The following is a 72,089-nucleotide window of genomic DNA, read 5'->3' on the forward strand; positions in this document are numbered from 1 at the left end:
ATATCCAGTGCACATATATTAAATATCCATTGCAAATATATTATATTGCCAGTGCACATATATTAAATATCCAGTGCAGATATATTATATATCCAGTGAATATATATATTAAATATCCAGTGCACATATATTATATATATCCAGTGCACTTATATTATATATAACCAGTGCACTTATATTAAATATCCAGTGCATTTACATTATATATATCCAGTGCACATATATTAAATATCCAGTGCACATATATTAAATATCCAGTGCACATATATTAAATATCCAGTGCACATATATTATATATATATATCCAGTGCACATATATTATATAAATCCAGTGCACATATATTAAATATCCAGTGCACATATATTAAATATCCAGTGCACATATATTATATATCCAGTGCACACATATTATATATATCCAGTGCACATATAATATATATATCCAGTGCACATGTATTAAATATCCAGTGCACATATATTATATATATCCAGTTCACATATATTAAATATCCAGGGCACATACATTAAATATCCAGTGCACATATATTAAATATCCAGTGAAAATATATTATATATATCCAGTGCACATATATTAAATATCCAGTGCACATATATTAAATATCCAGTGCACATATATTAAATATCCAGTGCACATATATTATATATATCCAGTGCACATATATTAAATATCCAGTGCACATATATTATATATATCCAGTGCACATATATTAAATATCCAGTGCAAATATATTATATTTCCAGTGCACATATATTAAATATCCAGTGCAGATATATTATATATCCAGTGCATATATATTAAATATCCAGTGCACATATATTATATATATCCAGTGCACTTATATTATATATATCCAGTGCACATATATTAAATATCCAGTGCACTTATATTAAATATCCAGTGCATCTACATTATATATATCCAGTGCACATATATTAAATATCCAGTCCACATATATTAAATATCCAGTGCACATATATTAAATATCCAGTGCACATATATTATATATATTCAGTGCACATATATTATATATATCCAGTGCACATATATTAAATATCCAGTGCACATATATTAAATATCCAGTGCACATATAGTATATATATCCAGTGCACATATATTAAATATCCAGTGCACATATATTATATATATCCAGTGCACATATATTATATATATACAGTGCACATATATTAAATATCCAGTGCACATATATTATATATATCCAGTGCACATATATTAAATATCCAGTGCACATATATTATATATATCCAGTGCACATATATTATATATATCCAGTGCACATATATTATATATCCAGTGCACACATATTATATATATCCAGTGCACATATATTATATATATCCAGTGCACATATATTAAATATCCAGTGCACATATATTATATATATCCAGTGCACATATATTAAATATCCAGTGCAAATATATTATATTTCCAGTGCACATATATTAAATATCCAGTGCAGATATATTATATATCCAGTGCATATATATTAAATATCCAGTGCACATATATTATATATATCCAGTGCACTTATATTATATATATCCAGTGCACATATATTAAATATTCAGTGCACTTATATTAAATATCCAGTGCATTTACATTATATATATCCAGTGCACATATATTAAATATCCAGTGCACATATATTAAATATCCAGTGCACATATATTAAATATCCAGTGCACATATATTATATATATCCAGTGCACATATATTAAATATCCAGTGCACATATATCATATTTCCAGTGCACATATATTAAATATCCAGTGCAGATATATTATATATCCAGTGCACATATATTGTATATATCCAGTGCACATATATTAAAAATCCAGTGCACATATATTAAATATCCAGTGCATATATATTAAATATCCAGTGAACATATATTATATATATCCAGTGCACATATATTAAATACCCAGTGCACATATATTAAATATCCAGTGCACATATATTATATATCCAGTGCACACATATTATATATATCCAGTGCACATATAGTATATATATCCAGTGCACATATATTAAATATCCAGTGCACATATATTATATATATCCAGTGGACATATATTATATATATCTAGTGCACATATATTAAATATCCAGTGCACATATATTAAATATCCAGTGCACATATATTATATATATATCCAGTGTGCATATATTAAATATCCAGTGCACATATATCATATTTCCAGTGCACATATATTAAATATCCAGTGCAGATATATTATATATCCAGTGCACATATATTATATACATCCAGTGCACATATATTAAAAATCCAGTGCACATATATTAAATATCCAGTGCACATATATTAAATATCCAGTGCACATATATTATATATATCCAGTGCACATATATTATATATATCCAGTGCACATATATTATATATATCCAGTGCACATATATTAAATATCCAGTGCACATATATCATATTTCCAGTGCACATATATTAAATATCCAGTGCAGATATATTATATATCCAGTGCACATATATTATATATATCCAGTGCACATATATTAAAAATCAAGTGCACATATATTAGATATATCTAGTGCACAAATATTATATATATCCAGTGCACATATATTATATATCCAGTGCACACATATTATATATATCCAGTGCACATATATTAAATATCCAGTGCACATATATTAAATATCCAGCGCACATATATTATATATATCCAGTGCAAATATATTAAATATCCAGTGCACATATATTATATATATCCAGTGCACATATATTAAATATCCAGTGCACATATATTAAATATCCAGTGCACATATATTATATATATCCAGTGCAGATATATTAAATATCCAGTGCACATATATTAAATATCCAGTGCACATATATTAAATATCCAGTGCACATATATTATATTTCCAGTGCACATATATTAATTATCCAGTGCAGATATATTATATATCCAGTGCAAATATATTATATATATCCAGTGCACATATATTAAAAATCCAGTGCACATATATTAGATATATCTAGTGCACAAATATTATATATATCCAGTGCACATATATTATATATCCAGTGCACACATATTATATATATCCAGTGCACATATATTAAATATCCAGTGCACATATATTAAATATCCAGTGCACATATATTATATATATCCAGTGCAAATATATTAAATATCCAGTGCACATATATTATATATATCCAGTGCACATATATTAAAAATCCAGTGCACATATATTAGATATATCTAGTGCACAAATATTATATATATCCAGTGCACATATATTATATATCCAGTGCACACATATTATATATATCCAGTGCACATATATTAAATATCCAGTGCACATATATTAAATATCCAGTGCACATATATTATATATATCCAGTGCAAATATATTAAATATCCAGTGCACATATATTATATATATCCAGTGCACATATATTAAATATCCAGTGCACATATATTAAATATCCAGTGCACATATATTATATATATCCAGTGCAGATATATTAAATATCCAGTGCACATATATTATATATATATCCAGTGCAGATATATTAAATATCCAGTGCACATATATTAAATATCCAGTGCACATATATTATATATATCCAGTGCAGATATATTAAATATCCAGTGCACATATATTATATATATCCAGTGCACATATATTAAATATCCAGTGCAGATATATTATATATCCAGAGCACAAATATTATATATATCCAGTGCACATATATAATAAATATCCAGTGCACATATATTACATATATCCTGTGCACATATATTAAATATCCAGTGCACATATAATAAATATCCAGTGCACATATATTATATATATCCAGTGCACATATATTAATTATCCAGTGCACACATAATAAATATCCAGTGCACATATATTATATATATCTAGTGCACATATATTAAATATCCAGTGCACATATATTATATTTCCAGTGCACATATATTATATATCCAGTGCACACATATTATATATATCCAAAGCACATATATTAAATATCCAGTGCACATATATTAAATATCCAGTGCACATATATTATATATCCAGTGCACACATATTATATATATCCAGTGCACATATATTAAATATCCAGTGCACATATATTATATATATCCAGTGCACATATATTAAATATCCAGTGCACATATATTATATATATCCAGTGCACATATATTATATATATCCAGTGCACATATATTAAATATCCAGTGCACATATATTATATATATCCAGTGCACATATATTAAATATCCAGTGCACATATATTATATATATCCAGTGCACATATATTATATGTATCCAGTGCACATATATTATATATATCCAGTGCACATATATTAAATATCCAGTGCACATATATTATATATATCCAGTGCACATATATTATATATATCCAGTGCACATATATTAAATATCCAGTGCACATATATTATATATATCCAGTGCACATATATTATATGTATCCAGTGCACATATATTAAATATCCAGTGCACATATATTAAATATCCAGTGCACATATATTATATTTCCAGTGCACATATATTATATATATCCAGTGCACATATATTAAATATCCAGTGCAAATATATTATATTTCCAGTGCACATATATTAAATATCCAGTGCAGATATATTATATATCCAGTGCATATATATTAAATATCCAGTGCACATATATTATATATATCCAGTGCACTTATATTATATATATCCAGTGCACTTATATTAAATATCCAGTGCATTTACATTATATATATCCAGTGCACATATATTAAATATCCAGTGCACATATATTAAATATCCAGTGCACATATATTAAATATCCAGTGCACATATACTATATATATATATCCAGTGCACATATATTATATAAATCCAGTGCACATATATTAAATATCCAGTGCACATATATTAAATATCCAGTGCACATATATTAAATATCCAGTGCACATATATTATATATATCCAGTGCACATATATTATATATATCCAGTGCACATATATTATATATATCCAGTGCACATATATTAAATATCCAGTGCACATATATTAAATATCCAGTGCACATATATTACATATATTCAGTGCACATATATTAAATATCCAGAGCACATATATTATATTTCCAGTGCACATATATTAAATATCCAGTGCACATGTATTATATATCCAGTGCACATATATTATATATATCCAGTTCACATATATTAAATATCCAGGGCACATACATTAAATATCCAGTGCACATATATTAAATATCCAGTGCAAATATATTATATATATCCAGTGCACATATATTAAATATCCAGTGCACATATATTATATATATCCAGTGCACATATATTAAATATCCAGTGCACATATATTATATATATCCAGTGCACATATATTAAATATCCAGTGCAAATATATTATATTTCCAGTGCATATATATTAAATATCCAGTGCAGATATATTATATATCCAGTGCATATATATTAAATATCCAGTACACATATATTATATATATCCAGTGCACTTATATTATATATATCCAGTGCACATATATTAAATATCCAGTGCACTTATATGAAATATCCAGTGCATCTACATTATATATATCCAGTGCACATATATTAAATATCCAGTCCACATATATTAAATATCCAGTGCACATATATTAAATATCCAGTGCACATATATTATATATATTCAGTGCACATATATTATATATTTCCAGTGCACATATATTAAATATCCAGTGCACACATATTAAATATCCAGTGCACATATATTATATATCCAGTGCACACATATTATATATATCCAGTGCACATATAGTATATATATCCAGTGCACATATATTAAATATCCAGTGCACATATATTATATATATCCAGTGCACATATATTATATATATACAGTGCACATATATTAAATATCCAGTGCACATATATTATATATATCCAGTGCACATATATTAAATATCCAGTGCACATATATTATATATATCCAAGGCATATATATTATATATATCCAGTGCACATATATTATATATCCAGTGCACACATATTATATATATCCAGTGCACATATATTAAATATCCAGTGCACATATATTATATATATCCAGTGCACATATATTAAATATCCAGTGCACATATATTATATATATCCAGTGCACATATATTAAATATCCAGTGCAAATATATTATATTTCCAGTGCACATATATTAAATATCCAGTGCAGATATATTATATATCCAGTGCATATATATTAAATATCCAGTGCACATATATTATATATATCCAGTGCACTTATATTATATATATCCAGTGCACATATATTAAATATTCAGTGCACTTATATTAAATATCCAGTGCATTTACATTATATATATCCAGTGCACATATATTAAATATCCAGTGCACATATATTAAATATCCAGTGCACATATATTATATATATCCAGTGCACATATATTAAATATCCAGTGCACATATATCATATTTCCAGTGCACATATATTAAATATCCAGTGCAGATATATTTTATATCCAGTGCACATATATTGTATATATCCAGTGCACATATATTAAAAATCCAGTGCACATATATTAAATATCCAGTGCACATATATTAAATATCCAGTGCACATATATTATATATCCAGTGCACACATATTATATATATCCAGTGCACATATAGTATATATATCCAGTGCACATATATTAAATATCCAGTGCACATATATTATATATATCCAGTGGACATATATTATATATATCTAGTGCACATATATTAAATATCCAGTGCACATATATTAAATATCCAGTGCACATATATTATATATATATCCAGTGTGCATATATTAAATATCCAGTGCACATATATCATATTTCCAGTGCACATATATTAAATATCCAGTGCAGATATATTATATATCCAGTGCACATATATTATATACATCCAGTGCACATATATTAAATATATCCAGTGTACATATATTAAATATATCCAGTGCACATATATTAAATATATCCAGTGCACATATATTATATATATATCCATTGCACATATATTATAGATCCAGTGCACATATATTATTTATATCCATTGCACATATATTTAATATCCAGTGCACATATATTATATATATTCAGTTCACATATCTTAAATATCCAGGGCACATACATTAAATATCCAGTGCACATATATTATATATATCCAGTGCACATATATTAAATATCCAGTGCATATATATCATATATCCAGTGCACACATATTATATATACCCAGTGCACATATATAATAAATGTCCAGTGCACATATATTATATATATCCAGTGCACATATATTAAATATCCAGTGCACATATATTAAATATCCAGTGCACATATATTAAATATCCAGTGCACATATATTATATATATTTAGTGCACCTATATTAAATATCCAGTGCACATATATTAAATATATCCAGTGCACATATATTAAATATCCAGTGCACATATATTATATTTCCAGTGCACATATATTATATATATCCAGTGCACATATATTAAATATCCAGTGCAAATATATTATATTGCCAGTGCACATATATTAAATATCCAGTGCAGATATATTATATATCCAGTGAATATATATATTAAATATCCAGTGCACATATATTATATATATCCAGTGCACTTATATTATATATATCCAGTGCACTTATATTAAATATCCAGTGCATTTACATTATATATATCCAGTGCACATATATTAAATATCCAGTGCACATATATTAAATATCCAGTGCACATATATTAAATATCCAGTGCACATATATTATATATATATATCCAGTGCACATATATTATATAAATCCAGTGCACATATATTAAATATCCAGTGCACATATATTAAATATCCAGTGCACATATATTATATATCCAGTGCACACATATTATATATATCCAGTGCACATATAATATATATATCCAGTGCACATGTATTAAATATCCAGTGCACATATATTATATATATCCAGTGCACATATATTATATATATCCAGTGCACATATATTATATATATCCAGTGCACATATATTAAATATCCAGAGCACATATATTAAATATCCAGTGCACATATATTACATATATTCAGTGCACATATATTAAATATCCAGAGCACATATATTATATTTCCAGTGCACATATATTAAATATCCAGTGCACATGTATTATATATCCAGTGCACATATATTATATATATCCAGTTCACATATATTAAATATCCAGGGCACATACATTAAATATCCAGTGCACATATATTAAATATCCAGTGCAAATATATTATATATATCCAGTGCACATATATTAAATATCCAGTGCACATATATTAAATATCCAGTGCACATATATTAAATATCCAGTGCACATATATTATATATATCCAGTGCACTTATATTATATATATCCAGTGCACATATATTAAATATCCAGTGCACTTATATTAAATATCCAGTGCATCTACATTATATATATCCAGTGCACATATATTAAATATCCAGTCCACATATATTAAATATCCAGTGCACATATATTAAATATCCAGTGCACATATATTATATATATTCAGTGCACATATATTATATATATCCAGTGCACATATATTATATATATCCAGTGCACATATATTAAATATCCAGTGCACATATATTAAATATCCAGTGCACATATATTATATATCCAGTGCACACATATTATATATATCCAGTGCACATATATTATATATATTCAGTGCACATATATCATATTTCCAGTGCACATATATTAAATATCCAGTGCAGATATATTATATATCCAGTGCACATATATTGTATATATCCAGTGCACATATATTAAAAATCCAGTGCACATATATTAAATATCCAGTGCATATATATTAAATATCCAGTGCACATATATTATATATATCCAGTGCACATATATTAAATACCCAGTGCACATATATTAAATATCCAGTGCACATATATTATATATCCAGTGCACACATATTATATATATCCAGTGCACATATAGTATATATATCCAGTGCACATATATTAAATATCCAGTGCACATATATTATATATATCCAGTGGACATATATTATATATATCTAGTGCACATATATTAAATATCCAGTGCACATATATTAAATATCCAGTGCACATATATTATATATATATCCAGTGTGCATATATTAAATATCCAGTGCACATATATCATATTTCCAGTGCACATATATTAAATATCCAGTGCAGATATATTATATATCCAGTGCACATATATTATATACATCCAGTGCACATATATTAAAAATCCAGTGCACATATATTAAATATCCAGTGCACATATATTAAATATCCAGTGCACATATATTATATATATCCAGTGCACATATATTATACATATCCAGTGCACATATATTATATATATCCAGTGCACATATATTAAATATCCAGTGCACATATATCATATTTCCAGTGCACATATATTAAATATCCAGTGCAGATATATTATATATCCAGTGCACATATATTATATATATCCAGTGCACATATATTAAAAATCCAGTGCACATATATTAGATATATCTAGTGCACAAATATTATATATATCCAGTGCACATATATTATATAACCAGTGCACACATATTATATATATCCAGTGCACATATATTAAATATCCAGTGCACATATATTAAATATCCAGCGCACATATATTATATATATCCAGTGCAAATATATTAAATATCCAGTGCACATATATTATATATATCCAGTGCACATATATTAAATATCCAGTGCACATATATTAAATATCCAGTGCACATATATTATATATATCCAGTGCAGATATATTAAATATCCAGTGCACATATATTAAATATCCAGTGCACATATATTAAATATCCAGTGCACATATATTATATTTCCAGTGCACATATATTAATTATCCAGTGCAGATATATTATATATCCAGTGCAAATATATTATATATATCCAGTGCACATATATTAAAAATCCAGTGCACATATATTAGATATATCTAGTGCACAAATATTATATATATCCAGTGCACATATATTATATATCCAGTGCACACATATTATATATATCCAGTGCACATATATTAAATATCCAGTGCACATATATTAAATATCCAGTGCACATATATTATATATATCCAGTGCAAATATATTAAATATCCAGTGCACATATATTATATATATCCAGTGCACATATATTAAAAATCCAGTGCACATATATTAGATATATCTAGTGCACAAATATTATATATATCCAGTGCACATATATTATATATCCAGTGCACACATATTATATATATCCAGTGCACATATATTAAATATCCAGTGCACATATATTAAATATCCAGTGCACATATATTATATATATCCAGTGCAAATATATTAAATATCCAGTGCACATATATTATATATATCCAGTGCACATATATTAAATATCCAGTGCACATATATTAAATATCCAGTGCACATATATTATATATATCCAGTGCACATATATTAAATATCCAGTGCACATATATTATATATATATCCAGTGCAGATATATTAAATATCCAGTGCACATATATTAAATATCCAGTGCACATATATTATATATATCCAGTGCAGATATATTAAATATCCAGTGCACATATATTATATATATCCAGTGCACATATATTAAATATCCAGTGCAGATATATTATATATCCAGAGCACAAATATTATATATATCCAGTGCACATATATAATAAATATCCAGTGCACATATATTACATATATCCTGTGCACATATATTAAATATCCAGTGCACATATAATAAATATCCAGTGCACATATATCATATATATCCAGTGCACATATATTAATTATCCAGTGCACACATAATAAATATCCAGTGCACATATATTATATATATCTAGTGCACATATATTAAATATCCAGTGCACATATATTATATTTCCAGTGCACATATATTAAATTTCCAGTGCAGATATATTATATATCCAGTGCACATATATTATATATATGCAGCGCACATATATTAAATATCCAGTTCACATATATTATATATCCAGTGCACACATATTATATATATCCAAAGCACATATATTAAATATCCAGTGCACATATATTAAATATCCAGTGCACATATATTATATATCCAGTGCACACATATTATATATATCCAGTGCACATATATTAAATATCCAGTGCACATATATTATATACATCCAGTGCACATATATTAAATATCCAGTGCACATATATTATATATATCCAGTGCACATATATTATATATATCCAGTGCACATATATTAAATATCCAGTGCACATATATTATATATATCCAGTGCACATATATTAAATATCCAGTGCACATATATTATATATATCCAGTGCACATATATTATATGTATCCAGTGCACATATATTATATATATCCAGTGCACATATATTAAATATCCAGTGCACATATATTATATATATCCAGTGCACATATATTATATATATCCAGTGCACATATATTAAATATCCAGTGCACATATATTATATATATCCAGTGCACATATATTATATGTATCCAGTGCACATATATTAAATATCCAGTGCACATATATTAAATATCCAGTGCACATATATTATATTTCCAGTGCACATATATTATATATATCCAGTGCACATATATTAAATATCCAGTGCAAATATATTATATTTCCAGTGCACATATATTAAATATCCAGTGCAGATATATTATATATCCAGTGCATATATATTAAATATCCAGTGCACATATATTATATATATCCAGTGCACTTATATTATATATATCCAGTGCACTTATATTAAATATCCAGTGCATTTACATTATATATATCCAGTGCACATATATTAAATATCCAGTGCACATATATTAAATATCCAGTGCACATATATTAAATATCCAGTGCACATATACTATATATATATATCCAGTGCACATATATTATATAAATCCAGTGCACATATATTAAATATCCAGTGCACATATATTAAATATCCAGTGCACATATATTAAATATCCAGTGCACATATATTATATATATCCAGTGCACATATATTATATATATCCAGTGCACATATATTATATATATCCAGTGCACATATATTAAATATCCAGAGCACATATATTAAATATCCAGTGCACATATATTAAATATCCAGTGCACATATATTATATATATCCAGTGCACATATATTATATATATCCAGTGCACATATATTATATATATCCAGTGCACATATATTAAATATCCAGAGCACATATATTAAATATCCAGTGCACATATATTAAATATCCAGTGCACATATATTACATATATTCAGTGCACATATATTAAATATCCAGAGCACATATATTATATTTCCAGTGCACATATATTAAATATCCAGTGCACATGTATTATATATCCAGTGCACATATATTATATATATCCAGTTCACATATATTAAATATCCAGGGCACATACATTAAATATCCAGTGCACATATATTAAATATCCAGTGCAAATATATTATATATATCCAGTGCACATATATTAAATATCCAGTGCACATATATTAAATATCCAGTGCACATATATTAAATATCCAGTGCACATATATTATATATATCCAGTGCACATATATTAAATATCCAGTGCACATATATTATATATATCCAGTGCACATATATTAAATATCCAGTGCAAATATATTATATTTCCAGTGCACATATATTAAATATCCAGTGCAGATATATTATATATCCAGTGCATATATATTAAATATCCAGTGCACATATATTATATATATCCAGTGCACTTATATTATATATATCCAGTGCACATATATTAAATATCCAGTGCACTTATATTAAATATCCAGTGCATCTACATTATATATATCCAGTGCACATATATTAAATATCCAGTCCACATATATTAAATATCCAGTGCACATATATTAAATATCCAGTGCACATATATTATATATATTCAGTGCACATATATTATATATATCCAGTGCACATATATTAAATATCCAGTGCACATATATTAAATATCCAGTGCACATATATTATATATCCAGTGCACACATATTATATATATCCAGTGCACATATATTATATATATTCAGTGCACATATATCATATTTCCAGTGCACATATATTAAATATCCAGTGCAGATATATTATATATCCAGTGCACATATATTGTATATATCCAGTGCACATATATTAAAAATCCAGTGCACATATATTAAATATCCAGTGCATATATATTAAATATCCAGTGCACATATATTATATATATCCAGTGCACATATATTAAATACCCAGTGTACATATATTAAATATCCAGTGCACATATATTATATATCCAGTGCACACATATTATATATATCCAGTGCACATATAGTATATATATCCAGTGCACATATATTAAATATCCAGTGCACATATATTATATATATCCAGTGGACATATATTATATATATCTAGTGCACATATATTAAATATCCAGTGCACATATATTAAATATCCAGTGCACATATATTATATATATATCCAGTGTGCATATATTAAATATCCAGTGCACATATATCATATTTCCAGTGCACATATATTAAATATCCAGTGCAGATATATTATATATCCAGTGCACATATATTATATACATCCAGTGCACATATATTAAAAATCCAGTGCACATATATTAAATATCCAGTGCACATATATTAAATATCCAGTGCACATATATTATATATATCCAGTGCACATATATTATATATATCCAGTGCACATATATTATATATATCCAGTGCACATATATTAAATATCCAGTGCACATATATCATATTTCCAGTGCACATATATTAAATATCCAGTGCAGATATATTATATATCCAGTGCACATATATTATATATATCCAGTGCACATATATTAAAAATCCAGTGCACATATATTAGATATATCTAGTGCACAAATATTATATATATCCAGTGCACATATATTATATATCCAGTGCACACATATTATATATATCCAGTGCACATATATTAAATATCCAGTGCACATATATTAAATATCCAGCGCACATATATTATATATATCCAGTGCAAATATATTAAATATCCAGTGCACATATATTATATATATCCAGTGCACATATATTAAATATCCAGTGCACATATATTAAATATCCAGTGCACATATATTATATATATCCAGTGCAGATATATTAAATATCCAGTGCACATATATTAAATATCCAGTGCACATATATTAAATATCCAGTGCACATATATTATATTTCCAGTGCACATATATTAATTATCCAGTGCACATATATTATATATCCAGTGCAAATATATTATATATATCCAGTGCACATATATTAAAAATCCAGTGCACATATATTAGATATATCTAGTGCACAAATATTATATATATCCAGTGCACATATATTATATATCCAGTGCACACATATTATATATATCCAGTGCACATATATTAAATATCCAGTGCACATATATTAAATATCCAGTGCACATATATTATATATATCCAGTGCAAATATATTAAATATCCAGTGCACATATATTATATATATCCAGTGCACATATATTAAAAATCCAGTGCACATATATTAGATATATCTAGTGCACAAATATTATATATATCCAGTGCACATATATTATATATCCAGTGCACACATATTATATATATCCAGTGCACATATATTAAATATCCAGTGCACATATATTAAATATCCAGTGCACATATATTATATATATCCAGTGCAAATATATTAAATATCCAGTGCACATATATTAAATATCCAGTGCAAATATATTATATATATCCAGTGCACATATATTAAATATCCAGTGCACATATATTATATATATCCAGTGCACATATATTAAATATCCAGTGCACATATATTATATATATCCAGTGCACATATATTAAATATCCAGTGCAAATATATTATATTTCCAGTGCACATATATTAAATATCCAGTGCAGATATATTATATATCCAGTGCATATATATTAAATATCCAGTACACATATATTATATATATCCAGTGCACTTATATTATATATATCCAGTGCACATATATTAAATATCCAGTGCACTTATATGAAATATCCAGTGCATCTACATTATATATATCCAGTGCACATATATTAAATATCCAGTCCACATATATTAAATATCCAGTGCACATATATTAAATATCCAGTGCACATATATTATATATATTCAGTGCACATATATTATATATTTCCAGTGCACATATATTAAATATCCAGTGCACACATATTAAATATCCAGTGCACATATATTATATATCCAGTGCACACATATTATATATATCCAGTGCACATATAGTATATATATCCAGTGCACATATATTAAATATCCAGTGCACATATATTATATATATCCAGTGCACATATATTATATATATACAGTGCACATATATTAAATATCCAGTGCACATATATTATATATATCCAGTGCACATATATTAAATATCCAGTGCACATATATTATATATATCCAAGGCATATATATTATATATATCCAGTGCACATATATTATATATCCAGTGCACACATATTATATATATCCAGTGCACATATATTAAATATCCAGTGCACATATATTATATATATCCAGTGCACATATATTAAATATCCAGTGCACATATATTATATATATCCAGTGCACATATATTAAATATCCAGTGCAAATATATTATATTTCCAGTGCACATATATTAAATATCCAGTGCAGATATATTATATATCCAGTGCATATATATTAAATATCCAGTGCACATATATTATATATATCCAGTGCACTTATATTATATATATCCAGTGCACATATATTAAATATTCAGTGCACTTATATTAAATATCCAGTGCATTTACATTATATATATCCAGTGCACATATATTAAATATCCAGTGCACATATATTAAATATCCAGTGCACATATATTATATATATCCAGTGCACATATATTAAATATCCAGTGCACATATATCATATTTCCAGTGCACATATATTAAATATCCAGTGCAGATATATTATATATCCAGTGCACATATATTGTATATATCCAGTGCACATATATTAAAAATCCAGTGCACATATATTAAATATCCAGTGCACATATATTAAATATCCAGTGCACATATATTAAATATCCAGTGCACATATATTATATATCCAGTGCACACATATTATATATATCCAGTGCACATATAGTATATATATCCAGTGCACATATATTAAATATCCAGTGCACATATATTATATATATCCAGTGGACATATATTATATATATCTAGTGCACATATATTAAATATCCAGTGCACATATATTAAATATCCAGTGCACATATATTATATATATATCCAGTGTGCATATATTAAATATCCAGTGCACATATATCATATTTCCAGTGCACATATATTAAATATCCAGTGCAGATATATTATATATCCAGTGCACATATATTATATACATCCAGTGCACATATATTAAATATATCCAGTGTACATATATTAAATATATCCAGTGCACATATATTAAATATATCCAGTGCACATATATTATATATATATCCATTGCACATATATTATAGATCCAGTGCACATATATTATTTATATCCATTGCACATATATTTAATATCCAGTGCACATATATTATATATATTCAGTTCACATATCTTAAATATCCAGGGCACATACATTAAATATCCAGTGCACATATATTATATATATCCAGTGCACATATATTAAATATCCAGTGCATATATATCATATATCCAGTGCACACATATTATATATACCCAGTGCACATATATAATAAATGTCCAGTGCACATATATTATATATATCCAGTGCACATATATTAAATATCCAGTGCACATATATTGAATATCCAGTGCACATATATTAAATATCCAGTGCACATATATTATATATATCCAGTGCACATATATTAAATATCCAGTGCACATATATTAAATATATCCAGTGCACATATATTAAATATCCAGTGCACATATATTATATTTCCAGTGCACATATATTATATATATCCAGTGCACATATATTAAATATCCAGTGCAAATATATTATATTGCCAGTGCACATATATTAAATATCCAGTGCAGATATATTATATATCCAGTGAATATATATATTAAATATCCAGTGCACATATATTATATATATCCAGTGCACTTATATTATATATATCCAGTGCACTTATATTAAATATCCAGTGCATTTACATTATATATATCCAGTGCACATATATTAAATATCCAGTGCACATATATTAAATATCCAGTGCACATATATTAAATATCCAGTGCACATATATTATATATATATATCCAGTGCACATATATTATATAAATCCAGTGCACATATATTAAATATCCAGTGCACATATATTAAATATCCAGTGCACATATATTATATATCCAGTGCACACATATTATATATATCCAGTGCACATATAATATATATATCCAGTGCACATGTATTAAATATCCAGTGCACATATATTATATATATCCAGTGCACATATATTATATATATCCAGTGCACATATATTATATATATCCAGTGCACATATATTAAATATCCAGAGCACATATATTAAATATCCAGTGCACATATATTACATATATTCAGTGCACATATATTAAATATCCAGAGCACATATATTATATTTCCAGTGCACATATATTAAATATCCAGTGCACATGTATTATATATCCAGTGCACATATATTATATATATCCAGTTCACATATATTAAATATCCAGGGCACATACATTAAATATCCAGTGCACATATATTAAATATCCAGTGCAAATATATTATATATATCCAGTGCACATATATTAAATATCCAGTGCACATATATTAAATATCCAGTGCACATATATTAAATATCCAGTGCACATATATTATATATATCCAGTGCACATATATTAAATATCCAGTGCACATATATTATATATATCCAGTGCACATATATTAAATATCCAGTGCAAATATATTATATTTCCAGTGCACATATATTAAATATCCAGTGCAGATATATTATATATCCAGTGCATATATATTAAATATCCAGTGCACATATATTATATATATCCAGTGCACTTATATTATATATATCCAGTGCACATATATTAAATATCCAGTGCACTTATATTAAATATCCAGTGCATCTACATTATATATATCCAGTGCACATATATTAAATATCCAGTCCACATATATTAAATATCCAGTGCACATATATTAAATATCCAGTGCACATATATTATATATATTCAGTGCACATATATTATATATATCCAGTGCACATATATTAAATATCCAGTGCACATATATTAAATATCCAGTGCACATATATTATATATCCAGTGCACACATATTATATATATCCAGTGCACATATATTATATATATTCAGTGCACATATATCATATTTCCAGTGCACATATATTAAATATCCAGTGCAGATATAATATATATCCAGTGCACATATATTGTATATATCCAGTGCACATATATTAAAAATCCAGTGCACATATATTAAATATCCAGTGCATATATATTAAATATCCAGTGCACATATATTATATATATCCAGTGCACATATATTAAATACCCAGTGCACATATATTAAATATCCAGTGCACATATATTATATATCCAGTGCACACATATTATATATATCCAGTGCACATATAATATATATATCCAGTGCACATATATTAAATATCCAGTGCACATATATTATATATATCCAGTGGACATATATTATATATATCTATTGCACATATATTAAATATCCAGTGCACATATATTAAATATCCAGTGCACATATATTATATATATATCCAGTGTGCATATATTAAATATCCAGTGCACATATATCATATTTCCAGTGCACATATATTAAATATCCAGTGCAGATATATTATATATCCAGTGCACATATATTATATACATCCAGTGCACATATATTAAAAATCCAGTGCACATATATTAAATATCCAGTGCACATATATTAAATATCCAGTGCACATATATTATATATATCCAGTGCACATATATTATATATATCCAGTGCACATATATTATATATATCCAGTGCACATATATTAAATATCCAGTGCACATATATCATATTTCCAGTGCACATATATTAAATATCCAGTGCAGATATATTATATATCCAGTGCACATATATTATATATATCCAGTGCACATATATTAAAAATCCAGTGCACATATATTAGATATATCTAGTGCACAAATATTATATATATCCAGTGCACATATATTATATAACCAGTGCACACATATTATATATATCCAGTGCACATATATTAAATATCCAGTGCACATATATTAAATATCCAGCGCACATATATTATATATATCCAGTGCAAATATATTAAATATCCAGTGCACATATATTATATATATCCAGTGCACATATATTAAATATCCAGTGCACATATATTAAATATCCAGTGCACATATATTATATATATCCAGTGCAGATATATTAAATATCCAGTGCACATATATTAAATATCCAGTGCACATATATTAAATATCCAGTGCACATATATTATATTTCCAGTGCACATATATTAATTATCCAGTGCAGATATATTATATATCCAGTGCAAATATATTATATATATCCAGTGCACATATATTAAAAATCCAGTGCACATATATTAGATATATCTAGTGCACAAATATTATATATATCCAGTGCACATATATTATATATCCAGTGCACACATATTATATATATCCAGTGCACATATATTAAATATCCAGTGCACATATATTAAATATCCAGTGCACATATATTATATATATCCAGTGCAAATATATTAAATATCCAGTGCACATATATTATATATATCCAGTGCACATATATTAAAAATCCAGTGCACATATATTAGATATATCTAGTGCACAAATATTATATATATCCAGTGCACATATATTATATATCCAGTGCACACATATTATATATATCCAGTGCACATATATTAAATATCCAGTGCACATATATTAAATATCCAGTGCACATATATTATATATATCCAGTGCAAATATATTAAATATCCAGTGCACATATATTATATATATCCAGTGCACATATATTAAATATCCAGTGCACATATATTAAATATCCAGTGCACATATATTATATATATCCAGTGCACATATATTAAATATCCAGTGCACATATATTATATATATATCCAGTGCAGATATATTAAATATCCAGTGCACATATATTAAATATCCAGTGCACATATATTATATATATCCAGTGCAGATATATTAAATATCCAGTGCACATATATTATATATATCCAGTGCACATATATTAAATATCCAGTGCAGATATATTATATATCCAGAGCACAAATATTATATATATCCAGTGCACATATATAATAAATATCCAGTGCACATATATTACATATATCCTGTGCACATATATTAAATATCCAGTGCACATACAATAAATATCCAGTGCACATATATCATATATATCCAGTGCACATATATTAATTATCCAGTGCACACATAATAAATATCCAGTGCACATATATTATATATATCTAGTGCACATATATTAAATATCCAGTGCACATATATTATATTTCCAGTGCACATATATTAAATTTCCAGTGCAGATATATTATATATCCAGTGCACATATATTATATATATGCAGCGCACATATATTAAATATCCAGTTCACATATATTATATATCCAGTGCACACATATTATATATATCCAAAGCACATATATTAAATATCCAGTGCACATATATTAAATATCCAGTGCACATATATTATATATCCAGTGCACACATATTATATATATCCAGTGCACATATATTAAATATCCAGTGCACATATATTATATACATCCAGTGCACATATATTAAATATCCAGTGCACATATATTATATATATCCAGTGCACATATATTAAATATCCAGTGCACATATATTAAATATCCAGTGCACATATATTATATATATCCAGTGCACATATATTAAATATCCAGTGCACATATATTATATATATCCAGTGCACATATATTAAATATCCAGTGCAAATATATTATATTTCCAGTGCACATATATTAAATATCCAGTGCAGATATATTATATATCCAGTGCATATATATTAAATATCCAGTGCACATATATTATATATATCCAGTGCACTTATATTATATATATCCAGTGCACATATATTAAATATCCAGTGCACTTATATTAAATATCCAGTGCATCTACATTATATATATCCAGTGCACATATATTAAATATCCAGTCCACATATATTAAATATCCAGTGCACATATATTAAATATCCAGTGCACATATATTATATATATTCAGTGCACATATATTATATATATCCAGTGCACATATATTAAATATCCAGTGCACATATATTAAATATCCAGTGCACATATATTATATATCCAGTGCACACATATTATATATATCCAGTGCACATATATTATATATATTCAGTGCACATATATCATATTTCCAGTGCACATATATTAAATATCCAGTGCAGATATATTATATATCCAGTGCACATATATTGTATATATCCAGTGCACATATATTAAAAATCCAGTGCACATATATTAAATATCCAGTGCATATATATTAAATATCCAGTGCACATATATTATATATATCCAGTGCACATATATTAAATACCCAGTGCACATATATTAAATATCCAGTGCACATATATTATATATCCAGTGCACACATATTATATATATCCAGTGCACATATAGTATATATATCCAGTGCACATATATTAAATATCCAGTGCACATATATTATATATATCCAGTGGACATATATTATATATATCTAGTGCACATATATTAAATATCCAGTGCACATATATTATATATATCCAGTGGACATATATTATATATATCTATTGCACATATATTAAATATCCAGTGCACATATATTAAATATCCAGTGCACATATATTATATATATATCCAGTGTGCATATATTAAATATCCAGTGCACATATATCATATTTCCAGTGCACATATATTAAATATCCAGTGCAGATATATTATATATCCAGTGCACATATATTATATACATCCAGTGCACATATATTAAAAATCCAGTGCACATATATTAAATATCCAGTGCACATATATTAAATATCCAGTGCACATATATTATATATATCCAGTGCACATATATTATATATATCCAGTGCACATATATTATATATATCCAGTGCACATATATTAAATATCCAGTGCACATATATCATATTTCCAGTGCACATATATTAAATATCCAGTGCAGATATATTATATATCCAGTGCACATATATTATATATATCCAGTGCACATATATTAAAAATCCAGTGCACATATATTAGATATATCTAGTGCACAAATATTATATATATCCAGTGCACATATATTATATAACCAGTGCACACATATTATATATATCCAGTGCACATATATTAAATATCCAGTGCACATATATTAAATATCCAGCGCACATATATTATATATATCCAGTGCAAATATATTAAATATCCAGTGCACATATATTATATATATCCAGTGCACATATATTAAAAATCCAGTGCACATATATTAGATATATCTAGTGCACAAATATTATATATATCCAGTGCACATATATTATATAACCAGTGCACACATATTATATATATCCAGTGCACATATATTAAATATCCAGTGCACATATATTAAATATCCAGCGCACATATATTATATATATCCAGTGCAAATATATTAAATATCCAGTGCACATATATTATATATATCCAGTGCACATATATTAAATATCCAGTGCACATATATTAAATATCCAGTGCACATATATTATATATATCCAGTGCAGATATATTAAATATCCAGTGCACATATATTAAATATCCAGTGCACATATATTAAATATCCAGTGCACATATATTATATTTCCAGTGCACATATATTAATTATCCAGTGCAGATATATTATATATCCAGTGCAAATATATTATATATATCCAGTGCACATATATTAAAAATCCAGTGCACATATATTAGATATATCTAGTGCACAAATATTATATATATCCAGTGCACATATATTATATATCCAGTGCACACATATTATATATATCCAGTGCACATATATTAAATATCCAGTGCACATATATTAAATATCCAGTGCACATATATTATATATATCCAGTGCAAATATATTAAATATCCAGTGCACATATATTATATATATCCAGTGCACATATATTAAAAATCCAGTGCACATATATTAGATATATCTAGTGCACAAATATTATATATATCCAGTGCACATATATTATATATCCAGTGCACACATATTATATATATCCAGTGCACATATATTAAATATCCAGTGCACATATATTAAATATCCAGTGCACATATATTATATATATCCAGTGCAAATATATTAAATATCCAGTGCACATATATTATATATATCCAGTGCACATATATTAAATATCCAGTGCACATATATTAAATATCCAGTGCACATATATTATATATATCCAGTGCACATATATTAAATATCCAGTGCACATATATTATATATATATCCAGTGCAGATATATTAAATATCCAGTGCACATATATTAAATATCCAGTGCACATATATTATATATATCCAGTGCAGATATATTAAATATCCAGTGCACATATATTATATATATCCAGTGCACATATATTAAATATCCAGTGCAGATATATTATATATCCAGAGCACAAATATTATATATATCCAGTGCACATATATAATAAATATCCAGTGCACATATATTACATATATCCTGTGCACATATATTAAATATCCAGTGCACATACAATAAATATCCAGTGCACATATATCATATATATCCAGTGCACATATATTAATTATCCAGTGCACACATAATAAATATCCAGTGCACATATATTATATATATCTAGTGCACATATATTAAATATCCAGTGCACATATATTATATTTCCAGTGCACATATATTAAATTTCCAGTGCAGATATATTATATATCCAGTGCACATATATTATATATATGCAGCGCACATATATTAAATATCCAGTTCACATATATTATATATCCAGTGCACACATATTATATATATCCAAAGCACATATATTAAATATCCAGTGCACATATATTAAATATCCAGTGCACATATATTATATATCCAGTGCACACATATTATATATATCCAGTGCACATATATTAAATATCCAGTGCACATATATTATATACATCCAGTGCACATATATTAAATATCCAGTGCACATATATTATATATATCCAGTGCACATATATTAAATATCCAGTGCACATATATTAAATATCCAGTGCACATATATTATATATATCCAGTGCACATATATTAAATATCCAGTGCACATATATTATATATATCCAGTGCACATATATTAAATATCCAGTGCAAATATATTATATTTCCAGTGCACATATATTAAATATCCAGTGCAGATATATTATATATCCAGTGCATATATATTAAATATCCAGTGCACATATATTATATATATCCAGTGCACTTATATTATATATATCCAGTGCACATATATTAAATATCCAGTGCACTTATATTAAATATCCAGTGCATCTACATTATATATATCCAGTGCACATATATTAAATATCCAGTCCACATATATTAAATATCCAGTGCACATATATTAAATATCCAGTGCACATATATTATATATATTCAGTGCACATATATTATATATATCCAGTGCACATATATTAAATATCCAGTGCACATATATTAAATATCCAGTGCACATATATTATATATCCAGTGCACACATATTATATATATCCAGTGCACATATATTATATATATTCAGTGCACATATATCATATTTCCAGTGCACATATATTAAATATCCAGTGCAGATATATTATATATCCAGTGCACATATATTGTATATATCCAGTGCACATATATTAAAAATCCAGTGCACATATATTAAATATCCAGTGCATATATATTAAATATCCAGTGCACATATATTATATATATCCAGTGCACATATATTAAATACCCAGTGCACATATATTAAATATCCAGTGCACATATATTATATATCCAGTGCACACATATTATATATATCCAGTGCACATATAGTATATATATCCAGTGCACATATATTAAATATCCAGTGCACATATATTATATATATCCAGTGGACATATATTATATATATCTAGTGCACATATATTAAATATCCAGTGCACATATATTAAATATCCAGTGCACATATATTATATATATATCCAGTGTGCATATATTAAATATCCAGTGCACATATATCATATTTCCAGTGCACATATATTAAATATCCAGTGCAGATATATTATATATCCAGTGCACATATATTATATACATCCAGTGCACATATATTAAAAATCCAGTGCACATATATTAAATATCCAGTGCACATATATTATATATATCCAGTGCACATATATTATATATATCCAGTGCACATATATTAAATATCCAGTGCACATATATCATATTTCCAGTGCACATATATTAAATATCCAGTGCAGATATATTATATATCCAGTGCACATATATTATATATATCCAGTGCACATATATTAAAAATCCAGTGCACATATATTAGATATATCTAGTGCACAAATATTATATATATCCAGTGCACATATATTATATAACCAGTGCACACATATTATATATATCCAGTGCACATATATTAAATATCCAGTGCACATATATTAAATATCCAGCGCACATATATTATATATATCCAGTGCAAATATATTAAATATCCAGTGCACATATATTATATATATCCAGTGCACATATATTAAATATCCAGTGCACATATATTAAATATCCAGTGCACATATATTATATATATCCAGTGCAGATATATTAAATATCCAGTGCACATATATTAAATATCCAGTGCACATATATTAAATATCCAGTGCACATATATTATATTTCCAGTGCACATATATTAATTATCCAGTGCAGATATATTATATATCCAGTGCAAATATATTATATATATCCAGTGCACATATATTAAAAATCCAGTGCACATATATTAGATATATCTAGTGCACAAATATTATATATATCCAGTGCACATATATTATATATCCAGTGCACACATATTATATATATCCAGTGCACATATATTAAATATCCAGTGCACATATATTAAATATCCAGTGCACATATATTATATATATCCAGTGCAAATATATGAAATATCCAGTGCACATATATTATATATATCCAGTGCACATATATTAAAAATCCAGTGCACATATATTAGATATATCTAGTGCACAAATATTATATATATCCAGTGCACATATATTATATATCCAGTGCACACATATTATATATATCCAGTGCACATATATTAAATATCCAGTGCACATATATTAAATATCCAGTGCACATATATTATATATATCCAGTGCAAATATATTAAATATCCAGTGCACATATATTATATATATCCAGTGCACATATATTAAATATCCAGTGCACATATATTAAATATCCAGTGCACATATATTATATATATCCAGTGCACATATATTAAATATCCAGTGCACATATATTATATATATATCCAGTGCAGATATATTAAATATCCAGTGCACATATATTAAATATCCAGTGCACATATATTATATATATCCAGTGCAGATATATTAAATATCCAGTGCACATATATTATATATATCCAGTGCACATATATTAAATATCCAGTGCAGATATATTATATATCCAGAGCACAAATATTATATATATCCAGTGCACATATATAATAAATATCCAGTGCACATATATTACATATATCCTGTGCACATATATTAAATATCCAGTGCACATATAATAAATATCCAGTGCACATATATCATATATATCCAGTGCACATATATTAATTATCCAGTGCACACATAATAAATATCCAGTGCACATATATTATATATATCTAGTGCACATATATTAAATATCCAGTGCACATATATTATATTTCCAGTGCACATATATTAAATTTCCAGTGCAGATATATTATATATCCAGTGCACATATATTATATATATGCAGCGCACATATATTAAATATCCAGTTCACATATATTATATATCCAGTGCACACATATTATATATATCCAAAGCACATATATTAAATATCCAGTGCACATATATTAAATATCCAGTGCACATATATTATATATCCAGTGCACACATATTATATATATCCAGTGCACATATATTAAATATCCAGTGCACATATATTATATACATCCAGTGCACATATATTAAATATCCAGTGCACATATATTATATATATCCAGTGCACATATATTATATATATCCAGTGCACATATATTAAATATCCAGTGCACATATATTATATATATCCAGTGCACATATATTAAATATCCAGTGCACATATATTATATATATCCAGTGCACATATATTATATGTATCCAGTGCACATATATTATATATATCCAGTGCACATATATTAAATATCCAGTGCACATATATTATATATATCCAGTGCACATATATTATATATATCCAGTGCACATATATTAAATATCCAGTGCACATATATTATATATATCCAGTGCACATATATTATATGTATCCAGTGCACATATATTAAATATCCAGTGCACATATATTAAATATCCAGTGCACATATATTATATTTCCAGTGCACATATATTATATATATCCAGTGCACATATATTAAATATCCAGTGCAAATATATTATATTTCCAGTGCACATATATTAAATATCCAGTGCAGATATATTATATATCCAGTGCATATATATTAAATATCCAGTGCACATATATTATATATATCCAGTGCACTTATATTATATATATCCAGTGCACTTATATTAAATATCCAGTGCATTTACATTATATATATCCAGTGCACATATATTAAATATCCAGTGCACATATATTAAATATCCAGTGCACATATATTAAATATCCAGTGCACATATACTATATATATATATCCAGTGCACATATATTATATAAATCCAGTGCACATATATTAAATATCCAGTGCACATATATTAAATATCCAGTGCACATATATTAAATATCCAGTGCACATATATTATATATATCCAGTGCACATATATTATATATATCCAGTGCACATATATTATATATATCCAGTGCACATATATTAAATATCCAGAGCACATATATTAAATATCCAGTGCACATATATTAAATATCCAGTGCACATATATTATATATATCCAGTGCACATATATTATATATATCCAGTGCACATATATTATATATATCCAGTGCACATATATTAAATATCCAGAGCACATATATTAAATATCCAGTGCACATATATTAAATATCCAGTGCACATATATTACATATATTCAGTGCACATATATTAAATATCCAGAGCACATATATTATATTTCCAGTGCACATATATTAAATATCCAGTGCACATGTATTATATATCCAGTGCACATATATTATATATATCCAGTTCACATATATTAAATATCCAGGGCACATACATTAAATATCCAGTGCACATATATTAAATATCCAGTGCACATATATTAAATATCCAGTGCACATATATTAAATATCCAGTGCACATATATTATATATATCCAGTGCACATATATTAAATATCCAGTGCACATATATTATATATATCCAGTGCACATATATTAAATATCCAGTGCAAATATATTATATTTCCAGTGCACATATATTAAATATCCAGTGCAGATATATTATATATCCAGTGCATATATATTAAATATCCAGTGCACATATATTATATATATCCAGTGCACTTATATTATATATATCCAGTGCACATATATTAAATATCCAGTGCACTTATATTAAATATCCAGTGCATCTACATTATATATATCCAGTGCACATATATTAAATATCCAGTCCACATATATTAAATATCCAGTGCACATATATTAAATATCCAGTGCACATATATTATATATATTCAGTGCACATATATTATATATATCCAGTGCACATATATTAAATATCCAGTGCACATATATTAAATATCCAGTGCACATATATTATATATCCAGTGCACACATATTATATATATCCAGTGCACATATATTATATATATTCAGTGCACATATATCATATTTCCAGTGCACATATATTAAATATCCAGTGCAGATATATTATATATCCAGTGCACATATATTGTATATATCCAGTGCACATATATTAAAAATCCAGTGCACATATATTAAATATCCAGTGCATATATATTAAATATCCAGTGCACATATATTATATATATCCAGTGCACATATATTAAATACCCAGTGCACATATATTAAATATCCAGTGCACATATATTATATATCCAGTGCACACATATTATATATATCCAGTGCACATATAGTATATATATCCAGTGCACATATATTAAATATCCAGTGCACATATATTATATATATCCAGTGGACATATATTATATATATCTAGTGCACATATATTAAATATCCAGTGCACATATATTAAATATCCAGTGCACATATATTATATATATATCCAGTGTGCATATATTAAATATCCAGTGCACATATATCATATTTCCAGTGCACATATATTAAATATCCAGTGCAGATATATTATATATCCAGTGCACATATATTATATACATCCAGTGCACATATATTAAAAATCCAGTGCACATATATTAAATATCCAGTGCACATATATTAAATATCCAGTGCACATATATTATATATATCCAGTGCACATATATTATATATATCCAGTGCACATATATTATATATATCCAGTGCACATATATTAAATATCCAGTGCACATATATCATATTTCCAGTGCACATATATTAAATATCCAGTGCAGATATATTATATATCCAGTGCACATATATTATATATATCCAGTGCACATATATTAAAAATCCAGTGCACATATATTAGATATATCTAGTGCACAAATATTATATATATCCAGTGCACATATATTATATATCCAGTGCACACATATTATATATATCCAGTGCACATATATTAAATATCCAGTGCACATATATTAAATATCCAGCGCACATATATTATATATATCCAGTGCAAATATATTAAATATCCAGTGCACATATATTATATATATCCAGTGCACATATATTAAATATCCAGTGCACATATATTAAATATCCAGTGCACATATATTATATATATCCAGTGCAGATATATTAAATATCCAGTGCACATATATTAAATATCCAGTGCACATATATTAAATATCCAGTGCACATATATTATATTTCCAGTGCACATATATTAATTATCCAGTGCAGATATATTATATATCCAGTGCAAATATATTATATATATCCAGTGCACATATATTAAAAATCCAGTGCACATATATTAGATATATCTAGTGCACAAATATTATATATATCCAGTGCACATATATTATATATCCAGTGCACACATATTATATATATCCAGTGCACATATATTAAATATCCAGTGCACATATATTAAATATCCAGTGCACATATATTATATATATCCAGTGCAAATATATTAAATATCCAGTGCACATATATTATATATATCCAGTGCACATATATTAAAAATCCAGTGCACATATATTAAATATCCAGTGCACATATATTATATTTCCAGTGCACATATATTAATTATCCAGTGCACACATAATAAATATCCAGTGCACATATATTATATATATCTAGTGCACATATATTAAATATCCAGTGCACATATATTATATTTCCAGTGCACATATATTAAATTTCCAGTGCAGATATATTATATATCCAGTGCACATATATTATATATATGCAGCGCACATATATTAAATATCCAGTTCACATATATTATATATCCAGTGCACACATATTATATATATCCAAAGCACATATATTAAATATCCAGTGCACATATATTAAATATCCAGTGCACATATATTATATATCCAGTGCACACATATTATATATATCCAGTGCACATATATTAAATATCCAGTGCACATATATTATATATATCCAGTGCACATATATTAAATATCCAGTGCACATATATTATATATATCCAGTGCACATATATTATATATATCCAGTGCACATATATTAAATATCCAGTGCACATATATTATATATATCCAGTGCACATATATTAAATATCCAGTGCACATATATTATATATATCCAGTGCACATATATTATATGTATCCAGTGCACATATATTATATATATCCAGTGCACATATATTATATATATCCAGTGCACATATATTATATGTATCCAGTGCACATATATTATATATATCCAGTGCACATATATTAAATATCCAGTGCACATATATTATATATATCCAGTGCACATATATTATATATATCCAGTGCACATATATTAAATATCCAGTGCACATATATTATATATATCCAGTGCACATATATTATATGTATCCAGTGCACATATATTAAATATCCAGTGCACATATATTATATTTCCAGTGCACATATATTATATATATCCAGTGCACATATATTAAATATCCAGTGCAAATATATTATATTTCCAGTGCACATATATTAAATATCCAGTGCAGATATATTATATATCCAGTGCATATATATTAAATATCCAGTGCACATATATTATATATATCCAGTGCACTTATATTATATATATCCAGTGCACTTATATTAAATATCCAGTGCATTTACATTATATATATCCAGTGCACATATATTAAATATCCAGTGCACATATATTAAATATCCAGTGCACATATATTAAATATCCAGTGCACATATACTATATATATATATCCAGTGCACATATATTATATAAATCCAGTGCACATATATTAAATATCCAGTGCACATATATTAAATATCCAGTGCACATATATTAAATATCCAGTGCACATATATTATATATATCCAGTGCACATATATTATATATATCCAGTGCACATATATTATATATATCCAGTGCACATATATTAAATATCCAGAGCACATATATTAAATATCCAGTGCACATATATTAAATATCCAGTGCACATATATTATATATATCCAGTGCACATATATTATATATATCCAGTGCACATATATTATATATATCCAGTGCACATATATTAAATATCCAGAGCACATATATTAAATATCCAGTGCACATATATTAAATATCCAGTGCACATATATTACATATATTCAGTGCACATATATTAAATATCCAGAGCACATATATTATATTTCCAGTGCACATATATTAAATATCCAGTGCACATGTATTATATATCCAGTGCACATATATTATATATATCCAGTTCACATATATTAAATATCCAGGGCACATACATTAAATATCCAGTGCACATATATTAAATATCCAGTGCAAATATATTATATATATCCAGTGCACATATATTAAATATCCAGTGCACATATATTAAATATCCAGTGCACATATATTAAATATCCAGTGCACATATATTATATATATCCAGTGCACATATATTAAATATCCAGTGCACATATATTATATATATCCAGTGCACATATATTAAATATCCAGTGCAAATATATTATATTTCCAGTGCACATATATTAAATATCCAGTGCAGATATATTATATATCCAGTGCATATATATTAAATATCCAGTGCACATATATTATATATATCCAGTGCACTTATATTATATATATCCAGTGCACATATATTAAATATCCAGTGCACTTATATGAAATATCCAGTGCATCTACATTATATATATCCAGTGCACATATATTAAATATCCAGTCCACATATATTAAATATCCAGTGCACATATATTAAATATCCAGTGCACATATATTATATATATTCAGTGCACATATATTATATATATCCAGTGCACATATATTAAATATCCAGTGCACACATATTAAATATCCAGTGCACATATATTATATATCCAGTGCACACATATTATATATATCCAGTGCACATATAGTATATATATCCAGTGCACATATATTAAATATCCAGTGCACATATATTATATATATCCAGTGCACATATATTATATATATACAGTGCACATATATTAAATATCCAGTGCACATATATTATATATATCCAGTGCACATATATTAAATATCCAGTGCACATATATTATATATATCCAGTGCACATATATTATATATATCCAGTGCACATATATTATATATCCAGTGCACACATATTATATATATCCAGTGCACATATATTAAATATCCAGTGCACATATATTATATATATCCAGTGCACATATATTAAATATCCAGTGCACATATATTATATATATCCAGTGCACATATATTAAATATCCAGTGCAAATATATTATATTTCCAGTGCACATATATTAAATATCCAGTGCAGATATATTATATATCCAGTGCATATATATTAAATATCCAGTGCACATATATTATATATATCCAGTGCACTTATATTATATATATCCAGTGCACATATATTAAATATTCAGTGCACTTATATTAAATATCCAGTGCATTTACATTATATATATCCAGTGCACATATATTAAATATCCAGTGCACATATATTAAATATCCAGTGCACATATATTATATATATCCAGTGCACATATATTAAATATCCAGTGCACATATATCATATTTCCAGTGCACATATATTAAATATCCAGTGCAGATATATTATATATCCAGTGCACATATATTGTATATATCCAGTGCACATATATTAAAAATCCAGTGCACATATATTAAATATCCAGTGCACATATATTAAATATCCAGTGCACATATATTAAATATCCAGTGCACATATATTATATATCCAGTGCACACATATTATATATATCCAGTGCACATATAGTATATATATCCAGTGCACATATATTAAATATCCAGTGCACATATATTATATATATCCAGTGGACATATATTATATATATCTAGTGCACATATATTAAATATCCAGTGCACATATATTAAATATCCAGTGCACATATATTATATATATTCAGTGCACATATATTATATATATCCAGTGCACATATATTATATACATCCAGTGCACATATATTAAAAATCCAGTGCACATATATTAAATATCCAGTGCACATATATTAAATATCCAGTGCACATATATTATATATATCCAGTGCACATATATTAAATATCCAGTGCACATATATTATATATATCCAGTGCACATATATTATATATATACAGTGCACATATATTAAATATCCAGTGCACATATATTATATATATCCAGTGCACATATATTAAATATCCAGTGCACATATATTATATATATCCAGTGCACATATATTATATATATCCAGTGCACATATATTATATATCCAGTGCACACATATTATATATATCCAGTGCACATATATTAAATATCCAGTGCACATATATTATATATATCCAGTGCACATATATTAAATATCCAGTGCACATATATTATATATATCCAGTGCACATATATTAAATATCCAGTGCAAATATATTATATTTCCAGTGCACATATATTAAATATCCAGTGCAGATATATTATATATCCAGTGCATATATATTAAATATCCAGTGCACATATATTATATATATCCAGTGCACTTATATTATATATATCCAGTGCACATATATTAAATATTCAGTGCACTTATATTAAATATCCAGTGCATTTACATTATATATATCCAGTGCACATATATTAAATATCCAGTGCACATATATCATATTTCCAGTGCACATATATTAAATATCTAGTGCAGATATATTATATATCCAGTGCACATATATTGTATATATCCAGTGCACATATATTAAAAATCCAGTGCACATATATTAAATATCCAGTGCACATATATTAAATATCCAGTGCACATATATTATATATATCCAGTGCACATATATTAAATATCCAGTGCACATATATTAAATATCCAGTGCACATATATTATATATCCAGTGCACACATATTATATATATCCAGTGCACATATAGTATATATATCCAGTGCACATATATTAAATATCCAGTGCACATATATTATATATATCCAGTGGACATATATTATATATATCTAGTGCACATATATTAAATATCCAGTGCACATATATTAAATATCCAGTGCACATATATTATATATATATCCAGTGTGCATATATTAAATATCCAGTGCACATATTTCATATTTCCAGTGCACATATATTAAATATCCAGTGCAGATATATTATATATCCAGTGCACATATATTATATACATCCAGTGCACATATATTAAAAATCCAGTGCACATATATTAAATATCCAGTGCACATATATTAAATATCCAGTGCACATATATTATATATATCCAGTGCACATATATTATATATATCCAGTGCACATATATTATATATATCCAGTGCACATATATTAAATATCCAGTGCACATATATCATATTTCCAGTGCAGATATATTATATATCCAGTGCAGATATATTATATATCCAGTGCACATATATTATATATATCCAGTGCACATATATTAAATATCCAGTGCACATATATTAAATATCCAGCGCACATATATTATATATATCCAGTGCAAATATATTAAATATCCAGTGCACATATATTATATATATCCAGTGCACATATATTAAATATCCAGTGCACATATATTAAATATCCAGTGCACATATATTATATATATCCAGTGCAGATATATTAAATATCCAGTGCACATATATTAAATATCCAGTGCACATATATTAAATATCCAGTGCACATATATCATATTTCCAGTGCACATATATTAATTATCCAGTGCAGATATATTATATATCCAGTGCACATATATTATATATATCCAGTGCACATATATTAAAAATCCAGTGCACATATATTAGATATATCTAGTGCACAAATATTATATAAATCCAGTGCACATATATTATATATCCAGTGCATACATATTATATATATCCAGTGCACATATATTAAATATCCAGTGCACATATATTAAATATCCAGTGCACATATATTATATATATCCAGTGCAAATATATTAAATATCCAGTGCACATATATTATATATATCCAGTGCACATATATTAAATATCCAGTGCACATATATTATATATATCCAGTGCACATATATTAAATATCCAGTGCACATATATTATATATATATCCAGTGCAGATATATTAAATATCCAGTGCACATATATTAAATATCCAGTGCACATATATTATATATATCCAGTGCAGATATATTAAATATCCAGTGCACATATATTATATATATCCAGTGCACATATATTAAATATCCAGTGCAAATATATTATATATCCAGTGCACAAATATTATATATATCCAGTGCACATATATAATAAATATCCAGTGCACATATATTACATATATCCTGTGCACATATATTAAATATCCAGTGCACATATAATAAATATCCAGTGCACATATATTATATATATCCAGTGCACATATATTAATTATCCAGTGCACACATAATAAATATCCAGTGCACATATATTATATATATCCAGTGCACATATATTAAATATCCAGTGCACATATATTATATTTCCAGTGCACATATATTAAATTTCCAGTGCAGATATATTATATATCCAGTGCACATATATTATATATATGCAGCGCACATATATTAAATATCCAGTTCACATATATTATATATCCAGTGCACACATATTATATATATCCAAAGCACATATATTAAATATCCAGTGCACATATATTAAATATCCAGTGCACATATATTATATATCCAGTGCACACATATTATATATATCCAGTGCACATATATTAAATATCCAGTGCACATATATTATATATATCCAGTGCACATATATTAAATATCCAGTGCACATATATTATATATATCCAGTGCACATATATTATATATATCCAGTGCACATATATTAAATATCCAGTGCACATATATTATATATATCCAGTGCACATATATTAAATATCCAGTGCACATATATTATATATATCCAGTGCACATATATTATATGTATCCAGTGCACATATATTATATATATCCAGTGCACATATATTAAATATCCAGTGCACATATATTATATATATCCAGTGCACATATATTATATATATCCAGTGCACATATATTAAATATCCAGTGCACATATATTATATATATCCAGTGCACATATATTATATGTATCCAGTGCACATATATTAAATATCCAGTGCACGTATATTAAATATCCAGTGCACATATATTATATATATCCAGTGCACATATATTAAATATCCAGTGCACATATATTATATATATCCAGTTCACATATATTAAACATCCAGTGCAGATATATTATATATCCAGTGCACACATATTATATATATCCAGTGCACATATATAATAAATATCCAGTGCACATATATTATATATATCCAGTGCACATATATTAAATATCCAGTGCACATATATAATAAATATCCAGGGCACATATATTATATATATCCAGTGCACATATATTATATATCCAGTGCACATATATTGTATATATCCAGTGCACATATATTAGATATTCAGTGCACATATATTATATATCCAGTGCACATATATTATATATCCAGTGCACATATATTATATATATCCAGTGCACATATATTATATATCCAGTGCACATATATTGTATATATCCAGTGCACATATATTAGATATTCAGTGCACATATATTATATATCCAGTGCACATATATTATATATCCAGTGCACATATATTAAATATATCCAGTGCACATATATTAAATATATCCAGTGCACATATATTAAATTTATCCAGTGCACATATATTATATATATCCATTGCACATATATTATAGATCCAGTGCACATATATTATTTATATCCATTGCACATATATTTAATATCCAGTGCACATATATTATATATATTCAGTTCACATATAGTAAATAATCAGGGCACATACATTAATTATCCAGTGCACATATATTATATATATCCAGTGCACATATATTAAATATCCAGTGCATATATATCATATATCCAGTGCACACATATTATATATACCCAGTGCACATATATAATAAATGTCCAGTGCACATATATTATATATATCCAGTGCACATATATTAAATATCCAGTGCACATATATTAAATATCCAGTGCACATATATTAAATATCCAGTGCACATATATTATATATATCCAGTGCACATATATTATATTTCCAGTGCACATATATTAAATATCCAGTGCAGATATATTATATATCCAGTGCATATATATTAAATATCCAGTGCACATATATTATATATATCCAGTGCACTTATATTATATATATCCAGTGCACATATATTAAACATCCAGAGCACTTATATTAAATATCCAGTGCATTTACATTATATATATCCAGTGCACATATATTAAATATCCAGTGCACATATATTAAATATCCAGTGCACATATATTAAATATCCAGTGCACACATATTATATATATCCAGTGCACATATATTAAATATCCAGTGCACATATATTATATATATCCAGTGCACATATATTAAATATCCAGTGCACATATATTATATATATCCAGTGCACATATATTAAATATCCAGTGCACATATATTATATATATCCAGTGCACATATATTATATATATCCAGTGCACATATATTAAATATCCAGTGCACGTATATTAAATATCCAGGGCACATATATTATATTTATCCAGTGCACATATATTATATATCCAGTGCACATATATTGTATATATCCAGTGCACATATATTAGATATTCAGTGCACATATATTATATATCCAGTGCACATATATTATATATCCAGTGCACATATATTAAATATATCCAGTGTACATATATTAAATATATCCAGTGCACATATATTAAATATATCCAGTGCACATATATTATATATATATCCATTGCACATATATTATAGATCCAGTGCACATATATTATATATATATCCATTGCACATATATTATAGATCCAGTGCACATATATTATTTATATCCATTGCACATATATTTAATATCCAGTGCACATATATTATATATATTCAGTTCACATATATTAAATATCCAGGGCACATACATTAAATATCCAGTGCACATATATTATATATATCCAGTGCACATATATTAAATATCCAGTGCATATATATCATATATCCAGTGCACACATATTATATATACCCAGTGCACATATATAATAAATGTCCAGTGCACATATATTATATATATCCAGTGCACATATATTAAATATCCAGTGCACATATATTAAATATCCAGTGCACATATATTATATATATCCAGTGCACATATATTAAATATCCAGTGCACATATATTATATATATCCAGTGCACATATATTAAATATCCAGTGCACATATATTATATTTCCAGTGCACATATATTATATATATCCAGTGCACATATATTAAATATCCAGTGCAAATATATTATATTGCCAGTGCACATATATTAAATATCCAGTGCAGATATATTATATATCCAGTGAATATATATATTAAATATCCAGTGCACATATATTATATATATCCAGTGCACTTATATATATCCAGTGCACTTATATTAAATATCCAGTGCATTTACATTATATATATCCAGTGCACATATATTAAATATCCAGTGCACATATATTAAATATCCAGTGCACATATATTAAATATCCAGTGCACATATATTATATATATATATATATCCAGTGCACATATATTATATAAATCCAGTGCACATATATTAAATATCCAGTGCACATATATTAAATATCCAGTGCACATATATTATATATCCAGAGCACACATATTATATATATCCAGTGCACATATAATATATATATCCAGTGCACATATATTAAATATCCAGTGCACATATATTATATATATCCAGTGCACATATATTATATATATCCAGTGCACATATATTATATATATCCAGTGCACATATATTAAATATCCAGAGCACATATATTAAATATCCAGTGCACATATATTAAATATCCAGTGCACATATATTACATATATTCAGTGCACATATATTAAATATCCAGAGCACATATATTATATTTCCAGTGCACATATATTAAATATCCAGTGCACATGTATTATATATCCAGTGCACATATATTATATATATCCAGTTCACATATATTAAATATCCAGGGCACATACATTAAATATCCAGTGCACATATATTAAATATCCAGTGCAAATATATTATATATATCCAGTGCACATATATTAAATATCCAGTGCACATATATTAAATATCCAGTGCACATATATTAAATATCCAGTGCACATATATTATATATATCCAGTGCACATATATTAAATATCCAGTGCACATATATTATATATATCCAGTGCACATATATTAAATATCCAGTGCAAATATATTATATTTCCAGTGCACATATATTAAATATCCAGTGCAGATATATTATATATCCAGTGCATATATATTAAATATCCAGTGCACATATATTATATATATCCAGTGCACTTATATTATATATATCCAGTGCACATATATTAAATATCCAGTGCACTTATATTAAATATCCAGTGCATCTACATTATATATATCCAGTGCACATATATTAAATATCCAGTCCACATATATTAAATATCCAGTGCACATATATTAAATATCCAGTGCACATATATTATATATATTCAGTGCACATATATTATATATATCCAGTGCACATATATTAAATATCCAGTGCACATATATTAAATATCCAGTGCACATATATTATATATCCAGTGCACACATATTATATATATCCAGTGCACATATAGTATATATATCCAGTGCACATATATTATATATATACAGTGCACATATATTAAATATCCAGTGCACATATATTATATATATCCAGTGCACATATATTATATATATACAGTGCACATATATTAAATATCCAGTGCACATATATTATATATATCCAGTGCACATATATTAAATATCCAGTGCACATATATTATATATATCCAGTGCACATATATTAAATATCCAGTGCACTTATATTAAATATCCAGTGCATCTACATTATATATATCCAGTGCACATATATTAAATATCCAGTCCACATATATTAAATATCCAGTGCACATATATTAAATATCCAGTGCACATATATTATATATATTCAGTGCACATATATTATATATATCCAGTGCACATATATTAAATATCCAGTGCACATATATTAAATATCCAGTGCACATATATTATATATCCAGTGCACACATATTATATATATCCAGTGCACATATAATATATATATCCAGTGCACATATATTAAATATCCAGTGCACATATATTATATATATCCAGTGCACATATATTATATATATCCAGTGCACATATATTATATATATCCAGTGCACATATATTAAATATCCAGAGCACATATATTAAATATCCAGTGCACATATATTAAATATCCAGTGCACATATATTACATATATTCAGTGCACATATATTAAATATCCAGAGCACATATATTATATTTCCAGTGCACATATATTAAATATCCAGTGCACATGTATTATATATCCAGTGCACATATATTATATATATCCAGTTCACATATATTAAATATCCAGGGCACATACATTAAATATCCAGTGCACATATATTAAATATCCAGTGCAAATATATTATATATATCCAGTGCACATATATTAAATATCCAGTGCACATATATTAAATATCCAGTGCACATATATTAAATATCCAGTGCACATATATTATATATATCCAGTGCACATATATTAAATATCCAGTGCACATATATTATATATATCCAGTGCACATATATTAAATATCCAGTGCAAATATATTATATTTCCAGTGCACATATATTAAATATCCAGTGCAGATATATTATATATCCAGTGCATATATATTAAATATCCAGTGCACATATATTATATATATCCAGTGCACTTATATTATATATATCCAGTGCACATATATTAAATATCCAGTGCACTTATATTAAATATCCAGTGCATCTACATTATATATATCCAGTGCACATATATTAAATATCCAGTCCACATATATTAAATATCCAGTGCACATATATTAAATATCCAGTGCACATATATTATATATATTCAGTGCACATATATTATATATATCCAGTGCACATATATTAAATATCCAGTGCACATATATTAAATATCCAGTGCACATATATTATATATCCAGTGCACACATATTATATATATCCAGTGCACATATAGTATATATATCCAGTGCACATATATTATATATATACAGTGCACATATATTAAATATCCAGTGCACATATATTATATATATCCAGTGCACATATATTATATATATACAGTGCACATATATTAAATATCCAGTGCACATATATTATATATATCCAGTGCACATATATTAAATATCCAGTGCACATATATTATATATATCCAGTGCACATATATTAAATATCCAGTGCACTTATATTAAATATCCAGTGCATCTACATTATATATATCCAGTGCACATATATTAAATATCCAGTCCACATATATTAAATATCCAGTGCACATATATTAAATATCCAGTGCACATATATTATATATATTCAGTGCACATATATTATATATATCCAGTGCACATATATTAAATATCCAGTGCACATATATTAAATATCCAGTGCACATATATTATATATCCAGTGCACACATATTATATCTATCCAATGCACATATAGTATATATATCCAGTGCACATATATTATATATATACAGTGCACATATATTAAATATCCAGTGCACATATATTATATATATCCAGTGCACATATATTATATATATACAGTGCACATATATTAAATATCCAGTGCACATATATTATATATATCCAGTGCACATATATTAAATATCCAGTGCACATATATTATATATATCCAGTGCACATATATTATATATATCCAGTGCACATATATTATATATCCAGTGCACACATATTATATATATCCAGTGCACATATATTAAATATCCAGTGCACATATATTATATATATCCAGTGCACATATATTAAATATCCAGTGCACATATATTATATATATCCAGTGCACATATATTAAATATCCAGTGCAAATATATTATATTTCCAGTGCACATATATTAAATATCCAGTGCAGATATATTATATATCCAGTGCATATATATTAAATATCCAGTGCATATATATTATATATATCCAGTGCACTTATATTATATATATCCAGTGCACATATATTAAATATTCAGTGCACTTATATTAAATATCCAGTGCATTTACATTATATATATCCAGTGCACATATATTAAATATCCAGTGCACATATATTAAATATCCAGTGCACATATATTAAATATCCAGTGCACATATATTATATATCCAGTGCACATATATTAAATATCCAGTGCACATATATCATATTTCCAGTGCACATATATTAAATATCCAGTGCAGATATATTATATATCCAGTGCACATATATTGTATATATCCAGTGCACATATATTAAAAATCCAGTGCACATATATTAAAAATCCAGTGCACATATATTAAATATCCAGTGCACATATATTATATATATCCAGTGCACATATATTAAATATCCAGTGCACATATATTAAATATCCAGTGCACATATATTATATATCAAGTGCACACATATTATATATATCTAGTGCACATATAGTATATATATCCAGTGCACATATATTAAATATCCAGTGCACATATATTATATATATCCAGTGGACATATATTATATATATCTAGTGCACATATATTAAATATCCAGTGCACATATATTAAATATCCAGTGCACATATATTATATATATATCCAGTGTGCATATATTAAATATCCAGTGCACATATATCATATTTCCAGTGCACATATATTAAATATCCAGTGCAGATATATTATATATCCAGTGCACATATATTATATACATCCAGTGCACATATATTAAAAATCCAGTGCACATATATTAAATATCCAGTGCACATATATTAAATATCCAGTGCACATATATTATATATATCCAGTGCACATATATTATATATATCCAGTGCACATATATTATATATATCCAGTGCACATATATTAAATATCCAGTGCACATATATCATATTTCCAGTGCACATATATTAAATATCCAGTGCAGATATATTATATATCCAGTGCACATATATTATATATATCAAGTGCACATATATTATATATATCCAGTGCACATATATTATATATATCCAGTGCACATATATTAAATATCCAGTGCACATATATCATATTTCCAGTGCAGATATATTATATATCCAGTGCAGATATATTATATATCCAGTGCACATATATTATATATATCCAGTGCACATATATTAAAAATCCAGTGCACATATATTAGATATATCTAGTGCACAAATATTATATATATCCAGTGCACATATATTATATATCCAGTGCACACATATTATATATATCCAGTGCACATATATTAAATATCCAGTGCACATATATTAAATATCCAGCGCACATATATTATATATATCCAGTGCAAATATATTAAATATCCAGTGCACATATATTATATATATCCAGTGCACATATATTAAATATCCAGTGCACATATATTAAATATCCAGTGCACATATATTATATATATCCAGTGCAGATATATTAAATATCCAGTGCACATATATTAAATATCCAGTGCACATATATTAAATATCCAGTGCACATATATCATATTTCCAGTGCACATATATTAATTATCCAGTGCAGATATATTATATATCCAGTGCACATATATTATATATATCCAGTGCACATATATTAAAAATCCAGTGCACATATATTAGATATATCTAGTGCACAAATATTATATATATCCAGTGCACATATATTACATATCCAGTGCACACATATTATATATATCCAGTGCACATATATTAAATATCCAGTGCACATATATTAAATATCCAGTGCACATATATTATATATATCCAGTGCAAATATATTAAATATCCAGTGCACATATATTATATATATCCAGTGCACATATATTAAATATCCAGTGCACATATATTAAATATCCAGTGCACATATATTATATATATCCAGTGCACATATATTAAATATCCAGTGCACATATATTATATATATATCCAGTGCAGATATATTAAATATCCAGTGCACATATATTAAATATCCAGTGCACATATATTATATATATCCAGTGCAGATATATTAAATATCCAGTGCACATATATTATATATATCCAGTGCACATATATTAAATATCCAGTGCAGATATATTATATATCCAGTGCACAAATATTATATATATCCAGTGCACATATATAATAAATATCCAGTGCACATATATTACATATATCCTGTGCACATATATTAAATATCCAGTGCACATATAATAAATATCCAGTGCACATATATTATATATATCCAGTGCACATATATTAATTATCCAGTGCACACATAATAAATATCCAGTGCACATATATTATATATATCCAGTGCACATATATTAAATATCCAGTGCACATATATTATATTTCCAGTGCACATATATTAAATTTCCAGTGCAGATATATTATATATCCAGTGCACATATATTATATATATGTAGCGCACATATATTAAATATCCAGTGCAGATATATTATATATTCAGTGAATATATATATTAAATATCCAGTGCACATATATTATATATATCCAGTGCACTTATATTATATATATCCAGTGCACTTATATTAAATATCCAGTGCATTTACATTATATATATCCAGTGCACATATATTAAATATCCAGTGCACATATATTAAATATCCAGTGCACATATATTAAATATCCAGTGCACATATATTATATATATATATCCAGTGCACATATATTATATAAATCCAGTGCACATATATTAAATATCCAGTGCACATATATTAAATATCCAGTGCACATATATTATATATCCAGTGCACACATATTATATATATCCAGTGCACATATAATATATATATCCAGTGCACATGTATTAAATATCCAGTGCACATATATTATATATATCCAGTGCACATATATTATATATATCCAGTGCACATATATTATATATATCCAGTGCACATATATTAAATATCCAGAGCACATATATTAAATATCCAGTGCACATATATTACATATATTCAGTGCACATATATTAAATATCCAGAGCACATATATTATATTTCCAGTGCACATATATTAAATATCCAGTGCACATGTATTATATATCCAGTGCACATATATTATATATATCCAGTTCACATATATTAAATATCCAGGGCACATACATTAAATATCCAGTGCACATATATTAAATATCCAGTGCAAATATATTATATATATCCAGTGCACATATATTAAATATCCAGTGCACATATATTAAATATCCAGTGCACATATATTAAATATCCAGTGCACATATATTATATATATCCAGTGCACATATATTAAATATCCAGTGCACATATATTATATATATCCAGTGCACATATATTAAATATCCAGTGCAAATATATTATATTTCCAGTGCACATATATTAAATATCCAGTGCAGATATATTATATATCCAGTGCATATATATTAAATATCCAGTGCACATATATTATATATATCCAGTGCACTTATATTATATATATCCAGTGCACATATATTAAATATCCAGTGCACTTATATTAAATATCCAGTGCATCTACATTATATATATCCAGTGCACATATATTAAATATCCAGTCCACATATATTAAATATCCAGTGCACATATATTAAATATCCAGTGCACATATATTATATATATTCAGTGCACATATATTATATATATCCAGTGCACATATATTAAATATCCAGTGCACATATATTAAATATCCAGTGCACATATATTATATATCCAGTGCACACATATTATATATATCCAGTGCACATATAGTATATATATCCAGTGCACATATATTAAATATCCAGTGCACATATATTATATATATCCAGTGCACATATATTATATATATACAGTGCAGATATATTATATATCCAGTGCACACATATTATATATATCCAGTGCACATATATTAAATATCCAGTGCACATATATTATATATATCCAGTGCACATATATTAAATATCCAGTGCACATATATTAAATATATCCAGTGCACATATATTAAATTTATCCAGTGCACATATATTATATATATCCATTGCACATATATTATAGATCCAGTGCACATATATTATTTATATCCATTGCACATATATTTAATATCCAGTGCACATATATTATATATATTCAGTTCACATATAGTAAATAATCAGGGCACATACATTAATTATCCAGTGCACATATATTATATATATCCAGTGCACATATATTAAATATCCAGTGCATATATATCATATATCCAGTGCACACATATTATATATACCCAGTGCACATATATAATAAATGTCCAGTGCACATATATTATATATATCCAGTGCACATATATTAAATATCCAGTGCACATATATTAAATATCCAGTGCACATATATTAAATATCCAGTGCACATATATTATATATATCCAGTGCACATATATTATATTTCCAGTGCACATATATTAAATATCCAGTGCAGATATATTATATATCCAGTGCATATATATTAAATATCCAGTGCACATATATTATATATATCCAGTGCACTTATATTATATATATCCAGTGCACATATATTAAACATCCAGAGCACTTATATTAAATATCCAGTGCATTTACATTATATATATCCAGTGCACATATATTAAATATCCAGTGCACATATATTAAATATCCAGTGCACATATATTAAATATCCAGTGCACACATATTATATATATCCAGTGCACATATATTAAATATCCAGTGCACATATATTATATATATCCAGTGCACATATATTAAATATCCAGTGCACATATATTATATATATCCAGTGCACATATATTAAATATCCAGTGCACATATATTATATATATCCAGTGCACATATATTATATATATCCAGTGCACATATATTAAATATCCAGTGCACGTATATTAAATATCCAGGGCACATATATTATATTTATCCAGTGCACATATATTATATATCCAGTGCACATATATTGTATATATCCAGTGCACATATATTAGATATTCAGTGCACATATATTATATATCCAGTGCACATATATTATATATCCAGTGCACATATATTAAATATATCCAGTGTACATATATTAAATATATCCAGTGCACATATATTAAATATATCCAGTGCACATATATTATATATATATCCATTGCACATATATTATAGATCCAGTGCACATATATTATATATATATCCATTGCACATATATTATAGATCCAGTGCACATATATTATTTATATCCATTGCACATATATTTAATATCCAGTGCACATATATTATATATATTCAGTTCACATATATTAAATATCCAGGGCACATACATTAAATATCCAGTGCACATATATTATATATATCCAGTGCACATATATTAAATATCCAGTGCATATATATCATATATCCAGTGCACACATATTATATATACCCAGTGCACATATATAATAAATGTCCAGTGCACATATATTATATATATCCAGTGCACATATATTAAATATCCAGTGCACATATATTAAATATCCAGTGCACATATATTATATATATCCAGTGCACATATATTAAATATCCAGTGCACATATATTATATATATCCAGTGCACATATATTAAATATCCAGTGCACATATATTATATTTCCAGTGCACATATATTATATATATCCAGTGCACATATATTAAATATCCAGTGCAAATATATTATATTGCCAGTGCACATATATTAAATATCCAGTGCAGATATATTATATATCCAGTGAATATATATATTAAATATCCAGTGCACATATATTATATATATCCAGTGCACTTATATATATCCAGTGCACTTATATTAAATATCCAGTGCATTTACATTATATATATCCAGTGCACATATATTAAATATCCAGTGCACATATATTAAATATCCAGTGCACATATATTAAATATCCAGTGCACATATATTATATATATATATATATCCAGTGCACATATATTATATAAATCCAGTGCACATATATTAAATATCCAGTGCACATATATTAAATATCCAGTGCACATATATTATATATCCAGAGCACACATATTATATATATCCAGTGCACATATAATATATATATCCAGTGCACATATATTAAATATCCAGTGCACATATATTATATATATCCAGTGCACATATATTATATATATCCAGTGCACATATATTATATATATCCAGTGCACATATATTAAATATCCAGAGCACATATATTAAATATCCAGTGCACATATATTAAATATCCAGTGCACATATATTACATATATTCAGTGCACATATATTAAATATCCAGAGCACATATATTATATTTCCAGTGCACATATATTAAATATCCAGTGCACATGTATTATATATCCAGTGCACATATATTATATATATCCAGTTCACATATATTAAATATCCAGGGCACATACATTAAATATCCAGTGCACATATATTAAATATCCAGTGCAAATATATTATATATATCCAGTGCACATATATTAAATATCCAGTGCACATATATTAAATATCCAGTGCACATATATTAAATATCCAGTGCACATATATTATATATATCCAGTGCACATATATTAAATATCCAGTGCACATATATTATATATATCCAGTGCACATATATTAAATATCCAGTGCAAATATATTATATTTCCAGTGCACATATATTAAATATCCAGTGCAGATATATTATATATCCAGTGCATATATATTAAATATCCAGTGCACATATATTATATATATCCAGTGCACTTATATTATATATATCCAGTGCACATATATTAAATATCCAGTGCACTTATATTAAATATCCAGTGCATCTACATTATATATATCCAGTGCACATATATTAAATATCCAGTCCACATATATTAAATATCCAGTGCACATATATTAAATATCCAGTGCACATATATTATATATATTCAGTGCACATATATTATATATATCCAGTGCACATATATTAAATATCCAGTGCACATATATTAAATATCCAGTGCACATATATTATATATCCAGTGCACACATATTATATATATCCAGTGCACATATAGTATATATATCCAGTGCACATATATTATATATATACAGTGCACATATATTAAATATCCAGTGCACATATATTATATATATCCAGTGCACATATATTATATATATACAGTGCACATATATTAAATATCCAGTGCACATATATTATATATATCCAGTGCACATATATTAAATATCCAGTGCACATATATTATATATATCCAGTGCACATATATTAAATATCCAGTGCACTTATATTAAATATCCAGTGCATCTACATTATATATATCCAGTGCACATATATTAAATATCCAGTCCACATATATTAAATATCCAGTGCACATATATTAAATATCCAGTGCACATATATTATATATATTCAGTGCACATATATTATATATATCCAGTGCACATATATTAAATATCCAGTGCACATATATTAAATATCCAGTGCACATATATTATATATCCAGTGCACACATATTATATATATCCAGTGCACATATAATATATATATCCAGTGCACATATATTAAATATCCAGTGCACATATATTATATATATCCAGTGCACATATATTATATATATCCAGTGCACATATATTATATATATCCAGTGCACATATATTAAATATCCAGAGCACATATATTAAATATCCAGTGCACATATATTAAATATCCAGTGCACATATATTACATATATTCAGTGCACATATATTAAATATCCAGAGCACATATATTATATTTCCAGTGCACATATATTAAATATCCAGTGCACATGTATTATATATCCAGTGCACATATATTATATATATCCAGTTCACATATATTAAATATCCAGGGCACATACATTAAATATCCAGTGCACATATATTAAATATCCAGTGCAAATATATTATATATATCCAGTGCACATATATTAAATATCCAGTGCACATATATTAAATATCCAGTGCACATATATTAAATATCCAGTGCACATATATTATATATATCCAGTGCACATATATTAAATATCCAGTGCACATATATTATATATATCCAGTGCACATATATTAAATATCCAGTGCAAATATATTATATTTCCAGTGCACATATATTAAATATCCAGTGCAGATATATTATATATCCAGTGCATATATATTAAATATCCAGTGCACATATATTATATATATCCAGTGCACTTATATTATATATATCCAGTGCACATATATTAAATATCCAGTGCACTTATATTAAATATCCAGTGCATCTACATTATATATATCCAGTGCACATATATTAAATATCCAGTCCACATATATTAAATATCCAGTGCACATATATTAAATATCCAGTGCACATATATTATATATATTCAGTGCACATATATTATATATATCCAGTGCACATATATTAAATATCCAGTGCACATATATTAAATATCCAGTGCACATATATTATATATCCAGTGCACACATATTATATATATCCAGTGCACATATAGTATATATATCCAGTGCACATATATTATATATATACAGTGCACATATATTAAATATCCAGTGCACATATATTATATATATCCAGTGCACATATATTATATATATACAGTGCACATATATTAAATATCCAGTGCACATATATTATATATATCCAGTGCACATATATTAAATATCCAGTGCACATATATTATATATATCCAGTGCACATATATTAAATATCCAGTGCACTTATATTAAATATCCAGTGCATCTACATTATATATATCCAGTGCACATATATTAAATATCCAGTCCACATATATTAAATATCCAGTGCACATATATTAAATATCCAGTGCACATATATTATATATATTCAGTGCACATATATTATATATATCCAGTGCACATATATTAAATATCCAGTGCACATATATTAAATATCCAGTGCACATATATTATATATCCAGTGCACACATATTATATATATCCAATGCACATATAGTATATATATCCAGTGCACATATATTATATATATACAGTGCACATATATTAAATATCCAGTGCACATATATTATATATATCCAGTGCACATATATTATATATATACAGTGCACATATATTAAATATCCAGTGCACATATATTATATATATCCAGTGCACATATATTAAATATCCAGTGCACATATATTATATATATCCAGTGCACATATATTATATATATCCAGTGCACATATATTATATATCCAGTGCACACATATTATATATATCCAGTGCACATATATTAAATATCCAGTGCACATATATTATATATATCCAGTGCACATATATTAAATATCCAGTGCACATATATTATATATATCCAGTGCACATATATTAAATATCCAGTGCAAATATATTATATTTCCAGTGCACATATATTAAATATCCAGTGCAGATATATTATATATCCAGTGCATATATATTAAATATCCAGTGCATATATATTATATATATCCAGTGCACTTATATTATATATATCCAGTGCACATATATTAAATATTCAGTGCACTTATATTAAATATCCAGTGCATTTACATTATATATATCCAGTGCACATATATTAAATATCCAGTGCACATATATTAAATATCCAGTGCACATATATTAAATATCCAGTGCACATATATTATATATCCAGTGCACATATATTAAATATCCAGTGCACATATATCATATTTCCAGTGCACATATATTAAATATCCAGTGCAGATATATTATATATCCAGTGCACATATATTGTATATATCCAGTGCACATATATTAAAAATCCAGTGCACATATATTAAAAATCCAGTGCACATATATTAAATATCCAGTGCACATATATTATATATATCCAGTGCACATATATTAAATATCCAGTGCACATATATTAAATATCCAGTGCACATATATTATATATCAAGTGCACACATATTATATATATCTAGTGCACATATAGTATATATATCCAGTGCACATATATTAAATATCCAGTGCACATATATTATATATATCCAGTGGACATATATTATATATATCTAGTGCACATATATTAAATATCCAGTGCACATATATTAAATATCCAGTGCACATATATTATATATATATCCAGTGTGCATATATTAAATATCCAGTGCACATATATCATATTTCCAGTGCACATATATTAAATATCCAGTGCAGATATATTATATATCCAGTGCACATATATTATATACATCCAGTGCACATATATTAAAAATCCAGTGCACATATATTAAATATCCAGTGCACATATATTAAATATCCAGTGCACATATATTATATATATCCAGTGCACATATATTATATATATCCAGTGCACATATATTATATATATCCAGTGCACATATATTAAATATCCAGTGCACATATATCATATTTCCAGTGCACATATATTAAATATCCAGTGCAGATATATTATATATCCAGTGCACATATATTATATATATCAAGTGCACATATATTATATATATCCAGTGCACATATATTATATATATCCAGTGCACATATATTAAATATCCAGTGCACATATATCATATTTCCAGTGCAGATATATTATATATCCAGTGCAGATATATTATATATCCAGTGCACATATATTATATATATCCAGTGCACATATATTAAAAATCCAGTGCACATATATTAGATATATCTAGTGCACAAATATTATATATATCCAGTGCACATATATTATATATCCAGTGCACACATATTATATATATCCAGTGCACATATATTAAATATCCAGTGCACATATATTAAATATCCAGCGCACATATATTATATATATCCAGTGCAAATATATTAAATATCCAGTGCACATATATTATATATATCCAGTGCACATATATTAAATATCCAGTGCACATATATTAAATATCCAGTGCACATATATTATATATATCCAGTGCAGATATATTAAATATCCAGTGCACATATATTAAATATCCAGTGCACATATATTAAATATCCAGTGCACATATATCATATTTCCAGTGCACATATATTAATTATCCAGTGCAGATATATTATATATCCAGTGCACATATATTATATATATCCAGTGCACATATATTAAAAATCCAGTGCACATATATTAGATATATCTAGTGCACAAATATTATATATATCCAGTGCACATATATTACATATCCAGTGCACACATATTATATATATCCAGTGCACATATATTAAATATCCAGTGCACATATATTAAATATCCAGTGCACATATATTATATATATCCAGTGCAAATATATTAAATATCCAGTGCACATATATTATATATATCCAGTGCACATATATTAAATATCCAGTGCACATATATTAAATATCCAGTGCACATATATTATATATATCCAGTGCACATATATTAAATATCCAGTGCACATATATTATATATATATCCAGTGCAGATATATTAAATATCCAGTGCACATATATTAAATATCCAGTGCACATATATTATATATATCCAGTGCAGATATATTAAATATCCAGTGCACATATATTATATATATCCAGTGCACATATATTAAATATCCAGTGCAGATATATTATATATCCAGTGCACAAATATTATATATATCCAGTGCACATATATAATAAATATCCAGTGCACATATATTACATATATCCTGTGCACATATATTAAATATCCAGTGCACATATAATAAATATCCAGTGCACATATATTATATATATCCAGTGCACATATATTAATTATCCAGTGCACACATAATAAATATCCAGTGCACATATATTATATATATCCAGTGCACATATATTAAATATCCAGTGCACATATATTATATTTCCAGTGCACATATATTAAATTTCCAGTGCAGATATATTATATATCCAGTGCACATATATTATATATATGTAGCGCACATATATTAAATATCCAGTGCAGATATATTATATATTCAGTGAATATATATATTAAATATCCAGTGCACATATATTATATATATCCAGTGCACTTATATTATATATATCCAGTGCACTTATATTAAATATCCAGTGCATTTACATTATATATATCCAGTGCACATATATTAAATATCCAGTGCACATATATTAAATATCCAGTGCACATATATTAAATATCCAGTGCACATATATTATATATATATATCCAGTGCACATATATTATATAAATCCAGTGCACATATATTAAATATCCAGTGCACATGTATTAAATATCCAGTGCACATATATTATATATATCCAGTGCACATATATTATATATATCCAGTGCACATATATTATATATATCCAGTGCACATATATTAAATATCCAGAGCACATATATTAAATATCCAGTGCACATATATTACATATATTCAGTGCACATATATTAAATATCCAGAGCACATATATTATATTTCCAGTGCACATATATTAAATATCCAGTGCACATGTATTATATATCCAGTGCACATATATTATATATATCCAGTTCACATATATTAAATATCCAGGGCACATACATTAAATATCCAGTGCACATATATTAAATATCCAGTGCAAATATATTATATATATCCAGTGCACATATATTAAATATCCAGTGCACATATATTAAATATCCAGTGCACATATATTAAATATCCAGTGCACATATATTATATATATCCAGTGCACATATATTAAATATCCAGTGCACATATATTATATATATCCAGTGCACATATATTAAATATCCAGTGCAAATATATTATATTTCCAGTGCACATATATTAAATATCCAGTGCAGATATATTATATATCCAGTGCATATATATTAAATATCCAGTGCACATATATTATATATATCCAGTGCACTTATATTATATATATCCAGTGCACATATATTAAATATCCAGTGCACTTATATTAAATATCCAGTGCATCTACATTATATATATCCAGTGCACATATATTAAATATCCAGTCCACATATATTAAATATCCAGTGCACATATATTAAATATCCAGTGCACATATATTATATATATTCAGTGCACATATATTATATATAACCAGTGCACATATATTAAATATCCAGTGCACATATATTAAATATCCAGTGCACATATATTATATATCCAGTGCACACATATTATATATATCCAGTGCACATATAGTATATATATCCAGTGCACATATATTAAATATCCAGTGCACATATATTATATATATCCAGTGCACATATATTATATATATACAGTGCACATATATTATATATCCAGTGCACACATATTATATATATCCAGTGCACATATATTAAATATCCAGTGCACATATATTATATATATCCAGTGCACATATATTAAATATCCAGTGCACATATATTATATATATCCAGTGCACATATATTAAATATCCAGTGCAAATATATTATATTTCCAGTGCACATATATTAAATATCCAGTGCAGATATATTATATATCCAGTGCATATATATTAAATATCCAGTGCACATATATTATATATATCCAGTGCACTTATATTATATATATCCAGTGCACATATATTAAATATTCAGTGCACTTATATTAAATATCCAGTGCATTTACATTATATATATCCAGTGCACATATATTAAATATCCAGTGCACATATATTAAATATCCAGTGCACATATATTAAATATCCAGTGCACATATATTATATATATCCAGTGCACATATATTAAATATCCAGTGCACATATATCATATTTCCAGTGCACATATATTAAATATCCAGTGCAGATATATTATATATCCAGTGCACATATATTGTATATATCCAGTGCACATATATTAAAAATCCAGTGCACATATATTAAATATCCAGTGCATATATATTAAATATCCAGTGCACATATATTATATATATCCAGTGCACATATATTAAATACCCAGTGCACATATATTAAATATCCAGTGCACATATATTATATATCCAGTGCACACATATTATATATATCCAGTGCACATATAGTATATATATCCAGTGCACATATATTAAATATCCAGTGCACATATATTATATATATCCAGTGGACATATATTATATATATCTAGTGCACATATATTAAATATCCAGTGCACATATATTAAATATCCAGTGCACATATATTATATATATATCCAGTGTGCATATATTAAATATCCAGTGCACATATATCATATTTCCAGTGCACATATATTAAATATCCAGTGCAGATATATTATATATCCAGTGCACATATATTATATACATCCAGTGCACATATATTAAAAATCCAGTGCACATATATTAAATATCCAGTGCACATATATTAAATATCCAGTGCACATATATTATATATATCCAGTGCACATATATTATATATATCCAGTGCACATATATTATATATATCCAGTGCACATATATTAAATATCCAGTGCACATATATCATATTTCCAGTGCACATATATTAAATATCCAGTGCAGATATATTATATATCCAGTGCACATATATTATATATATCCAGTGCACATATATTAAAAATCCAGTGCACATATATTAGATATATCTAGTGCACAAATATTATATATATCCAGTGCACATATATTATATATCCAGTGCACACATATTATATATATCCAGTGCACATATATTAAATATCCAGTGCACATATATTAAATATCCAGCGCACATATATTATATATATCCAGTGCAAATATATTAAATATCCAGTGCACATATATTATATATATCCAGTGCACATATATTAAATATCCAGTGCACATATATTAAATATCCAGTGCACATATATTATATATATCCAGTGCAGATATATTAAATATCCAGTGCACATATATTAAATATCCAGTGCACATATATTAAATATCCAGTGCACATATATTATATTTCCAGTGCACATATATTAATTATCCAGTGCAGATATATTATATATCCAGTGCAAATATATTATATATATCCAGTGCACATATATTAAAAATCCAGTGCACATATATTAGATATATCTAGTGCACAAATATTATATATATCCAGTGCACATATATTATATATCCAGTGCACACATATTATATATATCCAGTGCACATATATTAAATATCCAGTGCACATATATTAAATATCCAGTGCACATATATTATATATATCCAGTGCAAATATATTAAATATCCAGTGCACATATATTATATATATCCAGTGCACATATATTAAAAATCCAGTGCACATATATTAGATATATCTAGTGCACAAATATTATATATATCCAGTGCACATATATTATATATCCAGTGCACACATATTATATATATCCAGTGCACATATATTAAATATCCAGTGCACATATATTAAATATCCAGTGCACATATATTATATATATCCAGTGCAAATATATTAAATATCCAGTGCACATATATTATATATATCCAGTGCACATATATTAAATATCCAGTGCACATATATTAAATATCCAGTGCACATATATTATATATATCCAGTGCACATATATTAAATATATCCAGTGCACATATATTAAATTTATCCAGTGCACATATATTATATATATCCATTGCACATATATTATAGATCCAGTGCACATATATTATTTATATCCATTGCACATATATTTAATATCCAGTGCACATATATTATATATATTCAGTTCACATATAGTAAATAATCAGGGCACATACATTAATTATCCAGTGCACATATATTATATATATCCAGTGCACATATATTAAATATCCAGTGCATATATATCATATATCCAGTGCACACATATTATATATACCCAGTGCACATATATAATAAATGTCCAGTGCACATATATTATATATATCCAGTGCACATATATTAAATATCCAGTGCACATATATTAAATATCCAGTGCACATATATTAAATATCCAGTGCACATATATTATATATATCCAGTGCACATATATTATATTTCCAGTGCACATATATTAAATATCCAGTGCAGATATATTATATATCCAGTGCATATATATTAAATATCCAGTGCACATATATTATATATATCCAGTGCACTTATATTATATATATCCAGTGCACATATATTAAACATCCAGAGCACTTATATTAAATATCCAGTGCATTTACATTATATATATCCAGTGCACATATATTAAATATCCAGTGCACATATATTAAATATCCAGTGCACATATATTAAATATCCAGTGCACACATATTATATATATCCAGTGCACATATATTAAATATCCAGTGCACATATATTATATATATCCAGTGCACATATATTAAATATCCAGTGCACATATATTATATATATCCAGTGCACATATATTAAATATCCAGTGCACATATATTATATATATCCAGTGCACATATATTATATATATCCAGTGCACATATATTAAATATCCAGTGCACGTATATTAAATATCCAGGGCACATATATTATATTTATCCAGTGCACATATATTATATATCCAGTGCACATATATTGTATATATCCAGTGCACATATATTAGATATTCAGTGCACATATATTATATATCCAGTGCACATATATTATATATCCAGTGCACATATATTAAATATATCCAGTGTACATATATTAAATATATCCAGTGCACATATATTAAATATATCCAGTGCACATATATTATATATATATCCATTGCACATATATTATAGATCCAGTGCACATATATTATATATATATCCATTGCACATATATTATAGATCCAGTGCACATATATTATTTATATCCATTGCACATATATTTAATATCCAGTGCACATATATTATATATATTCAGTTCACATATATTAAATATCCAGGGCACATACATTAAATATCCAGTGCACATATATTATATATATCCAGTGCACATATATTAAATATCCAGTGCATATATATCATATATCCAGTGCACACATATTATATATACCCAGTGCACATATATAATAAATGTCCAGTGCACATATATTATATATATCCAGTGCACATATATTAAATATCCAGTGCACATATATTAAATATCCAGTGCACATATATTATATATATCCAGTGCACATATATTAAATATCCAGTGCACATATATTATATATATCCAGTGCACATATATTAAATATCCAGTGCACATATATTATATTTCCAGTGCACATATATTATATATATCCAGTGCACATATATTAAATATCCAGTGCAAATATATTATATTGCCAGTGCACATATATTAAATATCCAGTGCAGATATATTATATATCCAGTGAATATATATATTAAATATCCAGTGCACATATATTATATATATCCAGTGCACTTATATATATCCAGTGCACTTATATTAAATATCCAGTGCATTTACATTATATATATCCAGTGCACATATATTAAATATCCAGTGCACATATATTAAATATCCAGTGCACATATATTAAATATCCAGTGCACATATATTATATATATATATATATCCAGTGCACATATATTATATAAATCCAGTGCACATATATTAAATATCCAGTGCACATATATTAAATATCCAGTGCACATATATTATATATCCAGAGCACACATATTATATATATCCAGTGCACATATAATATATATATCCAGTGCACATATATTAAATATCCAGTGCACATATATTATATATATCCAGTGCACATATATTATATATATCCAGTGCACATATATTATATATATCCAGTGCACATATATTAAATATCCAGAGCACATATATTAAATATCCAGTGCACATATATTAAATATCCAGTGCACATATATTACATATATTCAGTGCACATATATTAAATATCCAGAGCACATATATTATATTTCCAGTGCACATATATTAAATATCCAGTGCACATGTATTATATATCCAGTGCACATATATTATATATATCCAGTTCACATATATTAAATATCCAGGGCACATACATTAAATATCCAGTGCACATATATTAAATATCCAGTGCAAATATATTATATATATCCAGTGCACATATATTAAATATCCAGTGCACATATATTAAATATCCAGTGCACATATATTAAATATCCAGTGCACATATATTATATATATCCAGTGCACATATATTAAATATCCAGTGCACATATATTATATATATCCAGTGCACATATATTAAATATCCAGTGCAAATATATTATATTTCCAGTGCACATATATTAAATATCCAGTGCAGATATATTATATATCCAGTGCATATATATTAAATATCCAGTGCACATATATTATATATATCCAGTGCACTTATATTATATATATCCAGTGCACATATATTAAATATCCAGTGCACTTATATTAAATATCCAGTGCATCTACATTATATATATCCAGTGCACATATATTAAATATCCAGTCCACATATATTAAATATCCAGTGCACATATATTAAATATCCAGTGCACATATATTATATATATTCAGTGCACATATATTATATATATCCAGTGCACATATATTAAATATCCAGTGCACATATATTAAATATCCAGTGCACATATATTATATATCCAGTGCACACATATTATATATATCCAGTGCACATATAGTATATATATCCAGTGCACATATATTATATATATACAGTGCACATATATTAAATATCCAGTGCACATATATTATATATATCCAGTGCACATATATTATATATATACAGTGCACATATATTAAATATCCAGTGCACATATATTATATATATCCAGTGCACATATATTAAATATCCAGTGCACATATATTATATATATCCAGTGCACATATATTAAATATCCAGTGCACTTATATTAAATATCCAGTGCATCTACATTATATATATCCAGTGCACATATATTAAATATCCAGTCCACATATATTAAATATCCAGTGCACATATATTAAATATCCAGTGCACATATATTATATATATTCAGTGCACATATATTATATATATCCAGTGCACATATATTAAATATCCAGTGCACATATATTAAATATCCAGTGCACATATATTATATATCCAGTGCACACATATTATATATATCCAGTGCACATATAATATATATATCCAGTGCACATATATTAAATATCCAGTGCACATATATTATATATATCCAGTGCACATATATTATATATATCCAGTGCACATATATTATATATATCCAGTGCACATATATTAAATATCCAGAGCACATATATTAAATATCCAGTGCACATATATTAAATATCCAGTGCACATATATTACATATATTCAGTGCACATATATTAAATATCCAGAGCACATATATTATATTTCCAGTGCACATATATTAAATATCCAGTGCACATGTATTATATATCCAGTGCACATATATTATATATATCCAGTTCACATATATTAAATATCCAGGGCACATACATTAAATATCCAGTGCACATATATTAAATATCCAGTGCAAATATATTATATATATCCAGTGCACATATATTAAATATCCAGTGCACATATATTAAATATCCAGTGCACATATATTAAATATCCAGTGCACATATATTATATATATCCAGTGCACATATATTAAATATCCAGTGCACATATATTATATATATCCAGTGCACATATATTAAATATCCAGTGCAAATATATTATATTTCCAGTGCACATATATTAAATATCCAGTGCAGATATATTATATATCCAGTGCATATATATTAAATATCCAGTGCACATATATTATATATATCCAGTGCACTTATATTATATATATCCAGTGCACATATATTAAATATCCAGTGCACTTATATTAAATATCCAGTGCATCTACATTATATATATCCAGTGCACATATATTAAATATCCAGTCCACATATATTAAATATCCAGTGCACATATATTAAATATCCAGTGCACATATATTATATATATTCAGTGCACATATATTATATATATCCAGTGCACATATATTAAATATCCAGTGCACATATATTAAATATCCAGTGCACATATATTATATATCCAGTGCACACATATTATATATATCCAGTGCACATATAGTATATATATCCAGTGCACATATATTATATATATACAGTGCACATATATTAAATATCCAGTGCACATATATTATATATATCCAGTGCACATATATTATATATATACAGTGCACATATATTAAATATCCAGTGCACATATATTATATATATCCAGTGCACATATATTAAATATCCAGTGCACATATATTATATATATCCAGTGCACATATATTAAATATCCAGTGCACTTATATTAAATATCCAGTGCATCTACATTATATATATCCAGTGCACATATATTAAATATCCAGTCCACATATATTAAATATCCAGTGCACATATATTAAATATCCAGTGCACATATATTATATATATTCAGTGCACATATATTATATATATCCAGTGCACATATATTAAATATCCAGTGCACATATATTAAATATCCAGTGCACATATATTATATATCCAGTGCACACATATTATATATATCCAATGCACATATAGTATATATATCCAGTGCACATATATTATATATATACAGTGCACATATATTAAATATCCAGTGCACATATATTATATATATCCAGTGCACATATATTATATATATATACAGTGCACATATATTAAATATCCAGTGCACATATATTATATATATCCAGTGCACATATATTAAATATCCAGTGCACATATATTATATATATCCAGTGCACATATATTATATATATCCAGTGCACATATATTATATATCCAGTGCACACATATTATATATATCCAGTGCACATATATTAAATATCCAGTGCACATATATTATATATATCCAGTGCACATATATTAAATATCCAGTGCACATATATTATATATATCCAGTGCACATATATTAAATATCCAGTGCAAATATATTATATTTCCAGTGCACATATATTAAATATCCAGTGCAGATATATTATATATCCAGTGCATATATATTAAATATCCAGTGCATATATATTATATATATCCAGTGCACTTATATTATATATATCCAGTGCACATATATTAAATATTCAGTGCACTTATATTAAATATCCAGTGCATTTACATTATATATATCCAGTGCACATATATTAAATATCCAGTGCACATATATTAAATATCCAGTGCACATATATTAAATATCCAGTGCACATATATTATATATCCAGTGCACATATATTAAATATCCAGTGCACATATATCATATTTCCAGTGCACATATATTAAATATCCAGTGCAGATATATTATATATCCAGTGCACATATATTGTATATATCCAGTGCACATATATTAAAAATCCAGTGCACATATATTAAAAATCCAGTGCACATATATTAAATATCCAGTGCACATATATTATATATATCCAGTGCACATATATTAAATATCCAGTGCACATATATTAAATATCCAGTGCACATATATTATATATCAAGTGCACACATATTATATATATCTAGTGCACATATAGTATATATATCCAGTGCACATATATTAAATATCCAGTGCACATATATTATATATATCCAGTGGACATATATTATATATATCTAGTGCACATATATTAAATATCCAGTGCACATATATTAAATATCCAGTGCACATATATTATATATATATCCAGTGTGCATATATTAAATATCCAGTGCACATATATCATATTTCCAGTGCACATATATTAAATATCCAGTGCAGATATATTATATATCCAGTGCACATATATTATATACATCCAGTGCACATATATTAAAAATCCAGTGCACATATATTAAATATCCAGTGCACATATATTAAATATCCAGTGCACATATATTATATATATCCAGTGCACATATATTATATATATCCAGTGCACATATATTATATATATCCAGTGCACATATATTAAATATCCAGTGAACATATATCATATTTCCAGTGCACATATATTAAATATCCAGTGCAGATATATTATATATCCAGTGCACATATATTATATATATCAAGTGCACATATATTATATATATCCAGTGCACATATATTATATATATCCAGTGCACATATATTAAATATCCAGTGCACATATATCATATTTCCAGTGCAGATATATTATATATCCAGTGCAGATATATTATATATCCAGTGCACATATATTATATATATCCAGTGCACATATATTAAAAATCCAGTGCACATATATTAGATATATCTAGTGCACAAATATTATATATATCCAGTGCACATATATTATATATCCAGTGCACACATATTATATATATCCAGTGCACATATATTAAATATCCAGTGCACATATATTAAATATCCAGCGCACATATATTATATATATCCAGTGCAAATATATTAAATATCCAGTGCACATATATTATATATATCCAGTGCACATATATTAAATATCCAGTGCACATATATTAAATATCCAGTGCACATATATTATATATATCCAGTGCAGATATATTAAATATCCAGTGCACATATATTAAATATCCAGTGCACATATATTAAATATCCAGTGCACATATATCATATTTCCAGTGCACATATATTAATTATCCAGTGCAGATATATTATATATCCAGTGCACATATATTATATATATCCAGTGCACATATATTAAAAATCCAGTGCACATATATTAGATATATCTAGTGCACAAATATTATATATATCCAGTGCACATATATTACATATCCAGTGCACACATATTATATATATCCAGTGCACATATATTAAATATCCAGTGCACATATATTAAATATCCAGTGCACATATATTATATATATCCAGTGCAAATATATTAAATATCCAGTGCACATATATTATATATATCCAGTGCACATATATTAAATATCCAGTGCACATATATTAAATATCCAGTGCACATATATTATATATATCCAGTGCACATATATTAAATATCCAGTGCACATATATTATATATATATCCAGTGCAGATATATTAAATATCCAGTGCACATATATTAAATATCCAGTGCACATATATTATATATATCCAGTGCAGATATATTAAATATCCAGTGCACATATATTATATATATCCAGTGCACATATATTAAATATCCAGTGCAGATATATTATATATCCAGTGCACAAATATTATATATATCCAGTGCACATATATAATAAATATCCAGTGCACATATATTACATATATCCTGTGCACATATATTAAATATCCAGTGCACATATAATAAATATCCAGTGCACATATATTATATATATCCAGTGCACATATATTAATTATCCAGTGCACACATAATAAATATCCAGTGCACATATATTATATATATCCAGTGCACATATATTAAATATCCAGTGCACATATATTATATTTCCAGTGCACATATATTAAATTTCCAGTGCAGATATATTATATATCCAGTGCACATATATTATATATATGTAGCGCACATATATTAAATATCCAGTGCAGATATATTATATATTCAGTGAATATATATATTAAATATCCAGTGCACATATATTATATATATCCAGTGCACTTATATTATATATATCCAGTGCACTTATATTAAATATCCAGTGCATTTACATTATATATATCCAGTGCACATATATTAAATATCCAGTGCACATATATTAAATATCCAGTGCACATATATTAAATATCCAGTGCACATATATTATATATATATATCCAGTGCACATATATTATATAAATCCAGTGCACATATATTAAATATCCAGTGCACATATATTAAATATCCAGTGCACATATATTATATATCCAGTGCACACATATTATATATATCCAGTGCACATATAATATATATATCCAGTGCACATGTATTAAATATCCAGTGCACATATATTATATATATCCAGTGCACATATATTATATATATCCAGTGCACATATATTATATATATCCAGTGCACATATATTAAATATCCAGAGCACATATATTAAATATCCAGTGCACATATATTACATATATTCAGTGCACATATATTAAATATCCAGAGCACATATATTATATTTCCAGTGCACATATATTAAATATCCAGTGCACATGTATTATATATCCAGTGCACATATATTATATATATCCAGTTCACATATATTAAATATCCAGGGCACATACATTAAATATCCAGTGCACATATATTAAATATCCAGTGCAAATATATTATATATATCCAGTGCACATATATTAAATATCCAGTGCACATATATTAAATATCCAGTGCACATATATTAAATATCCAGTGCACATATATTATATATATCCAGTGCACATATATTAAATATCCAGTGCACATATATTATATATATCCAGTGCACATATATTAAATATCCAGTGCAAATATATTATATTTCCAGTGCACATATATTAAATATCCAGTGCAGATATATTATATATCCAGTGCATATATATTAAATATCTAGTGCACATATATTATATATATCCAGTGCACTTATATTATATATATCCAGTGCACATATATTAAATATCCAGTGCACTTATATTAAATATCCAGTGCATCTACATTATATATATCCAGTGCACATATATTAAATATCCAGTCCACATATATTAAATATCCAGTGCACATATATTAAATATCCAGTGCACATATATTATATATATTCAGTGCACATATATTATATATATCCAGTGCACATATATTAAATATCCAGTGCACATATATTAAATATCCAGTGCACATATATTATATATCCAGTGCACACATATTATATATATCCAGTGCACATATAGTATATATATCCAGTGCACATATATTAAATATCCAGTGCACATATATTATATATATCCAGTGCACATATATTATATATATACAGTGCACATATATTATATATCCAGTGCACACATATTATATATATCCAGTGCACATATATTAAATATCCAGTGCACATATATTATATATATCCAGTGCACATATATTAAATATCCAGTGCACATATATTATATATATCCAGTGCACATATATTAAATATCCAGTGCAAATATATTATATTTCCAGTGCACATATATTAAATATCCAGTGCAGATATATTATATATCCAGTGCATATATATTAAATATCCAGTGCACATATATTATATATATCCAGTGCACTTATATTATATATATCCAGTGCACATATATTAAATATTCAGTGCACTTATATTAAATATCCAGTGCATTTACATTATATATATCCAGTGCACATATATTAAATATCCAGTGCACATATATTAAATATCCAGTGCACATATATTAAATATCCAGTGCACATATATTATATATATCCAGTGCACATATATTAAATATCCAGTGCACATATATCATATTTCCAGTGCACATATATTAAATATCCAGTGCAGATATATTATATATCCAGTGCACATATATTGTATATATCCAGTGCACATATATTAAAAATCCAGTGCACATATATTAAATATCCAGTGCATATATATTAAATATCCAGTGCACATATATTATATATATCCAGTGCACATATATTAAATACCCAGTGCACATATATTAAATATCCAGTGCACATATATTATATATCCAGTGCACACATATTATATATATCCAGTGCACATATAGTATATATATCCAGTGCACATATATTAAATATCCAGTGCACATATATTATATATATCCAGTGGACATATATTATATATATCTAGTGCACATATATTAAATATCCAGTGCACATATATTAAATATCCAGTGCACATATATTATATATATATCCAGTGTGCATATATTAAATATCCAGTGCACATATATCATATTTCCAGTGCACATATATTAAATATCCAGTGCAGATATATTATATATCCAGTGCACATATATTATATACATCCAGTGCACATATATTAAAAATCCAGTGCACATATATTAAATATCCAGTGCACATATATTAAATATCCAGTGCACATATATTATATATATCCAGTGCACATATATTATATATATCCAGTGCACATATATTATATATATCCAGTGCACATATATTAAATATCCAGTGCACATATATCATATTTCCAGTGCACATATATTAAATATCCAGTGCAGATATATTATATATCCAGTGCACATATATTATATATATCCAGTGCACATATATTAAAAATCCAGTGCACATATATTAGATATATCTAGTGCACAAATATTATATATATCCAGTGCACATATATTATATATCCAGTGCACACATATTATATATATCCAGTGCACATATATTAAATATCCAGTGCACATATATTAAATATCCAGCGCACATATATTATATATATCCAGTGCAAATATATTAAATATCCAGTGCACATATATTATATATATCCAGTGCACATATATTAAATATCCAGTGCACATATATTAAATATCCAGTGCACATATATTATATATATCCAGTGCAGATATATTAAATATCCAGTGCACATATATTAAATATCCAGTGCACATATATTAAATATCCAGTGCACATATATTATATTTCCAGTGCACATATATTAATTATCCAGTGCAGATATATTATATATCCAGTGCAAATATATTATATATATCCAGTGCACATATATTAAAAATCCAGTGCACATATATTAGATATATCTAGTGCACAAATATTATATATATCCAGTGCACATATATTATATATCCAGTGCACACATATTATATATATCCAGTGCACATATATTAAATATCCAGTGCACATATATTAAATATCCAGTGCACATATATTATATATATCCAGTGCAAATATATTAAATATCCAGTGCACATATATTATATATATCCAGTGCACATATATTAAAAATCCAGTGCACATATATTAAATATCCAGTGCACATATATTATATATATCCAGTGCACATATATTAAATATCCAGTGCACATATATTATATATATATCCAGTGCAGATATATTAAATATCCAGTGCACATATATTAAATATCCAGTGCACATATATTATATATATCCAGTGCAGATATATTAAATATCCAGTGCACATATATTATATATATCCAGTGCACATATATTAAATATCCAGTGCAGATATATTATATATCCAGAGCACAAATATTATATATATCCAGTGCACATATATAATAAATATCCAGTGCACATATATTACATATATCCTGTGCACATATATTAAATATCCAGTGCACATATAATAAATATCCAGTGCACATATATCATATATATCCAGTGCACATATATTAATTATCCAGTGCACACATAATAAATATCCAGTGCACATATATTATATATATCTAGTGCACATATATTAAATATCCAGTGCACATATATTATATTTCCAGTGCACATATATTAAATTTCCAGTGCAGATATATTATATATCCAGTGCACATATATTATATATATGCAGCGCACATATATTAAATATCCAGTTCACATATATTATATATCCAGTGCACACATATTATATATATCCAAAGCACATATATTAAATATCCAGTGCACATATATTAAATATCCAGTGCACATATATTATATATCCAGTGCACACATATTATATATATCCAGTGCACATATATTAAATATCCAGTGCACATATATTATATATATCCAGTGCACATATATTAAATATCCAGTGCACATATATTATATATATCCAGTGCACATATATTATATATATCCAGTGCACATATATTAAATATCCAGTGCACATATATTATATATATCCAGTGCACATATATTAAATATCCAGTGCACATATATTATATATATCCAGTGCACATATATTATATGTATCCAGTGCACATATATTATATATATCCAGTGCACATATATTAAATATCCAGTGCACATATATTATATATATCCAGTGCACATATATTATATATATCCAGTGCACATATATTAAATATCCAGTGCACATATATTATATATATCCAGTGCACATATATTATATGTATCCAGTGCACATATATTAAATATCCAGTGCACATATATTAAATATCCAGTGCACATATATTATATTTCCAGTGCACATATATTATATATATCCAGTGCACATATATTAAATATCCAGTGCAAATATATTATATTTCCAGTGCACATATATTAAATATCCAGTGCAGATATATTATATATCCAGTGCATATATATTAAATATCCAGTGCACATATATTATATATATCCAGTGCACTTATATTATATATATCCAGTGCACTTATATTAAATATCCAGTGCATTTACATTATATATATCCAGTGCACATATATTAAATATCCAGTGCACATATATTAAATATCCAGTGCACATATATTAAATATCCAGTGCACATATACTATATATAT

The sequence above is a fragment of the Leptodactylus fuscus genome, chromosome 11 (genome assembly GCF_031893055.1).
Source record: "Leptodactylus fuscus isolate aLepFus1 chromosome 11, aLepFus1.hap2, whole genome shotgun sequence".
NCBI lineage: Eukaryota > Metazoa > Chordata > Amphibia > Anura > Leptodactylidae > Leptodactylus > Leptodactylus fuscus.